This window comes from Arvicanthis niloticus, chromosome 1 (assembly GCF_011762505.2).
Source record: "Arvicanthis niloticus isolate mArvNil1 chromosome 1, mArvNil1.pat.X, whole genome shotgun sequence".
In the NCBI taxonomy this organism is placed as follows: domain Eukaryota; kingdom Metazoa; phylum Chordata; class Mammalia; order Rodentia; family Muridae; genus Arvicanthis; species Arvicanthis niloticus.
Genome location: NC_047658.1, coordinates 120,618,590 through 120,689,521, shown reverse-complemented (window position 1 = coordinate 120,689,521; position 70,932 = coordinate 120,618,590). Strand labels below are relative to the sequence as shown.

Sequence of the window (70,932 nt, the reverse complement as noted above, 5' to 3'; positions counted from 1 at the left end):
GAAAAGGTTTAAAGTCAACTGGTTGGCCCGAGATTTGCAGTGAGGAAGGAAAGCAATGGGAAATTATGAATGGGACCACATGAAAAGATTCAGGTTGCTGCTGTGGTATGCTGTGCTCTGTGCTTCACTTCTCCATCTCAGAAAGCATCCTCCTGTTTACCATCGGCTTCCTGTGGACGTGTAGATCTTTACTGGCCCTCTGTGTAAACTCACAAAAGCAACTCAGAACTTACAGAGAACAGGAAAGTCCCGCTGTGCTTGAACTGAAAGCTTGTGAATGCATTCATGGGTTGGTTATTTCTAACACAATGTCTCCGCCTGCAGGACATAAGCAGCAAGTACTCCCTTTAAAATAGTAAAACTAAAAGAACCACTATTGTGTGGAACAGCCTGCTGAAACTGACCCCTGGATCCCAGAAAACCTTCACTTCCATGTGTTCTCTTCTTGGTATGACTTAACTTGAGACTCACCAACTAGAAAAAAAGAGTATCCAAAATACCTTGGTAGTTAATTACAAATGATGTTTGTTGTACTCAAGAAATTTTGTTTCTTATTTTACTCAGATATTGTTAACAGAATGCATAAGATCCCCAGCCTGATGCACCTCGGGATGCGATTAAGCAAACCCCAAGAATAATCAGAAACTATATAAATTGGAGGCATGTTGGGACCTCCTAACCATAGTAAACCCAAATCTTCCATATTCCACCTAACCTGGAAGAGAGACGAATGTACTCCACTGGGAAGAAGGAGATGTGCTCTCTGGTTGCTTGCTTTGGGTCTGCAGGCAGCAGAGCTCACAGGGGCTGTACTACCTCACCCATCTGCAGGTTCACACCTTGGATACTCAACAGCCATTGGTTGAGCTCCTGTCTTAGGATGGTGAGGCCTCCCTTCTTTTAGGGGCAAGGGTCTCGGTATGCTCTCTTACCCGTCACTGACTATCTGGCTTAGCGCGTAAGTTAGGGGATACACCTCATTAGTCTTGATGACAGAGGTTTTACAATCCCTTACTTCCAGCCTGTAACAATGGACCTGTGTGGGTTTCATTTGAATAGCATCTCATACAAAAGCCATCAGTTTGTTGAACCGCATGGACCCAAAAGACAAGAGACTTAACAACGCCTGATAGTTAGTATGACAGCAACACTCTTTTTAAAGGGCAACATATAACTCCCTCTATCAGAGGAGTAAAAAGTGTAAGCCTCTTCTATTCTGTTTATAAATGTCTTATATCAGAATCTAAATCTATAGAAGTACAAAACTGATCATAGCTTTGATCTAAAGAAAACTAAGGAAATCCCTGTTCCTGCTCTAGTCAATCTCAAACCCAAAAAACAACTATAGTAACTGTGGTAGTGGGTTTTCTCCTGACTCTAAACAATCTAAATTCCCACTAAATCTAAAACAATCTAGTTCCCCACTAAATCATAAGTCAGGGAATCAAGAGTCCAATAGAGCCACCCTGGAGATTCAGGTGGTGATGTCTTCTTCAGCACTGATAGGTTTACTCGTTGATCTGTTCCAGTTTGAAGGCAATTGTGAAGCATCTTCATGTTTCCTGTGAAGAAAAAAATACGCTTCTCAGGGGGTTTCTCCTCCCTGGATTTGTTATTGTTGTCTATTTGTTTAATCAGTCTCTCTGGCAGCCAACGTGCAGCATCTGCAGTTTGGGAATATATGCAAACAGAACCTCTTCCCCAGATAAGCACTGGATCTGGCCCATTCCAGGTTCCAGTTAATGGGTCTTTCCAGAGGACTGTTGCAAAATTCTTTTTGGTATCAGGATGCCAGAATCTATCTGCAGCAGATTTTCCTTCAGAATCCAAATTTAAAAAATTTAAAATGAAGAGTGCATGATGAAGGATATTTCTGGGGGAATCCCTTGGTAGGGTACCATTCCCCCTTTTTAATTTTTTCAAATTGACATTTAATGGTTTGATGTGCCCTTTCTACTATACCTTGGCCCTGTGGATTATATGGAATACCCGTTTTATGTAGTATTCCCAATTTTTCACAAAATTGGTGAAAACTGGAGCTTGTATAACCTGGGCCATTGTCAGTTTTTATCTGTTCTCACCCAATACAGCGATTGTAGCAAGCATATGAGCAATCACATGCTTGCTTGCTTCTCCAGTTTGTAATGTTGCATAAATGAAACCACTGTATGTGTCTACACATACATGTATATATTTTTGCTTGCCAAATTCATTATAATGAGTAACATTCATTTGCCAGATACTGTTTGGTATCAGTCCCTTTGGATTTACACCCAAATGAGGAACTGGTAAAAGTTTAACACATGATTTACATTGTTTGACAATTTGTCTAGCTTGTTCTCTGGTAATTTTAAACATACCTTTTAAAGTTTTAGAGTTAAGGTGATGTAACTCATGAGCCTTTATGGCCTGATCCAAGTTAGATTGAGAATCTGATAAAGCTACTTCAGTGGGTAAGGCCTGAGGTAAGGCCCCACGTTGGGCGCCAAAATAATGTTGGGGCCCAAGCTCGAGTCCCTGTTCAGGCGCCAAAATAATGTTGGGGACCGTACTAGCCCCACGTTGGGGCAGCTAAAAAATGTCTCGGCCTGAGCAAAATGTTGAGGCCCGGGCCGACCCACGTTTGGGCGGCCACTGTATCCTGGCCCAAGCTGCCGCTCCGGTCTTCAGGTCGGGGGTTCAGCAAGAGCGAGGGTGATGGCAGATTCTACCTAATGTCTGAGATTCGTCTCTGATGATCCCTCTATAGTCTCTGATCTCCGTCTATATTCTCTGACCTCTGGTTCTGTCTTCTATCGTCTCAAATCTGATCTGTTCTGTCTCTGCCTTTTATATGTCTCACTTCTAAGCCACGCCTCTAAGTTACACCTTTAATCATGCCCTTAGGTCTTGTCTCTAACTCTGATCTCTATACTTCTAAGTATACTATTAAGTCACACACCTTTAATCTCACACACCTTTAATCTCAAGGTATCTAAACCAAGATTATCCGAGTGTTCTCAGCTGTGGTAGGCTATTGTAATTTAAATCTCATGTCAGGGTATATGGCTCAAGACGGCTGCAAAGCTGATAGCCGCTTTCTGCTAAAAGTCGGCCCCCAACAGAGGAAGATGAACTCTGTGAGGGGAGACTGGTAGGCAGCATTTGGGATGTAAATAAATAATAAATATTTTCTCTTTTAAAGAAAAGGATCTTCAGAAGAGCCATTGGTTGAGACAGCTTGGGTCATGCATCCTGGCTGCTCTGTAGATACTAAAACTATCAGATTCAGTAAGAGTACCATGAACTAGAAAAAAAAATCACAGCACAGATTTCTGGGATTTTGATCCAAGGCTAACTCTTTTCTGTGGGGAGAAACAACTCTCCTGTAAATAGCACCTATGGGTATTTAGCCTTATTCTGAATCAGCTAATCATGAGAAATCAAGTGACTACCCATCCAGAGCTACCCATTTTGTGTCAGGATTTACCAAGTCAGAATGTCAGGAGTAGCCAAAACGCATCCTCTGAGAAGATGGACAATGAACACTCAGCCCTGAGTGTGAGCAGCAAAGGAACTCTAAGTGAATTGCATAATGAATATGGGAGCAGATACCCAGGGACACACACACCCTAATACCTAGAACCTGTATGTTAGGCTTCATAGAAGAGAGAAAATAAGGTGGTAAGTGAAATTAACAACATGAGTCAGTGGAGTTTAAGATAGATCATCTTGGATAACTGTCTGAACACTGTATAAGCACAGTGGAGCTTCCAGGAGAAAATGTAACCACCAAATATCTTGATTTGGGGCCAGGGAGGCCCACATCAGATTTCTGACACATCCTTGGAAAGCAAGAGATAAAGACAGGGAAGTCTTTCTGGAACACACTCCTGGCACTTCCTGATCCCTCAGGGTGCCAGATCCTGGCCCCCTTGTGATGGGAAAGATGCCAGAAGACACAGAGAGGTGTCTCTGAACTCTAGAAGCTATAACCTGTCACTTCACAAACTTAGCATCTAAGGACAAGCAGGTTATGATACCAGCTCATAAGGAGGATGTAGAGCTTCTACGGCACAGGAAGGGAGGGAGGGAGGGAGGGGGGAGGGAGGGAGGGAGGGAGGGAGGGAGACATACAGACAAGGAGGGAGAAATGGATCAATTCAAGCCTGCATAACAGACAGGGTTTCAAATAGCCACAAAAGGAAGATTTAGAACACAGCATCATGGCAGATGCCAGTCCTTTATATTGCTAGATAAAGGTGTGGTAGGAAGCCGTGGTCAGCGGTGATATATGTGTCATTCCAAGATGGCGCAGGCATCGTGTCCTCCACAAGTAACTAACTGCGCAGGTGCAAAAAGGCAAAAGCGTGCCAAAAGTCACTGCCCATCCCGGGGCATATTTTGGGTAATTAGTGAACAGCCAATCAGAAGTGAATACATCACTCTAGGGTGTATTTAAACTGTACCTCTTCCTGTCTTTGGCCCTTCCACGTTCTTCACTTCTGCTGATACAGATTAAACCCTCGCTGTGGTAACCACCCGAATACTGTCTCACGTGTCCTTGTTCGCGGGCGGAGGGGACACGGGAGGCGCGCGGAACAGTGTGGGAAGTGGACTGAATAATGGCAGAGATACAACTGAAATAAATGTGATCCTATTACTGGGTACAGAAAAGCATCTGGTAAAATCCAACAGGCATTCAGAGGAACTCTCAGCAAACTAGAAATGGATGCAAGTTCTCAAGCAGAAAAGGACACTTATGAAAAAAAATCCCTGTGGCTGTTGTGATTAACAGTAGAAAATCTAAACGCATTTCTGCTGAGATCAGACAGAAGGCAGTGCTCTCTGTTATTGCCACTCCTAGTCAATGTCACACTACACACCCTAGCCAATGTAATAAAGCAAGAAAAGAGAAATAAATACTGTGTGTGCACTAGGAAGGAAGACATGAAGCTATCTTTACAGATGGCATAATTGTGTAGGTGATATGTACAAAAGCACCATGGCATGAGCCAAAAAAAAAAAAAATGCTTTTCAGACACTTCTAGAATGAAAATAACTATTACCTTAGTCCATTCCTGCTGCAATAACAAAATCCCATTAGGCAGGTAATCTATAAATAGCAGACATTTGTCACTTACAGATGTGGAAGCTATACATTTAAGATCAAAGCACTGATTTTATAGATTTAGTGTTTGGTGAAACCTCACTCAGCTTCCTAGATGGAATTTGAATGCATCCCTAAAAAGAACATGGGAAGACGAGACAGAAGGTAACTTATTCCTCGAAAACATATCAGCGGTACTGACCTCACTCTTGGTACCGCTACCTCTTAGTGCTATCACTGTGGGTCTTGCATTTGAACATATGAGTTCTAGGAGAGCCCTACATTAAGCCCACAGCCATGATTAAAACAGCCATAGAATTAACAGATATTAAACAAAGTTGTTTGCTTATCTATTGACGGGGAAAAACTGGGATTCCATATTTAAACCAGCATATCTCCTTCAGCAAATATCTTCAAAATTACCTTGGTAGGATTTCTATAGACATTTCACTAAAGCTATTGATCACGTTGCTTTTTTTTTTTTAAGGTAATTTAGCACTATTGAGTCTTCCCGTGGTGCATATTTCCAAATTCATTTGGTTATTCACTGGTTTGACACACAGTGTCATAGACACTCATTCAGTAGTTTTATATTTATGCATCAGTTGCCTTCTGCCAGTGAACTGTATGGCCAGCGCTGTTCCTTTCAGAAACAATGGATGATACCACATATGAGGGATTATCTATCAAGGAAGCTTGCCCAAGCTGTAGTGTCAGAGTTTTCCCTGGAGGGTCATGCAGACATGCCTGACTTAAGTCTCCAGACACAGCATAGTCAGATCTGATAATGTGTTGCTCAAATCTACCCCATCCATATCAGATAAAATAGATATCCAATCAAAAACAACTATGAGGGACAGGGGACAGATACCTGATAATAAAAATATCTCACCGAGAAGACAGTCATCTTAAACATGGGCATAGAAAACAGCAAGGTGACAAGAAGTATGAAACAAAGTTTATTAGAGCTGAGAAGAGAAAAAGAAAAGTCCACTGTTATGACTGGAAAAGTTAACAGTTCTTTCTGAGAATTCTGTAGAGAAGTTACATAGAAAACTAGCCTAGGTATAGCTACAGAACTAAACAAATGCCATAACCCAGCACAACACAATCAACAATTTTAGAACCAACAATATTTCTCTCCCCTTTAATGAGCAACCCTTGCACATGGGCGAAGAACACATCTTGATTACAAAACACACCACAATAAATCTGAAAAGTTCAAGTGTATTACTTTATTTGGTGACCACAATGAAATCAAGTTAGAAATTAGTAACAGAGAGACACCAGGTCAATCTCCTCAATGTCCGGATAATAGCAAAACACATATAGATAATGTATGCGTCAAAAAAGGAAGTCTTGAGAGAAAGGCACTGAATTGAGTGAAAGCAAATATGAACACATCAGAATCTGTAGGAAACAGCTAAGCAGTTTTGGAGGTAAATTGAGTACATAAATGCTTATATTTGAATACAAATGTCTCAAATCCAAGTCACAGCTTCTACTTCAAGAATATGGAGATGTTGCCTGGGGAGGAAACCCCGTGGGTGAAGTGCCTGCTATGCAAGCATGAGGACCTAGGCTTGGATCCCCACCACCCACATCACAGGCAGGCATACTGGCACATCATAACCCAGCACTGGAGAGGGTTGGGGTGGGCGGAGGAGGAGCAACGGCAATGGCAGGAGTGATGTGCAGAGACAGCTAGGTCTTCAAAGCTCATTGACCATCCAGCTCAGCCCAATAGCTGATTACATTCTAAATCAGCCTGTGGCGCGCGCGCGCACACACACACACACACACATTCATGCACACACAGGCAGTTATATGCACATACAGAAACAAAAACATACACAGAGAAAGAGAGAGAGGGAGAGAGAGAAAACGAGAGAAGGAGAGGGAGAGCTTAGAAAAAAGAATGACAAATGGATATACAGAGAATTTACTACTACTATTGATGATGAGGAGGAGGAGGATGGTAAGGAGGAGGAAGGTGAGGAGGATGGTGAGGAGGAGGAAGGTGAGGAGGAGGATGGTGAGGAGGAGGAGGAGGCAGATGGTGATAGTAATAAAGGGAAAATGTTAAGAGAGACAGGTGAATTTTCAACACAATATCATGAGTGAAACAGGAAGACCATGATAGACACAGAGGACATCACACACATAACAAACAAGGGTTGTGAACAACTCCACGCAATACATTCCACAACCTTGAAGAAATGAACAAAGTCCTTAAAACATACAAGCCAAGACAACTCCTTAAATTATCCTATTAACAACCAAGAAAATTTAACTCATAACCAAGTGTTTCTGAAACGAAATATCCACACCTAGATATTTTAGAGAATTCACAGAGCTCTTCCAGGAATTAAAATATCGCAGAAGATTCCCCAAATTGTGTAATGAAGCTCATACTACTTGGATTCTAAAACCCATTCAAGGACAGTACAAAGAAGAAAAAAAATGAAGTGAAAATTTTTAGAAAAAAATCTCTCATAAATACATGTCCCCAAATCTTTAGTAAGATATTAAATAGAACTCAGTGATTTTTTTTTTAAATTACACAATGTAACTAAGTAGGTTTTATCCTACAGAAGCAAGTCTACACTTCATTATTTGAAAAGCAATCATATCAAATAAAATCACATGATTCTGTTCATAAATGCAAAAGGTATAATAAAACTCTGTATCTGTTTATGGTTTTAAAACCCTCAGACTACAGGGAATTTCACTTTAACAAAGAGAATCTGAATGAAACACCCACAGCTACTATAATTCTTAATGATGAAAGACCAGATGCTGCCCCTGTAAAATTAAGAACAAGGTAAGAATGTCCATTCTCACTACTGTATTCATTGTGCGGGTGAAAATCTAAGTAGTACTTTCACTTTGGGAAGGGCTCCATAAAGTATGCAAACATAAGTTACAGTTTGATAAGTATTTTCAAGCCAAAGACCTGAACAGACATTTCATCAAAGAGACTATACACATGACAAATAGCCACACTGGGAGCTGTTAAATTTCTCTACCATTAAATACACATGGGGTTGGGAATGACAAGAAGTTACACACTTACCAGAAAAGCTAAAATAAAATACACCGGCATTAAATGGTACTGGTGAAGTCGTGCAGACAAGATGACAAATATGTTAAGAGAAAACACAAAACGGAAAGCTGGCAGTGTTAAAAGAATATGAAAACTGCCTTAGTATCTTGCAAGTTATAATCTTGGATATTTATCACAGAGAAATGGAGCTTAATGTTTACTAAAGATCCTGCTTGAGACTCTTCCTAGAACTTTTATTTATAGTAGCCCAAACCCAAAACAACTCAATAGTTCTTCAATGGGTAAACAGAAAAAGAACCTGCCATACACATAACACTGAACAGTATTTGGCAATGAAAAAGCACACAACTGATAAAATATCACTCAAACAAATAAATTGTGTTTAGTGCAAAAAATCCAACTCTTTGAAGACTAGAGGCTCATGTTTCCATTTATATAACATTCTTCAAAAGCAAAACAACGCACAATCAGAGTCAGGAGAGATAGATAAGAATACTTGCTGGTCCTTCTGATGGATGACCTTGCTTTGGTTTCCAGCACCTGTAACAGGTGGTTTACAACTGTCTGTAACTCCAACTTCTGGGGACCAAATGCCTCAAAAATTCTCAGGTGTCTGCATTCATACACACACACACACACACACACACACACACACACACACACACCTACATGTAATTAAAATTAATAAAATGAAATGGTTTTTTGAAATCACAAAATGAATATGGAGAATGTGTTGGTGACAGTCACAGACAGGATGACAGTGGGGAAAAGTGGGTGTGGTTAGCCGAGTGAACAGGAGGAAGGTCGGCATGAGGCATCTTTGCTATAGATGCACATTTCATGCAAAACAAAGTATAGCACAAGGATAGATCAGTAAAGGACCATTATAGTAAGTCTGGATTTTAACTGTGCCAGTACCAGTAATAATATATATTGTAGCTTTGCAACCATTGGGTGGGTATAACCGGATAGTAAGGGGAAAGGAGAAACATGAATCTCAATCTTTTCAACCAAGGGTGATTTAAAATTTTCAAACAAATTTTAAATAAAAAAAAAATGGTAATTCAGCTTCTATTAGGCTTTTTGACTGGGGTCTCACTTAGCTGGAAGCCAGCTTCTTTGTAGCAAGGGTGCTATGATTGTTGCTTAGGTCCTTGGTCATAAAACTCTACCTGAGTTATCGAATGACAGAAGAGCAAGCAAAGTAAGCAAGCAGGGCTGACACCAGTCCCAGTGATCTTATTCCCAGCTGCCTGCAGCTAATGCTGTGTGAGCCAGACTGGGTGTATTCAGAGGCCTTTCTCCGACTGCAGATTTGGTGCAAAGGAAACGCTTACTGCTGTTTGTAGCCACTAATTTCAGAGTGGTTTATTACGTAGTGATGGATGACTGGAAAAAGTGAAGTTTTGCTATGAATACTCCCTGGAAAAAGTTAAAACATTTTAAATAATTAAAACTTGTGAGAGCAATGATAACATTTTAAAAAGCGTCTCCAAATTCTTCAAGCCTGGCTTTATTCCATTAAATCTCAGGGAGGTCTCAGTATAACCACCATAAGACCAAATAATATGTCAAGTCATTTGTTTAAGGACTTTTATATCATGTATAGGAAAAAGACACCATTTTGGAGATATAGTTTGGACATTCAAATGAGATGTTGTTTGAATTTTAGGGGTTTTCTGATCCAGATTAGCTGAGGTTGGGATATACTTGAAATACTTTTAAGATGTTGACACATAATTATTATTATCAACTTAGAATTATAAATTATTATTTGCAGATTGGTTTTTATGAACTATACATTAGTGTGGCTTATTAAACTAGATACTTTTGCAACTATACTTGATGTGTTAGCTGCTGGTCTAGTTACTGTGCTAAACTGTCTGAGAGAAATGAGGAAACACTACTGTTTGACTCTTAGTTCAAGAACACAGTTCATGATATGAGGGGCGTAATGATGGAACTGGCCACAATGTGACTGAAGTCCATGGAATGGTACTGCCCCCAGGTAAGGTGGGCATTCCCTCCTTAGATAACTGCTTCTAGATAAGTCCTTACAGGCATTCTGGCAAGTTTGTTTCTTGGGGGAATCTAAATCCCGTCAAGTTAACAATCAGTATTAACTATTACAACTAGTTTCTAATGTAAACTCATCTATACATAGTCACTCCCACTACCTAGTTACCCTGGCTACAAATGCTTTCCTGTGCTGTCATTCATTTCAATTCTACTATAATACCCTGCCATGTTGTCATGGTAGACATAAGAAGACTGAGTGCAAAATCGGGATGAACAGAAAGTAAGGGTTTTTTCTTTTTGTTTCCTGTTTGTCCTGCAAGCAGTGAGTTAAATATTTCTTGATATCTGCCCCCACCTTTCCCTGGTTTAAGCTTCCTCTACCTGAGAATTCCTAGTTTATCTGCTTCAGAGCAGTTTTCTGATTTTTCTCCTCAAATATAAAAAGAGCACATGAAACTCTGGAAAAGTCATGCCAAAAAAGATTCATAATCTCATTACCAAAATAAAATTACTCCAAACTTCAGCTTCACTTTGTCAGAATGGATTCATTGTTCGTGCAGTTCCACCCATGGAGAAACAAAGTGTGTGTTCCCTGACAAGGTTAATACATAATTCTCTTTAAAGATGTTTAACTTAATTCTTTTGAAGACCTGGTCTGGTTATATGGCATGAAATTCTCCATCTTCTTGCTTCTTAAGTGCGGAAGTTGCAAGTGTGAGGTTCCTTGGCCAGCAATAAAGTGCAATACAGGCTTCAATCCCCTTTCGTCAGAATGCACTTTATAGGACTCTCCTCTTTAGCCATTAATGATCAAAATGAGCGAGTCTAGCTTGTGTTTATTCTGCTGTCTCATGGTTTTATTCACATAGACACTGCAGAACGAATCAGTCTATCTTGTGTCTTCTAATAATAGAGAAATTGGACAAGAACTTTTCTCTCTATGTAAACGCAGGGAACCCTTGGCACTGGCTCTCGGTCACAAGTGTGTGGCCTTTGACCTGCACTTGAAGTTTTGGACCAGCAGGGGGCATGCAAGCTCTAGAGCGCTGGTGCTAGTGGCCATTGGGGCGTGTCTTCTGCACCCTTGATGGGCAGCTAGGGAACGGTGCTGGCGAGAATGAGGTAATAAACGGGCAGAACAAGGAGAGCGTGGGGCAGTTTGTGTGTGTGTGTGTGTGTGTGTGTGTGAGAGAGAGAGAGAGAGAGAGAGAGAGAGAGAGAGAGAGAGAGAGAGAGAGAGAGAGAGAGAGAGAGAGAGAGAGAGAGAGAGAGAGAGAGAGAGAGAGAGAGAGAGAGAGAGAGAGAGATTGAGACACAGAGACACAGAGACAGATAGATAGACAGAAATATATGTGTGAGTGTGCATGCAGGAGCTGGAGGGAAATGCGAGCCTCTGAGCTCACGTCGCGGACACAGCCCGTGCTGCGTTGAAAACAGACAGACAGACAGACAGACAGACAGACAGACAGTTCCATTTTTGAACAGACTGCAAAGTTGGGTCCCGGCGGTGGCCACTGGGACGGGGATGGCGCGCGTGCTCTCGGCACCGGGAGACTAGGGAAGCCTCCACGGGCACGAGCTCGCCTTGGCGCTCTGCCCGGGGAGGGGCGACTCCTTCTGGAAGCCACTGAGCGGAGCCGCAGGGAGGGGGAGCTGTGCCACCGCGGTCGCCGCGCTCCGTGCGGAGAGAGGGCGGAGGGCGTGACCGTGCGGCGCGATCCACGCGGGCGCCCGCGGAGCCCCAGGCGCAACTGGTGCGAGGCGGGTGCAGCGTCGCGCTCCGGCCGCGCGCCCCCGGGTGGCTTTGCAAGGCGGGGCGGCGAGTGCGCAGAGCCGGGCCTTTGCATGAAGCCGCTGGACCCCTCGCAGCAGCGGCAGAGGCGGCGGAGCCCGGCGGAGCGCAGTCGGAGGCGGGCGGCCCTGGGGTCCGCGTCCCGGTGCCTACGCGGCTGCGGACTCCCCCATGGGTGGCTGCTGAGGCTTCCCGCAGCGGTGGGGCGCGGACCGGGGGGCGCGGTTGAGACCCGGAGGCGGCGGCGCCGGAGGAAGCGCAGAAGGCCGGGCCCGGGAGGCGGGCAGCACTGCGCTGCAGCCCCGGGCTCGCCATGCTCTTGGCCTCGGCCGTGGTGGTGTGGGAATGGCTGAACGAGCACGGCCGCTGGCGTCCCTACAGCCCAGCCGTGAGCCACCACATCGAGGCGGTGGTGCGCGCTGGTCCCCGCGCCGGGGGCAGCGTGGTGCTGGGCCAGGTGGACAGCCGGCTCGCGCCCTACATCATCGACCTGCAGTCCATGAACCAGTTCCGCCAAGACACGGGTGAGCCTTCTACAGCCCTTGTCTGTCCTGGGAGCTCTCACCTCATGGGTCCGCTGTGATCCACCCAGTGGCCAGCTTTGCTTACTGGCATGAGCTATAGGTGTGGAGGGCAGGTGTTTCTCTTCCCTAGATCCTCACAGGATCCCAAGATCACCTCCAAGTAAATGTCCTTGCAAGTAGTTTAAAGTGTCTTGATTATGCAAACCCAGCTTCAGCATAGCTGCAGGAGACCCCTTTATGCCCCCCAGCCCCTCTAAGTGGCTCTTTGTGCAGGAACTCTAGGGCTTTGCAGCCCCCCGCCCCCCAAGAAATGCTGACTCTTCAGCAAGACACTACTTGAGCCCCTTGGTTCACACCTGCTCACACCTCAGTTGACCCTGCTTTGCCTCAGGGACCTTTGGGCCTACCATGCACTTGCCTCCCGACCCCCTTTCAACTTTAATGTCTATGGCCCTCTTCTATGGACCTAGCCTTCCCACTGACAGCTCTTGGGTGTGAGACTTGGGATCCCCAGTTTCCAGTTACAGTTTATTGTATGAAAGTGCAGGGACAGCAGTGGGAGAGAGAATGGAGCATGGGTTCCAGGACTGGAGCATCCTGAATGTGGTGGCATCCACAGATGCCTCTGCTTGTACACTTCAAGCTCTGAAGCAACAGGCCAGAGCAGATGGAGAGAGGAGGCGGGAGGACTGGGCTCTGGAATGCCTGGCAGGGAAGCTGCTCCCTTTGTCCATGGAGAAGGAGGAGGAAGAAGGAGGGAGGGAGGAGGAGGAAGGGAGGAGGAGGAGGAGAAGGAAGGCCAAGAAGAAACTGTCCCTAGTTTTTTTTTTTGTTTTGTTTTGTTTTTTTTTTTTTTTCTTAAATTAGCACACAAGGGCCACCACTCTGGCCTCCCAAGGCACTAAACTCTTATCTTTCCATAAAATCCAAGTTGTCACCAAGTCTGCCACAAATCTCCCAGCTGTGTAGTCTTTTTAAATCCTAGCCAGGAAGGGAGTTGTATAGGTTTAGTTAGAGTGTGGGCTGGGAGCCACTGGAGAGAGAAGGAAAGCAGGGTGCCCTCTTCTTTGGGTCTTAACTGGTGCCTTGGGACAAGTTTCTGTCTCCAGACGGTAATCTCTTCAATTGGGGGTCATTCTGGAATTCTGGCTGGCCTTTCTTTCCCAAGGGTGTAACTACAGAGCCTGGAGCAGGTGTGGTGGGGAGGGAGAAGAGGAGAGGAGGAGAAGGGCCCTGTGACTCAGGGGACAGCTGCTGGCCAGGTCCTCTAGCTTCCTGGGAAAGCACTCACATCCTGTGTGCTAATTGGAATTGTCATGGGAAAGAGGTGCAGTTTCTCTCTCTTGTGATCTGTAGTCATAACTCTGAGCAACCTCTTGGCCAAGAACTGTATGACCATGGCCAATGGAGGAAAACTTTCTGGAGGGAAAAAAAAGTTCCAGAAGTTTAACATCTGGTTGGCTCGAACTTTGATGGAGAAAGCGGGGAAGAGGGGCTGAGGGACAGAGAGGAAGAGAAAAATAAATAGGGGAGAAAGGGTTAAGTGTAGCCGGAGAGTAAGAAGATGCCGTTGTATGTTTGGCGGAGGATATGGAAGTGGGGCCTGACAGAGGGTGTGGGGTGGGTGTGTGTGGAGGAAGCAGCCGAGCCCTGGAGGTGGGATCAACAGACCACCTGACAAAGTTTCATGCCTGCCCAAAATAAAACAGCAAGTTTAGCTCTTCTATTTCAGACTAAATCTGCAGCATACGGAGAGCTATGCTAGAAATGGCCTGGCTCCCATCCCCTGTCCCATTGTCAGGAAGCTGGAGGCTTAATCTGTGATTTAATGGGGCGCTCTAAGATGGACATAGATCTGAGAGCATCCATGAAGTTGATCTTGACAGAAGTGAAGTTCTGGAGAACATAGAAGGAGTGACAGACTCTCTGTCCCAGGGTCTGGCTGCTGGTAGCTCTTCTGGGGGCCGGGGTGGAGGGGTGTCAGTTTCCTATGGCCTAGTGGTTATAGCAGGTCACTTGGTGCTGGAGCTGCTTTTGTTTCGTGTCTGAAGCTGAGACATAGCCATGACCCTAGGCAACTACTCCACCATTGAGCCATTTCTTCTGTATCTGCACAACTTCTAAAAAATATGGTCTAGGTATTTATCCTGGCTGCTCTCAAACTGGCCAGTTACCAGTCTCAGCCTCCCTAGTTCTAGGCCTACAGATGTGTACCACCTCTTCCGGCCTGAATCCTTTTAAGGATTGTGTTTGTGTGTTTCACATCCATACTGCTTTGGTTTCACCCCCTCTTTCCTGCATCGAGGTCACTTTCCTAGGTACCTCCTTCCCCCTACAGCAAGTGCTAGGCTGGGGTGCTGAAGGCATGGGGATAAATCCCTAGAAAGTCTGTGCCTGCCAGAGAGCTTATAATTGCAGATTAGAATTCTTTCATGTCAGTTCTGACCCCCTCGTGCTCCCTTCTTCGATGACACAAGAACTCAGTTCCTCTGAGTATAGACCATTGATAAGATTATGACATGGTAGGAACTTTAAGCCACCAACTCCCAGGCAACCTCATCCAAGCCCTGGCAATATTTAATTAAATTACCCATTGTCCCCAGCCACACTTTAGAGATGGGAACCAGAAAAAAAATCCCTATAAAGACAGACAAGCTCTAAGTTCCCTGCCTAGCAGCCATCAGTCTGTCTTTGGTTGTCTTGTTTTATAGGCATTTGACATGAAAGCTTTCTCTTTTCAGAACTGTATGCTTGGATACCTACTAAGTCTTAGGTCTCTCCATTCCTCAGAGCTCTTGGCTGCATCCGGACTGTCTCCAGGGAGATGGCTGGGAGGTTGCCGACACCCATATGCCTGCTTCTGTTTGCCCTGGGTTCTCCTTCCCCAGAGTCTTACAGATGGGAGCTGATTTACATTCTAGGCTAGTTTTCACTAGGTGTCTGGGCTAGAGAATATTTAGAAGGTAATAATAAGGGGGTAGGGGGGTAGCAACCAATCTTGGCCGTTTCTGTAAGTCTCGGTGGAGTCCTTTCCATCCAAAGTCCTCTACTGTCTCTTTTCTTTTGCAGTGAGGCCTTTCCCCTAACTGCTCAGGTCTTTTCCTTTGTGGATTGAAGAGAAATCTTCAAAGACCTTTTTCTTTCAGTGTAGGCACCCACAGGTGCATGGGCAGGGCCCCCTCTACCAACAATGATGCTAACGAAAATAAAACAGGTTTATGCAAGAATGAGGTCTTTCCATCTCTAACTTTTTAGTACTAGCCTCTTTTTACCATTAATGAAAGTAGAAGGGGCTAATGCAGTGAGTGGTATTACAAGATTTGACAAAAATCTCTCCTATTGCTTCCTACCTAGTGTGGGCACAGGAATGGAGGAGGTAGACATTTGGATGAATGTGTGGATGCTACAGTGTAGAGGAGATGTGTCTATGATATGCCAAGCAAGTTGCGGAGGTGTCTTGTTGGATCTTCACAAGGATTATATGAAGACTGTTATTCCCATTTTAAAGAAAAAGGAACAAGTTGAAAGGGCTTAAATTGCTTGTGAGTTCAAGTTACTCAGAGCGGAAAGTCTAATGGCGTGTCCCATGTCCCCTCCCTACATTTGTGAACACTGTCCACTGATACCCTGTGCATTTTCAGGCATGTGGAACTAATAGAATAGAACATCCAAGACGTCACCCTTATGGAACATTCTACACTGAGGGTGAGCTGAGGCGGTGCTAGTAAGAGAAGCTTAGGGCTTGGACAGTGTATTCTATAAAAACCACAGGTGTGGTTTACATGTCTTAGCCACCTCAGCCCATGCTTGGAACACCGTCTTCTGTTTCCCAAGATACACAACATCTTGGATGCTTTCGGATGCTTGTGTCTGGGTACCTGGGAGAAAGCAAATTTTGCTTCTCACCCTTACTCTTAGTTTGTAAGTACCCTCTATTTCTACTATATTATAGACTGTCTCCCTGGGCCATCATACCATAGGACAAGATGGAACTTCTTCAGACTATCTAATTCATGGTCCTGATTTTAGAATAGCCCAGGGTGAGGATATTTCAAATAGAACAGTCTGTAGAGGAATGGTTCTCAACCTGTGGGTCACGATTCCCACAGGGGTCACATATCACAAACCCTGCATATCAAATATTTACATTATGATTCATAGCAGCAAAATTACAGTTATGAAATAGCAACAAAAATAATTTTATGGTTTGGAGCCATCACAACATGAGTAACTATATTAAAGGGTCACAGCATTAGGAAGGCTGAGAACCAGTGCTCCAGAAAGTGAGGTCTCATCTTCTCTTACATCTCAAATTTGAAATTTTGAGGTTGTGTATTTTCGGACGACTACCCTGTAGAACTGAACTCAATTCAGCAACTTTGTCTCCAAAAATTAGCTCATCTTCACATTCCTGTTTGCTACCATGTTGCCGTTTTTCTCGTGGTCAGCCTTGGGATTCTTTGACTCATCCTCTTACCCAGAGCCTGCGTGGCTAATATGTCCTGGGATGTGAGATGTGTTGGAATTTTAATGTGCATTGAAGACAACTGGATTCCCAGGCCATGGCTGTTGGGTCTTGAGGTCATTGCTGGATCCCTGGGGATTATGAATAAGTGGCCTTGAAGCCTTGTTTGCAGAGCGCCCAGCTGTCCAAGCTCAGGTCCTTCCCAGTCCTCTCTGTGGGGTTTCCCCAGCTCTCTTTTTGCTTTCTCCACCAGGCATCCACTCACTCTGAACTGATCAGGAGAGCAACTCTGGTCCTGTCCCTTACAATTAACACAAGTCTCTTCACTACCTGAAAACAAAGTCCATCACAGCTTGAAGTTCTAGACTTTCCATGCCCTGGCTCAAACTTGCTCCTCTGTGCCTTAGGTGTTTCCAGGAGTACTGAGGTTTTCTCCACTCCACCTCTTCACATGGTTCCCCTTGAAGGAATGCCCTTTTTTACCATCTGACTATTGAAATTCTCTTTATCTTTCAAGACTTATGACACTTGTCATCCATTTCTTCGAAAGTTCTGCAAGCTATCATTACTTCAGCTATTGATTACTATTTATGGAGCCCCCGGGACAAGTCAAGCCTTTGGGACAGAACTAGGATAAACAGTTTTGTGCCCACTGTCACCAGATTGAGTCTCTAGGGAGGGAGGGAGGTCTTCATCTAACTAGCCACATAGATAAATGGGTAAACTTCACGTCAAAGTCCGGGCTGTTACAAAGTAGGATTTGGTCATAGAATTTTCCTAGCAGTGAAATGAGCTTTATATAACCTGAAAGAGCAAACAAAGTATTGCTGACTGAGTCTTGAGGGAGGATCTAGCATCATGAAGAGTCCCAGGGGCAGAAAAAATAGCAACAGGGGAGAGACTGGAGGCCAGTGTGCAGGAAATGTGTGCAGACATGAGAAGGAGCTGTGCTGAAGACGGGGATTGTTGTCCTAGCCTAAGAAAATGTTGTAGGAAGATTTACACAGAGAAGGGGCCTGGTCATTTCTCCCACCACCTTGCATCTCCTTGACATCCTTTGGCTCTTTTTGCATCAACAGCCACTCACACATTTGTCTCCTAACCTCTTTTGAGACCGCACTCTGCTTGAGGAATGCTTGAGTTTTGCATTCTCCATAGCAACTAATGGGATGCTGAACAATAGGCGATCAATGAGTAAATATGACAGTAGCCAGAGTGCTCAGTCAATCATGGCACAGTTTATGGTGCTTTTATAACTGCCAGACATAGCAATGGGGAGTGGACTACAAAGAGCTACACGGCTGAATCCCTGCCCCCCACTCAGCACCTACAAGAAGAGTAAGCGTAGCCATCTGAAAACAATCAGTCAAGTTCTGCACCTCCAGCTTCCCGAGGGGTGGGGTTCAGAGTAGATTATTTCAAGAACGGGTGAGCAGAGGCACAAGAAGTAAAAGGGAGGAGAGTTTTAGGATAGGAGTGTGGCAAGGGGGTGTAAGCAGGAGGTTGTGGTGAGGAGTTAGGGAGCCTCCATGGAATGCATGAGAATCAGGAGGTCTCCATTTGTCAGAAGTAGTGGGAAATGTAGAGAATAGAAGGAGATAAACGAGGAGCTTGTGTCTGCAGCCAGGAATTGGTCTAGGGAGTCAGGGACAATGTGCACACTTTTCTAGGATTGATAGCTATATCGTCTAAAACCCAATCAATCAAAAACACATTTGGCAGGACTAGTCAAGTGCATTGCCCATGTTCTCTAGAGGGAATGTTAAGAAGTGTCATTCAACTCACTGAACTTGATTTTCTTATGTGTAAAAGATGCTTTCTAAGAGTGCCACGGAAGTTGTACAGAGTGGGTACCTGTGAGCAGCTAAGTGTAAAGATGTGCAGATACACTCATGCACACACACACACACACACACACTCCTCTAAACTGCACTTTCCCTATAACAACACCTCAGGATGAACTATGGTAATAATCACCATCCATTTGGTTGAGCACTTGCTGTGTGACTGGTTCCTGTAGTTTCATACTTGTTTTTTCATTTAATTTCCTTGTCCACCTGTTGAAGTTGCTATGTAGAAACCTAAGAGATGAGGAAAGGAGGCTTCCTCCCTCAGCAGGAAGCGATGGGAGCTCCTCATGGACCCTGTGCTTTGTTCCCCAGAAAGCTGACCTGCTGCTGAGGAAGGAAATGGAGGCTAACCCGGGAACACCCCCCTCCCATCCTGATACCCCAGGGCCCCCAGCAGAGGTCCTGGCACTGAATAGAGGATTGTTCTGCTTCCCTGAATGTTGATGTTTTGGGTCATTAAGAGGCTTGGAGATGGGGTGGGGAGTGGGTTATGACCCTGGCAAAGGCCTGAATAACCATTGTTCCTTTCTTTCCCCCTTGAATGGGATTCTGTCCCAGTCATGGTGTCTCCCTCTGGGTTGGAGGAGGGGTTGGGTCAGAGGCCAGGAAAGGGGAGTCTTTTCCCACCACTTCCTCAGATGGCGCCTAAGTTGGCAGATACAGGGACTCCCTGGTATCTCAGAGGCCTCTTCAGTCTTGAGCCTTGATGTTGATGTTATGAAATGAGTCTTGATTGGAGACAGAATTTGGGATTAGGGAGGGGAGAGTTAAAAAGAGGCAGAGAGTCTGACTCCATAGACCAGTTCTTTTGCTGTCCCGCTGGGTCATCTGTGCTGTCCCATTAACTTGTAATCACCCTGGCTCTTCCAAGCCCTCAGAGAGACCATCAAATGAAGAGGATGCTATCTTTAGAAGGGCTGAGTTTCTTGGAAGAAAATCTTAGATAATTATTAAATGGTTCTCGTGACTATTGAGAATGTTATTCTTGCTGATAAAAGACTTAATTCTGGGAAATGGGTGAAAGTTCTCTCAAGAAGATGCCCCATCTTCCAATAACACATTTTTGTCTTTAAATTTTTTTTTAAACCTTTATTTGTTTTGTCAGGACAGGGGCCTGGTGGGTTGAGCCACGGCATGTGTGTGGAGGTTAGAGGTAAACCTGTGGGAGTCGGCTTTCTCCTTCCACCATGTGGGTCCTGGGGACCAAACCCAGGCCATCAGGCTTAGAATTAAGTTTCTTTACCCAAAGAGCCAATCACCAACCCAGTTCTTTCTTCTCTTTAATGTGCTCTGAAAGAGCCATGGCAAGCCTTATTGCCACAGCCTCTGGTCTTCTAGATGAAAACAAAGTCGTCCCCCTTTCTTCTAGACTTCCAAAGTTCTGTGTTCTTTTCTTTTATAGCCCTGGGTACAGGCATATTTACAGGAACAGAGATGGTCTGTTAGCAGTTCTATGTATGAGAGCATTTCTCTCCCACGTGAGAGTTCCCGGCCACTCGTGAGGAATCCTGGCATGTGTGAATTCATGTTCATTGATTGTGTAAATGAATCACCTATAGTGTTTTTGTTTGTTTGTTTGTTTTTGTTTGCAAAAGCTCCCGGGGCGGAGGGCCGAGAGAGCCAACAACTATTGGCTGAGGTATTCTGTATTAGCTGGAAAGTGAATTGATTGATGTATCTGAAAATTAATGCACCCAGACCCCAAGCTTGGAGGGACATTCTGTTGTTTGGCAATGCTTGCCCTGTTCTCCATGTGGTTTCATCTACTTCTACCCTGGATTGTTTGTATGCTTCTCTGAATGACCCTTATTCAAAACTGACACACTTCTTAGCATTGTAGCACCTGCCACACAGTAGGACTACTGTTATGTTTACCTGTGAATCTAATACAAATCAGTGGGATTCTTATAGAGGCGCTAACCCCTCCTCTGTCTAACTTTTGACAGGGACCCTCCGTCCAGTTCGCAGAAACTACTACGACCCATCCTCAGCCCCTGGGAAGGGTGTGGTGTGGGAATGGGAGAACGACAATGGTTCCTGGACGCCCTATGACATGGAGGTCAGCATCACCATCCAGCATGCCTATGAGAAGCAGCACCCATGGATCGACCTCACATCCATTGGCTTCAGCTACATAATAGACTTCAGCACCATGGGCCAGATCAACAGGCAGACCCAGCGCCAACGCCGCATCCGACGAAGACTAGACCTCATCTACCCTATGGTTACGGGCACTATGCCAAAGGCTCAGTCCTGGCCAGTCAGTCCTGGACCGGCCACAACCTCCCCTGCACCACCTTGCTCCTGTCCACAGTGTGTTTTGGTGATGAGTGTCAAGGCTGCTGTGGTCCATGGGGGCACTGGTCCCCTTCAGCCTCCAACAGCACGAAAGAACATGGCCCCCTCTGGAGTGGGCAAGCTGCCCCAGCCACCTGGCCCTGGGGCAAAGCCACTAGATACCACTGGCACCATCCGGGGCCCAGGGAAGACTGCCCCATCACAGGTGATCCGGAGACAAGTCTCTAATACGCCAGCTGTGGCGACTGTAGGCTCCCCCGCCAGCCCACAAGGAAGCAACAGGAAGACCGGAAGAGTGGCACTGGCTACTTTGAATCGATCCAATCTGCAGCGACTGGCCATTGCTCAGTCCCGGGTGCTGATTGCCTCGGGGTAGGTGTTTTCCTGGCTGTCACAGAGCACTTACCCACCTCAGTGATAGCATATGACTCACTTCTGGGTCAGACAGCAAGAGAGACTTGCCAAGACAGGCACATCTCTAGTCTTCTCATGCTGAGCTGCCCCTGGCAGGTGGAAGCCAGCTTGGTGTGGACAAGGAGGCCTTTCATATTAGGGCACCAGAAAGTCTGGGTCTAACTGGGGTCTTGCTTCTTACTTGCCATGTGGTCTGAAGCCAGATCCACCCATGGAGCTCTGATTCTGTCATTAGTGAATCATGGCACATACCCATGTTTCAGTCCCAGTGAAGGTTACAGATGATTGTGGTAGAAAGTCTTAGGCAACATTAGTTCAGTTCTCTGTGTTCTGGTTTGTCAGTTTTATCATCTCATTAATAATCTCTATAATGACTCTGGAGACATGGTTGCATTTCACAGATAAAGAAAATCGGGTATGTTGTAGGAGTCTGGCCTTGTCATACCCTTCCCTACCAGGCCTTTACCGCAGTACAGGCATACAGTAGGTGCCAAGCAGGAATTGCTTCTTTTATGTCCCATCTTAGCATTCTCATGACATTTTGTGCTGTGGGAGGTGCCATTCGTGTTTCTTAGGTTCTCCGTCTTCCTCATCCACCAAACAGGGATGCCCAGCTCCCTGCAGTGCTTGCCCCGGCCTTCCCCGTTCTCTCCAGAGGCCTGGCCCTGGTGCTGCTCTGTGCCCCAGGTGGTTGAAAAGGCTTTAGAGCTGGGATGGGTCCCTAGACTGAAAATCCGGGCTGCCCTAAGGCAATACCATAGACATTCAGGTGGGTCTCCAAACATAGAGTCTTAGCACAGGGAAGGGAAACGCAAGAAGATGCACAGTTGAATGGAGGAGCACCAGGCTGCAACAGCCTCTCTTCCTGCCTCTCACTTGTGTAAGCCCCGGGATCTTTGCAAGGGTCAGTGTCCTTGTATGCTAAATGATCCCAAGTCTGCGTAACCTGCTCATGGAATCATTGTGAAACCCTCCACTGATAGCGTTCACTCTTTGACAAGGCCCAGTTGTGCTCGCCCAAGATCTGCTTGTCATGTCAGCCCATTTCTCTTGCTGATATATTTTAATATGGACACTTTGCTTGAGAAATATCTTCCCTTAGAGGGTCACCCAACTCATGTTGTGGAGAGAAGTTGGAACACAAGATTTCGCTCACCATTCTGTCATTGTTTCAGCTAAAGCCTCAGTGAAGGTGAAGGCTACTTACAATGCTAGTTGGAGGCATGGGATGGTCATGACTTCCTCCGTGGGGAAGTATGAGACAGAGGGGAAGAGGCTGGATCCTGCTGCCACTCTGCTGCTCTATACTGGGTTGCAATAGAGTGATGGGTGCTCTAGCAGAGTTCCAGGGTGATTGCCGGCACAGAGGAAGAGGCTCCATGTACATAGGGGACCCCTTGACTGTTGAGCTTGAACCCAGTTCCTTGGAATAAGTTTTGTTTCCTCTGCCTTCAGGGTCCTTAGCTGTTGAGTGACACTATAATAGTACTTCAGTCCTAGGGTTGTCACTTGGGTTAAATGAAGCCTTCAGTTCAGAGACTGCCTAGCATCCAGTGGGTTTTAGCTGCCGATGATGATGATGATGATGATGATGATGGTGGTGGTGGTCATGATTTAGTATCTAATGACTATACCCTTGATTTGTTACTGAACTGAAGGCTAAGCTGAGCCAATCCAGCTTACACCTCATTCTGTCCCTTTGACAAATGCCCCGTGATCCCCCCATGCCATCATGGAGGCAGATACCCCCAGATCACCTTGAATTACAATGAGTCTGAGGAGCTCAACGGGCTTCATTTCTTTTCTTTGTTCCCCTGCCAAGCTGGAGAAGTGAGCGCAGTCCAGGCAGTGCAGTTTCAAAAGGGCTATAGAAATGAGCTGCTTTTGCTCTGTTTTTTTTTCCCAAGAGGGGCCCCCTCCCACCTCTCTCTGTCTTCCAGCCCTTTCTTCTCACCTTTCTCCACCTCCTGCATCCCATTGCCATCTTCTCTCCCAGCTTTTCTTGGCCACTAATGAGCGTGTGTTATCCTCTTTGTCTGGCCTTGCCGTCAACCTTCTGTCATTATACTGCCCGGTCCCCAACCCCTCTGTCCATGACCTCTTCAAGCGACTTTCCCACAGGAAAGGGGAAAAAAAGGAAGATCAGGGATGGCAGGCAATGCTGAATGAAGAGAAAGTATTGGCAGGGGACAAAAGACATAGCGAATTGAATTATTCAGACGAAAGTAGGAGGTTCTTAAAAGGGGTGGGAAGGTCTGTGCAGGGCAGCAGTCATCCCTCTCCCCTCAGAGTCCAGGCTTCAGTACCTCCAGCTAGGCATGGTTGCTGGTTGCCTTAGAGACAAGGCCATTGTCCTTCATGAGGCTTCCTGGGTTGGTGAATAACTCAGAAAACGTTAAGCCTTCTCCACATGGGGTCTGCAGGAATATCCCCTGCCCCATTCAGGCCCCCTTCCCATTACTGTGTCAGCTCCTCAGTTTTACTTTATCAATGGAAATAAAAACTTGAATCTTCCATAACTGGTAACAGCCCAAGAGGATGGGGGAAGGGCTGTCTTCTGGTTGGCCAGTACATGACTAGGTCTAAGGGCTTTGGTCAGTTGCCTGGAAGATGTGAGAAAGAAGCTTGCTATTGGACTGCTGCTTTACAGAAGGAGGAGCTTGGGCTCAGATAGCTGAGGCCCAAGGGCAGAGGACAGGGTTTCTGGGGTTTTCATTTTAGCCAGGAACCATGGGGGGAAGGGCAGGCAGGTGATGCCTGTTCACAGTTCTCAGTACTGCTAGGCTTTCAACTCTGTCTTTTATACCTGACACCCTGTGCTCAAGAATGTGAGAAAACTGGATTATTAAAGCAGGAAACGGCAGAAATCAAGTCCTTCGACAATTGGAAAATAAAAGTGTAAACAGTTGCCCAAATTTGCACAAGGCTCAGCTGTTTACCAACTACTTGACCTAGATCCTACAGCCTCACAGGGACCCCAAGGGAGCAGACATTTATCAGGCCTTGTTTACATCTAGGGTAAAGGCAGGCAGATGTGATCACAGAATACAGACAAGCTGGCCAGCGCTGCCAAAGGCAAAGCAGGCTGTGTACAGATGCAGGCAGTCACTTTCCATTTCTTCTCCATGTTTGCTGTTGGTGTTTGGTAAAGCACACAGCCCAGCCCTCCACTGAACCCCACTGCTGCCCACAGACCAGTGGCCAGATTGAACCTCCACTGAACCCCACTGCTGCCCACAGACCAGTGGCCAGATTGCCCCCTTTCTGACATACAGAGGAAGGTTAGCTCTACAGGTTGATCCCAAAGTCTTCCTGACTGTTCAGGGGTTCCACAAACAGGCTTCCCCTATATCTCTCTAGACCCTCCCACACGCCACAATCCCCAGGCTGCTCTGAGGATTGGAGTACTTCCTGGTTGACCAGATACTGTGTGGAAACCTGCCAGTCCGGTTTGTGGAAACAAAGGTGGCCTTTGTCACTCAGATCACAGATTTTTATCAGCTGAGGTGGGGGCCCTGGAGATGGTGAAAGGAGGCAAGTGCGGGGCTGTGCGGCACATGCTGTCCCCTAGTGGTGACCAGGGGACATACCACAGGAGGCTCTTCTAGCCTCTTCAGGTAGAGTGGAGAGGTGAATCTGTCCTGGAAGGGATCCCGGGCTTCTGACTCAGTTTCCTCCCAAATGGAGCAATGGGAAGGTGCCGAGGGGACACATTCTAACCCCAGATCACTGAGGCTCAAGCAGTTGGCTGGCTTCATATTATTTGCAGTGCTTGGTCATTTACAGAACCAGGACTCAAGTCTGTTCCCTTTTCCTTTGTCTAGTGACTTTTATTTTAAAGACAGCCTTCCCCTCCCCACATCCGGTCTTGCCTTATTCAGGCGGCAGTTGGGAAAGAAAAGTAGCTTTAAGTTTGGCCAGATACATAACACCACATGCTTTTATGATCTTCGTTGCTTCTGTCTTCGTGGAAAGGCAACAGAGGAACCTCACCACCCTGGACCTGTGTGCCTCGATAGAGAACTGGCTACTAGGCCTCTCTTCTGTCCTAGTGGTGCCTTTGTTCATTACATGAGGCAGTGTAGACCTTGGCATCCTAGGAGGCACCGTGAAGGGACTTGAGCCAGATATTGTGTGTTGGACTCCTCCATAATCTTGGTCTAGTTGGTGTAACCTCTGTGTGCCCCAATTTTGTAACTTATGCAGTGAGATTGACTGTAACACTTCTTTTTTTTTCGATTGCTGAGAGGACTGAGCGGGTTTGTCTGTGGTTGAACAGTTAGGCTTGCCCCCAGCCACATGTGAGCCCTGTGAATCATAGCCCATAGAGGAAGAGCTACAGGGTGTCATGCTCACAGCTGCACCTCCAACATTAATCATGATTGTCCCAAGGTAGGGTTCAATGAGTTCTTCTGAAAAAGACAAATAAATAAATATTGCTTTCTTCCTTCTACTTCCCAGCACAGCCCTATCCTAGCTGGATTCTTGCGCTTCCTGGCTCCCAGTGGCATCTCTCACCAGGCCCACTGGCTTCTGCAAGCCAGCTGTGGAAGCCTGGGTGGCAGAGGGAAGTGGCACAAGCCCATGTCTATGTGTCTTATATTTTCACCATCAGTGCCTTCGCCGTGGGCGGCCTGGCCTTTCCCAGGCAGCTGTGTGGGCTTCTCTCCAGAGCTGGGGAGGTCAGTGAGGGGAGGAGACTCGGCTTGTGTTTATAAGTTTCTGGGACAAGGAGAAGTGACAGCTGTTCAGGCAGTGGTTTCCAAATGCTGGACCAGGGATTGCAACATCTCCGCTCTCTGAGGAATGTGTGGGTGGGGAGGGGGGCATACGGATTCCTGTGGTGCGTGGATTTGGGGATAGGGATATAATTCTGACCTTGACTGAAAAGCTGCGTTTTAGCCAGTATAAGGGCATGTAAGTGGAAATGGGCAGTGTCCTGGAAAAAACATCTCAGGTGGAGGAAACATTTTCTAAAGGTGTGTAGGCAGTCATGGGACTGGAGAGGTGAGGACCAGTAAGAAAAGAGGGTTAAGCAGTGTTGTGAAGAGGCTAGCAGAAGGCCAAGAAGGTTGAGGTGGAGAGGAATTGGCAGCTAATGCAGAGCTGGGAATTCCTTGCTTTGACCGTGGGCATCCTGGACCCATTCTGCATGCTCAGGTTCTGAGCGGAGGGGGAGGGTGTCATGATATGCGTTCAGTTTGAACCTCTCACCTCCCACTGATAAATTTATTAAGAACCCACTGCACTTCAGTAGATTTAAACACTGGTTCATTCTGTTCTGTTTGTTATAGCCATAATACATCTTCCTGTTCCTTCCACAGGGTTCCCACTGTGCCTGTGAAAAACTTGAATGGGTCCAGCCCTGTTAATCCTGCCTTGGCAGGTAAGAGCTAACTAACCTGGGTTTGACTGACTTAATCTGAAAACTCAGAATCGTGGACTAGCTAGTGAACATGTGTTTATAAAGAGGAGAGAATTTGGATGTTAACCGAAGAAAATGAGATCTTAGGAGCTGAACAGGAAAGCTCAGTGGGTGGTGCCAAAGGCTGAGCATGCCAGGGGTCCTGAGAGCTAGCTCATCCAATAAAGTGTTTGACTGGCAAGCATGAGGACAAAATTCTATCTCAGACTCCCTGTTCTTTTTGTTTTAAAATGGAAAGAGTGATGTCAGGCCTGAGAGGCAGAAACAGACAGGTTCCTGGAGTTTGCTGGCTACCAGTTTTCTGGTGAAGTCCATGTCCATGATACCTTGTCTCACAAAACAAGGTGACATCCCCTCTAAGGTTCAGGAATATCCCAGAAAAGGGGGTGAGAAGAGTGTAAGATGTAGAAGGTAGGGAGAAGGGCTGTCAATTCTACCTTCTCAGTATAACATAGACAGTTCAGTCATGATCTCACATCAGCTATGGTTGCCTACACTGAGCCTACATAAGAATGGCTTGTCATTGGTCAGGAATGGACTGGGGAGGGCCTCAGAGCACCCTGTGCATCCCTGTTGAACTAGTGCCTACTGGTAGATACTGAGAGGGGAGAATCATTACCTTCAGTTACGCCGTGCTAGTGAATAGCTTCACACTCATGGTCACACAGAAGTGGACAAAATTAGTGTGTCACAAAACAAAAAGACATGACTGCGGGACAGAGACTTGTTCCTAAAAGGGGAGGGAGGTAAGAGAATGGGGGATTAGCACAAAAGCACACTTAATTAATTTTTTTAAGTGAGGTGGTTGGCTTCTAAAGAACAACTTACAAAAAAGCCGATTTCTGACATTTACCCACCGACCCCAAGCATGTGACTGCATATGTGTGCGTAGAGAATGCATGAATTATGAGTACAGTTAGCTGGAGAGGAGAATGCTTGAGCAGGAGGGAGGGTGTGGAGAATCTTGGGAGCACATTCTTCAGCCCTTCCTCACCCCTGCCCTGCCCCTTCCAGGAATCACCGGGATCCTCATGAGTGCAGCGGGATTGCCTGTGTGCCTCACTCGCCCTCCAAAGCTGGTCCTCCACCCACCCCCTGTCAGCAAGAGTGAGATAAAGTCTATCCCAGGGGTCTCTAACACAAGCCGCAAGACCACCAAAAAACAGGCCAAGAAAGGTAAAGGCCTCTTCTTTTTATTAGATACACAAAGCAATAATAGCAGAAGGATCAAAATATGAAGTGTTGTATGTTAAAAGAGAAACATAACTTTGGTGTCAGAATAGAAGCATTGCATCAAGGTGCACCTTTGTCAGTAGCTAGTTGAGTAGAACTTCTGCCTTCCCATCTTTGTGATGCCCACCACCAGCAGGTGTGTGTGTGTGTGTGTGTGCGCTGGAATGTGCCTATGATTATTGAGAAGTAACCACTGTTTTATGTCCCTCTGGAGCCTTTGACCTTTGGCTCCATAAACCCTCCTTCACAACTCACTGTGTACATACCCATAACCCAGTTCCTAAGGGCAAGGGTACCTTCCTTGACCTCGGGGACTCTGGTTTGGCAGTCCTGCTTGTTGCTGTTGGTTATGAAATGGTCTGCTCTCCTAAGCCTTCATCTTGGAAACTTCCTGTGAAGTTTGAGTCAGAATGGCTGTGCGTAGCACTTGGCCCAGGGCCTGGCAATAGGCAATGGGCTCTCAATTAATAGAAGCCCAATTTTTTTTTTTCAAGAGAAATGGGGCAGTGGGAGAGGAGGCCTTGCCTCGTGGCTTTTGGCTGTTGTCCGCTAAACTTTCTCAAGCCCCTGCCCTACTTTCCCAGTCCGTTTCAGTTTCTCTGCTTCAGTGAACTTACATGCCCATTCTTAGTCCAATAAGTCGGGACAGGGCTTTACACCTCTGCCCTTGTTCTGGCACTATTAATAGCACATACTGTTTCTCTGGCAAACTGCTACTGGGCTGTGACTCCATCAGCTCATTAGTGGTCAGAGCACCCATTTTGTAGGTACTACCAACCTTCCCTATTTAATGGGTAAGAAAACAGATTAGGAAAGCTAGAGGAATGGCTCAAGGTTTCATGGATGTCTTTGCTCTGTGGCTTTTTATAAACCCCTGCGATCCTACACCCTGCCTTCAGTTCAGCTTACTTCCTCCTCCAGCTCCTGAAGACTCTTACTCCCTGTGGCTCTTCCCATGTCTCCTGGGGCCTTACCCTTTCCCCTCTGCTGGGCTGTGTCTTCTGGCAGCAACAGAACTAGCTGGAGTCAGGAAGGACTGTCCTGAAACGGAGGGTCACAACTTCCTGCTTTCCCATAAAAAATAATTTGACGGTGACACCATGTTACAAAACTTAAGATAGGGCTTTAGGAGTTGTAGAAGAAACGCAGCCCGTCCGACTGGTGGCTGGAGAGCACTGCCAAGCGTTGTCATTTCTGTTTTCTCGAGGGATCATGTGGGCAAGTCTAGGCTCTTTGATGATCAGGAAGAGAAACTCAAGTTATCTCAGTTAAAATGCAGATTCGCTGAAATGGGCAGACATGTCAGAGAGTGGGCAGGAAGAGGTCAAGACAGACAGGAGCGTCTCATCCTTCCTCAAGCCACTTTGATTGATCTGGGACAACCTCTGCTCTCATTCATGCTCCTTAAACTGCTGCAAAATAGTTTGACCTCCTTTTCTTCTATGTGCACACATGCACGCATGTGTGTGCTTGTGTGTGCTTGCATGCACGCCTACACACCAACACCAAAGTTCAGCCTTAAGTATCATTTCTTAGGTGCCATCTGCCTTGGGTTTTGTTGTTGTTTTGTTTAAAGACAGGGTCTCTTATTTTACTTGGGGCTTACCAATCAGGCTAGAGTGGCTGTCAGCAACCCCCTGATATCTGTCTGACTTCAACTCCCTATCTGAAATTACAAGCACGCTCCATTACACAGGTTTCGGGGATCAACTTAGGTCTTCGTTCTTACAAGGCAAGCACTTTAACTGTCTCAGCTGTCTCTCAGATCCTTTTTTCTTTGAACTTCTCTCTCTCACTTTCCTCTCTGAACCACCTAGAATGGCAAAATCACTTGATCCCACCTCCTCTGCCTTGGTGACCTAGTGACTCTCCTGTCCCCATAGGTAAAACCCCAGAGGAAGTGCTAAAGAAGTATCTGCAGAAGGTCCGGCACCCGCCAGAAGAGGTGAGGTCCGGGGGTATGAGGCAAGGGTTACTTTCTCCATCACCAAGTGCATGCCCCTTGTCCCCACATTTTGCAGCATGTGGCAGGTGCTATTTTCTAAGTCCTAGCTGGAACAGAACAGATTTAACAAATTTAACTCACTTCAAGGTTTAAGGTTTGGAGCTGCAGTTATGGTTTAACGTGCCCCATTTAGCAGAATTCTAAAGGATTCTAAGCTACCTGCCATGCCTGTCTGAGTTTCAGTAATTCAGCAGGTCAAGTGATGAACTCCCTTTTGGATGGATTTGATATGGACCAGCGATTCTCGTCTGAAGTGATTTGTCCCTGAGGGAGCATGTGGCCTTGTGTGGGGATTCTCTGGGCTCTGATGACTGACTAGGGAGTGTGTTACTAACATCTAGTAGGTAGAAACCATAAAAACGTTTGAGCACTCTATAAGGCCTGGAACAGTACCCAAAGCAAAGAAACATCCTACCACAACATCAGCAGTGCTGACGTCGAGAACTAGACGATAGATTTACTTTGATTTAACCCCCCTCTAATGCTAGTACAATGCCTCTACAAAGTGAAACATGAGCTTGTCATGGTGTCTGTTGACAAGCCACTGGAAATCATTATAATGTAGTTAATGAGTCCAAGTTAGCATGTATGAATGCATGGGAATTATTTGAGGAATTCCTCCTCTGTGTAAATCAAGAGAACACTGTATTCAGACCCCCCCCCAACACAGCACCCCTGATTTGTGAAATTTCTAGAAGAAGGTGAACTACTTTTCTAATGCCTCACTGGGCTGACTGAGTTGATGCCTGTCTGTTCTTCATTTGCCAGGATTGTACCATCTGTATGGAGCGTCTCACAGCCCCCTCTGGCTATAAGGGCCCACAGCCTACAGTCAAGCCTGACCTGGTGGGAAAGCTGTCCAGATGTGGCCACATCTACCACATCTACTGCCTGGTGGCCATGTACAACAATGGGAACAAGGTCAGTGTCGGCCATGAGGGTGAGCAGTGTGTTCAGTCATGATTTGTTCCCAAGTGTCCTTGTCCTCTCACATGTGGTTTGGAACTCGTAACAGACACTCTCACATATGTTTGCTACTTTGCTGATTGCTGTGACAAAATACTGCAAAAGTAACTTAAAGAAGGAAGACTTTATTTTGGTTCACAACTTAAGGGCGCTCACCGTGGGGAAGGCATGGTAGTTAGGTGACATAGCTGGTCATGTCTCTCGTTAGGGGGCCGAGAGGGATGGCTGCTGATACTCAGCTCAGAGCCTCCTTTTTATTTAGTCAGGGCTTCAGCCGATAGAATAGAGCTGCTCACATTTAGCTTGCTACAACCCAATCTAGAAATTCCCTCACAGACATGCCCAGAGGTATGTTTCCATGACAATTCTAAATCCCATCAGGTTGACAATCAAAATTAACCCTCAGCCAGGGTAGCAGGAGTGAGCATGTGTGCCATTTTGAGGGTTAATTAGATTCCAAACTACAAAAATCTGTCTTCATCTTCCCCTTTAGGCCAAGCTTCCCCTCATTTCTGGCTTGGGTGTACAGGGTGGTCCAGTAGAGATGAGCTTTGTCCATGAAGGTTCTGAGGGAAATGGCCCACCACTGAGTAAACTGGGTCCCCATCAGTAAAGGAGGCCTCCATTGTAATGATAAGAATTTGTTTATTTATGATGCAGTACATGGGTCCCCAATAGCTTTTCTACTTCATACCAGTGGCTGAAGGTCAAATCCACCTTCTTTGGATAATGTCGAAACACCTTTTACTGTTCCTGGAAAGACATTGTCAAAGTACTTGATAGTCCCTGCCTTAGCACTCATCGTTGGGGGATGAGACAAGGCTTTTTTCTCTCCATTAACTGACATAAGGTGATGCCCCTCAGTTACAGTTGGTTTCAGAAATCTGGCCATCTCCCTAAGTGCTAATTTCCCTCTTCATTATCTGTGCCTTTTGAAGACATTGACTTGCATTCTTGTCTGTGTCTGGAACCACCTGTACCCTCCTTCTCTGTGAGTTTGACCATCACTCATGTCTCTGGACCCAGCTCAGTTTGCAACCAAATATTTCTAAACTTCTTGCTCAAGAACGTGTCTGGATTTTGGGGTTGCCCCTTATGTCTTGTGTAGTGAGGAAGAGTGGAGGAAGCGTGGCAGGAGACAACCTGAATGGAAATCTTGGCTTATGGGCTGAATGACCCTCAACCTCTTCAAGATTTCACTTTTCAGGTCAAACATAGATATGAAACAGTAGCTGCTGCCCACACCTCACAGCTGTGTGTGTGTGTGTGTGTGTGTGTGTTTATGTGTTCATGTTTGTGCAAGTACATGTGCATGAGAAGGCTGGAGGACAACCTCTGGTGCCATCTGTAGAACACTCCTGCCTCCTTTGAGACAAGGTGTCACATTGCTCACTAATTAGACTAGGGTGGCTGGCCACCAAGTGCAAGGGACTCCTACCTCCATCTTTCTAGTGCATGCCACCACTTCCAGCATTCAAGGGATGAAACCCAAGAGTCTGTCAAGTCAGGCTTGTATACAAGCTGCTTCCCATCTGCCATCCTTCCAGACCAATGGCTACTTCACAGAATGTTATGACTGTTATTATTCAAAATCATATCTCCTTTTAACTATGGCTTTCATTTCTCCCTTCCATCTTCACATAACCAGTAGGATTGAATTGCCAACCTTGACATTTTCCTTGGTGTCTCAGATGCCCTTCATCATTAGTGAAAGATTCCATGTTCTTTCACAGCCCAGGGCTAAAGTATTTCATTAGAGCCTCACCTTTTTAGATTTTTTTTTGGGGGGGGGGAGGTTCAGATGTCTTAGCACATATATTGCCTTTTGGATGAGTCTCTTCGAGACTGCCCAGCCATATTTATAACTGTAGGGCTCTGAACATGTTTCCCCAGCCACTGTGCTTTGTTCTCCCTTTCAGCAGTACTGGAAGCATTTCTATTCTCTTAAGCACATTGAAGAAAAGCATGGGAAAGAATGGACTCACTGGCCCCAGGTCTTGAAGCCAATTAAGGCTAGAGCAGAAAGCAGGGCCTTGGTTGCAGAAAGCAGTGGCCATGAATACCAACTGTTATTTTTAACCAAGCATGAATGGAATCATGCCTGAATAGCTTTGAGAAGATCTCTTCTCCTGACCAAAGACTCCCCTCCCCGGCACTCCCACCACCACCTCCACACACACACACACACACACCCCACACCCCCCCCCGTCTGCCAGGGCCTCAGTCAGCTGGGCAGATCACATTCTACACACATGCTTGCTGCTGGTGCGGTGCGTGCTTCCTTCTCTACTCCCCTCCCCTCTCCTTTTCTGTGAACCTGAGAGTTCCTTTGCTGTCTGGGATCTTTTGAGGGTTCTTGTCTGCCCTGCCCAGTGACACTTCACCTGGTCCTGCTGTGAGACCACAAGCTTTTATATTACTGTCTCCTCAATCCATATTCACCTCAGTCTTTGTGGCTATAACATAATGTGTGGGAAGACAATAGAAAGGAAAAGGAAAGACTGGCTCTGGTTTTTTGTTTGTTGTTTGCTTTTGCCTCTCATCACGTCAGGGAGTTAGTCTGTGGTTGACCTACTTTGCTGTGGACTTATGATGAGGCAAACCATGGTAGCAAGCATGTGAGGTGTGAATGGAGGAAGTACCTCACTGAGGGCAAACCCTGCATAGGTATAACATGCTGTGTTCTCCTTTGCCCATCCCGTCCTCGTCCTCTGTCTCCTTTTCTTCCTGCCCTTCACAGTCCCAGGCTGTCTTCAGATCACTACACCAGTAGCTTAATCTACCAATGAGGTTCCAGTCCTCATTATCCAGTCTCTCTACTACAGCTTCTCAGTGGGCAGTCAAGTCTCTAATCCATGAGCCTTGGAGAACAGTTCTAATTCAAACCTGTAAAGACCAAGCTATGTGCTGTAGGGAAAACTGGGGAGATTTGAGACTTCTTTGGAATTCCAGTGAATTACTCACTGATGGCAAGTCCTTAAGTTTGTACGTCCCTAAGTTCCTACTCCCTAAAGAGGCTCTCATTTCCTTCCCAGGTAAAGCCAACTTATAACTGTTTGAAAGAACCATTTTCTTAAAGCCAGATTTGTGGGTTTTTTTTTTTCCATCACAGGATCCAACTATTAGTCTCTCCACAGATACCATAAGCACACTAATATCATTTAGATATGACATGCTAAACACTTTCTCCGTGCAGCTCACCTGACTTTCATTAGCCCAGTGAAAGAGGAGGATTACATTTCTTGTTCTACAAGGAAACGGAGACAGGTTAATTTGTCCAAGGTTATGAGGCAGAGCTTAAACTCAAATCTAGGTGGCTTTACTTCAGAGTTTCTGCTCTTATCCCCTGCACTTCTCCGACTTCCAGTTCTGACACAATAAGCTGGATGTGCAGTCTAAACATCTTTAATTTTAAAACATGACCTGGGTGAGTCTGGGGCTCAGCAGTTGGTAAGTTGCTGCTCTTGAGCTGTTACTGTGTGTTCCATCCGTGTGGGTGTTGGCTAAATCACAGCTCCCTGTGCTGGCTTCCTGCCCTAGTCAGCTCTTCCCCTCAAGGACAGAGGTGTCTCATCTATGTGCCTCAGCATGGAACCTAGGCTACTCATGTCACTTTCTTCCTGTTATTTTAGAGAAAGCCAAAATGGCTTCAGTAGCTAGAGAGGGTTTCAAGTCTGTTACCCATTGGTTGAGTTTTTGCTCTTGAGACCATTGTCTCTGGTGCTTTAGGGCGATGGGGGGGCGGGGGGGTGAATGTTGTGAACAAAGCAGTTTCCTAATCTGGCTGTACTGGACTTGGTTCCTCAGGATGGGAGTTTACAGTGTCCAACATGTAAGACCATTTATGGCGTCAAGACAGGCACCCAGCCTCCAGGGAAGATGGAGTACCACCTCATCCCCCACTCCTTGCCTGGCCATCCGGACTGCAAAACCATCCGGATTATCTACAGTATCCCCCCTGGCATTCAGGTGAGCCCACTTTTGGATGGTGCCATTTATTATTTCAACTTTGAATGCAGGTAAAATGTTATACAGGAAAAGCTTCCTTTCCATCTTTGTCCCAAGCCTGTGTCTCCCTCTTCACTTCCATTGTCCCTCTTTCTCTGTATCCTTCCAGCATTCTTTGTCAGTATTCAGTGGAGACTGCATCCTCCCCTCCCATTTTTGCACAAAGAGACATAGTTAGACACATTGTTTCACACTCTGAATCTTTCAAATAACAATATGGACCTTAGGGTTTTTTTTTTTTTTTTTTTTTTCTGGGTTAATCGAGAATGTCCTTATTCTTATGTCTGTGTAATAATGCATTGTCTAAATATTTAATTTGACATCTCCATTTGCTGTCTGTTTAGATTGTTTGTAATCTTTTTGTACAACAGATAATGTTATCAGTAATAACTAATAGTACTCACGTGACTATACCTGTAGAATAATTTCCTGGAAGTAGAATTTCTTGGTCAAACAGTTATTTGCATTTTTAAGAATTTGATGGTTACGCTTGGCTTTGTCTTTACTGGCATTTCTTTCTTCTTTGGCTTTTGGAAGACTGTCAGCCCTCAAACAACTATGAATACTAATCCTATGAATAAACGCAGTGCAGCCCTTCCTTCACACAGTGTAGCCTTTCCTGGGTGTTCTAGGGTGTAGACTGGATTAATCCCTAGGCAAACATTGGTTTGCTCATGTGCCTTCACTCCGGCCTGTGCCTTCCTGCTTGGTTTGTGTGTGTGTGTGTTGTTTTGTTTTTTGTTTGTTTTGTTTTTTTTGACTGATAAATCTTTGCTTGTGGGTTATGCCCAGGTGTGTGTTAGGTACCAGTGAAGCAGTGTTCAAATTGGTTAACTCTTTGATCCCCGAAGTCCCCGTTGTTGCAGGGCCAGCAGGATAATAAAATAAATAATATAAATAGACAAAGTACTTCCAGAGTATGTCAAGTCGTAAGAAATCAAAACAGAAAAGTGTGACAGTCCATACAACAGGAGGTTTCTTCCCTGGGGCACTTGGTAACCAGGCAGAGCAAGATAAATACCTCTCCTAATCTGGAGAACAGTAACGGATATGCACCACTGATGAAAGTTACACAGACAAAGAAACTTGCAGGGCTTCAAAGTCTTGTGACCCTGGTCCCACTTCCTGGCTGTCTTCAAGGTGGCAGCTTCCTCCTCCTAGTTTCGGATTTTTTTTTTTTCTTCGTCTTCATTTGTACTGCTAGGAATCCGAGACAGAGGTCCAGGGAGTGGGAAAGTCCAACTGTGGTGCCCATGACCTTGCTTCGTGCTATCTGATTGGCTGAGCTGTTGGGTGAGGAGGAGGGGCTTATGTGTGGTCTGTCTGGAAGGTGGGAGGAGACTCTTTTGGTGCAAGGCACTCTCTGGTGAATCTGTGAGAGAAACATAGCTGCAGGAGGGACAATTGTGGATAAATGTTGAAAGACAGTAGAATTTATTCAATTGGGAGATTGGGGGTTGAGACTTGCAAAAGGCATGGAAGGAGGGCACACGATGAGGATGTAGAGGCAGTCACTCAAAGCCTTGGATTAGAGCTAGCGCTGGGGACTTTGCTTGTGCTATGAGGAGCGCCTGGAGACTCTTGTCTGATTAGGATTACAAACATGTAACATGTAAATATGCTTTAAGAGGCCAGTGTGACTTAAGAACGGGAGATGAGTGGAAATAAGTCCGCAGTAGCATTTCAGGCTCCTAACCCAGGGGAGCGCCCGCCGGGGGAAGAAAGTAAGATGTGTTTGGATGTTGCCCTGGAGAGACTTATAGACTAATTCTGGGGCAGCTGGCTGGGATGATATGGAAGAATGAAAATGTGGGAATGGGCTGGCAAGTTGGCTCACTGGTAAGGGTCCTGACAACTGAAAGCCAATTCTGATAAACTGAGTTCAATTCCTGAAACCCAAGTAGTGGAAGGAAAGAACTGACTCCTGCATGTCGTCCTCTGACCTTCTACACATGTACCATGGTGTGTTCTCGTTCTCTCTCTCTCTTCTCTCTTCTCTCTCTCTCTCTCTCTCTCTCTCTCTCTCTCTCTCTCTCTCTCTCTCTCTGTGTCTCTCTCTCTCTCTCTCTCTCTCTCTCTCTCTCTCTCTCTCGCTTTAAAAGAAAAAAAAGAGTCCAGCAGGGGTCAAAGTAGAACCAAATATCAAGGTAGGGCATCTGTTGAGAAGGCCACATTTTCTAAACCTCTGGAGTTAGGACAGAGAGATCTTTCTTCGTAAATGTGCAGAAGGGGTCTTTGCTGCCTGTGCAGAGCCTTAGCACCTCTAGTCCCGCCCTGGCCTGGGAAAAGGAAACACATCTCTAAATGGTCAGATGCTCTGCAGACTCACCACTGTGAGTCAGTAGCAAGGTGTTCGGTGCTTTGCCTTGTGAAGCTCCAGGGACCACGCAGGCCTGGACTTCGGTGAGAAGCTGAGATCGCCAAGCACTGCTTCCACTGCAGAAAATGAGTCCCTGCGGGAGAAGCTCTGGGCCAGACTGAGACAGAGTCGTGACTGCTCCACCTGGCAGCAGGCCCAGAATGAGCAGCCTTACTGAGTTGGTGCCAGACCTGCTGAGTTGGAAACACAACCAGCAGCCCAGGGCATCAGCAAAGTAGCTGGAGGCACAGTCAGGCTTGGTCCCTCAGTGAGGATGCCTGGCCGAGAGAAGTGCGGTGCTGAGGAGGATGTACCTGTTTGTAAAGATTTAGTCTGACTGTTGAGTTACAACTGGCAGAGTCTTTGCATCCCAGAGAACATTAGTTTCTTTTAGTTCACAGTGATGTCTCTGTACCTCTTTTAACATTTTTCTATGATCAAAATATACTATGTATTCTATGTGTAGAGTTCTCAAAGGATAGATAAAAATTATACTTTAAAGTTTGAATAGTTTTTCTCTTTGGCAATTTGATACATGTGTACACCGAGTTTGAACATTTTCAACTGCTTTTGTCCCCTCTCTTCTCTCTTCCTTCTTCCAAAACACTTTCCCCAACAATCCCTTTTTCTTTTTTCAAGCCAATAAGTTCAATTTCTTTCTTTCTTTTTTCTTTCTTTCTTGCTTTCTTTCTTTCTTTCTTTCTTTCTTTCTTTCTTTCTTTCTTTCTTTCTTCATTCATTCTCTCACCCATTACACAACCAGGATGCATTTATTGATCTGTGGGAGAGCTTGTACCAACAGCTACATAAAATTTTCAATATTGTATGACTTTCACTTACAAAGTAGAATCTTTAAACAAGGTTATACTCTCAAGAGGTCAGGGATGTTCAAAATTATAGACAAGCATTTGTATGGGTGGAAAGTTGTCATGTCAGTCTTCGTAAACTGCTCAAAAGGACCCATGAACTTCTTGGAGCCTGTGATAGCTCTATCAATGTGACACAATTTAGTATTACACAGGAAGTTGATCCCAGTGATGGGTTCATGGAATTACTGGGAAATTTTCTTGATTATATTAACTGGGGTGGGAGGACCTGCCCACTGTGAGTGGCATCATTCCCTAGCAAGGAGGATCTGTCATGTGTAAGAGTGGAAAAGGCTGGTCTGTCATGCATGCATTAAATCATAGCTCTCTGCTCTTGACTGTGGGTATGTGACTATCTGATTCAGATTCCTGCTACTTTGATTTACCCACAAGGATAGACTGTAACATGCAATCATGAGCCAAATAAACTCCTTTCCCCTTAAGCTCTTCTGTTAGGGTATCTTACCACAATGACAAGAAATGAGACTAAGACAGACACCAGTGAGGAGGCCTAGTGTCTTGTGCCTTTTTGCTGTTGCTATAACAGAATCTCTGAGCTGAGTGATTTACAAAGAAATGAGGTTAACGTGGCTCATGATTCTGAAGGAGGAGAAATCCAGCAGTCATGTCTGGTTACACTGGGCAAGGATCTCCTGGGGCCACAGCTTATGACAGCAAATAGACAAACAGATGTGTTCAGAAGAGGGAGAACACAGAGCAGACTTGCTCTGTAAACAACATGCTTTTAGGACAACTAACCCGGTCCCTTGAGACCAAGATGAGAGCTCTCAGAAGAAAGCATCCATCCATTCTGACAGCCTTGTTGCCTCTCACATGTCCCAGCTGGCCACAAGGCTGCAAAGGAAGCCAAATTCCAGCAAGAGTTTTGGAGGGAACAAACAATACACAGTACCATAGCATCTGCGTTCTGACTCAGTTCTGCTTTGATGTCTTTCCCACTCTGTGTCCTGGGATAGCTTGTGTCCTAAAGTATTGCGTGATGATAACTGACATGTCACAAGATATTTTTTTTTGTCCTGAACATTGCAGTCCACGTTGTTGAGTAAGGAAGTGAAAACCCATGAAGACAAAGGAGAAAATCCACAAGAAGTGTGCAGATAATTCTCACTGATTGACTTGTGGCTCAGAGAACTTTGGTATTCTGAGTAGTTGATTTAAAAGCTCATGCCTCGGGGAACCTGGGCTTAAGTTAGTTTTGGCAAAGCCAGTAACGTTGTGTAGCCAGTTAGTTTCTGTGGACTTTCCATCATTCATAGAACAGTAGAATAGGTGATATTGGTACTGTAATGAGAAAATTCACTGTGCTTTTCTCTAATAAGGGCACCAAGTTCCCTTAGTGTTGGTAACATCCTATAGTGTGAGTTTTTCAAGTCACTGTCACCAAGGAGGGGAATTCCATACAATGCAGCAGGGAGCTACAGCTGCCGGCCAAACTCAGGTCACAGGCTGTATAAGAACTTAGACTGTGGTTGTCTTACTTAGACTGTGGTTGTCTTACTCTTTTTTTGGTTTGTCCTTTGTCTGAACTCTGTGGCTGTTGTTAGTGTCACACCAAGCCTGTACTAACTTTTCATTAGAAATGTTTTGCAAGCTATCTTTGTTTTCTTTCTGTTTTCAGGGACCAGAACATCCAAATCCTGGGAAGAGCTTCAGTGCCCGTGGCTTCCCACGACATTGTTACCTTCCAGACAGCGAGAAAGGGAGAAAAGTAAGAGCAGAGGTTTTTGTAGTAGGCCTAGATGGGGTATTTCATTTTGTTTCTGCAACCCACAAACCAGAGGGAACTTGCTTCTTTTAATTCTGTACATATCCAGTAATGAGTCATATTTGAATCAACCATAGGTAAGAATGGATATCATTACAAGTTGTTTTGTCTGTTTGTCTGTCTGTCTGTCTGTCTGTCTCTCTCTCTCTCTCTCTCTCTCTCTCTCTCTGTGTGTGTGTGTGTGTGTGTGTGTGTGTGTGTGTGTGTGTGTGTGTTCTTGTTTCTTGCTGCTGCATTGCTTACTCCAGACTAGCTGGCCCGAGAGCTTCCAGGTGATTCTTCTGTGTCTACCTCCTATCTCCCCACGGGAGTGCCAGGATTACAGGTTTGCATCACTGCATCTGACCTCTAACGTGGTTTCTGGGAATCTGAATTCAGGCCATCAGACCTGCACAGTGAGGACTTTCACTCACTGAGCCATCTGTCTCACCAGCCTGATTAGAATGTTTTTTGCAGGTGGTTGGGAGTTAAGCGACTTCTTTTTTCTTCTTAAAATCTTATTGACAATAATTCACCTACACTATGATTGTTATCTAGAGCCCTGTTATTTTAAAGCTGGTCCTGGGGACATACCAGTGTTAACTCCTAAGAACTTGATAGAAACTCAGAACTGGAAACCATTTCATCTTCTTAGGATCCCTGGTTGATCTGATCCGAACACACACCAAAGCATAAGCAGAATGTTCTGGGATCCTAATTGGTGGGAGATTATTTTGTTGGTTTTCAGGATTCTTTGTAATTCATGATCAGGGTTCTAAACAGTCTAGTTGAAATAACTACATTTTCAGAATCTTGCCTGATGCCAAGAGGGTGAAAAACCACTTGTCTCAGGGAAGTGTTGGGGAAATGCAAGAGGCATGCTTTTTAGTCAGCTTCCTTTCCAGATCTGAGAAGTTTACTCAACAAATGTCTGTCTTTCTGTATTGAGTGTTAGTGGTTATGTTGCTGCTGTGGGTCAAAGTTCAAGCATATGTAAGCATATCTGGGGTGATCTAGCAAACTACCACAGGCCATAGAGAGAGTGGTTCATAAACAGCAGAACTTTATTTCTCACACTCCTGGGGTTTCGGAGGTCCAAGATCAAGGTGCTGGCAGATTCAGAATCTGGCAAGGATTCACTTCCTGCTCACAGACAAAGCCTCTTCTCTGTGTGACCTCAGCAGGGAGAAAGGGCAAGAATTCCCTTTGCCAGCCTCCTTTTATAAGAGTGTTAATCTCATTCATTGACATTCTTTCTCATGACCTAATAAGCCCCATATTTTAATACTTAATTTGGAGGTGTTGGTGAGAAACTCTCATGAATTTAGGGGTGCACAAGCATTCACCGGCAGACTCTGCATGTGTCTTTCTGCTATGGAAGTCAACCTGAAAGGTTTCCAGGAAGCCTGAACAAGACATTAGGGTGGTCACAAGGGACATCTGACAGGATTCAAATTGATAAGGAAAACCCTAGACCACAGGGATACAGGAAGGTAGGGCATCTTCATGATAAATAAAATTAACAGTTTGAGATTCTCTTAAAATGGGAAAAGATTCCTACTCAAGGTCACATACAACCAGCCCTGAAGTCTAGCTTATCGCTATTTTAACACTCTTATTAAAGATATATCTGTATAAAAGAAACAGCTCTGTGTGAGCAACCTTTACACCAAGTGTTAGTTGTGCTGGGATTCTTGATATTAAGCTAGCCCAAGATTTCAACCAGACGAGTGGGGGCTTCCATTCCCTCCCTGTATCACATAATACACCCTGTCTTCCTGTCCTGCTCCAATGTCAAGGGGTGTGGGTATGTTCTGTCCTTCTAGGGAGACAAAGGATAGTTTGTAACAAAGAAACAGCAGTATTAAGACAGATGCAGTAATGCTCTGTTCTCAAACCAAGAGTCAGAATTAAGGCAGGCAGCATTCCACCAAGAAACAAATTTCTGTGCCTTAGCCCAAGGTCACAGCTGAATGTCTCCACTGTAAAGTCTGCTGTTGAGACTGCAGTCAGAGTTCCACTGGTAAAACACTTGCCTACAATGTGGCCAGCCCCACCTTCCATCTCTTGCACTTATTACCAAGAAACTTGCACATGCCTGTAATCTCAGCTTTGATGTTCAGGGTCATCCTTTACTATCTGTTAAGTTTGAGGCCAGGCTGGGATACATGCCACTGTCTCAAACAAGCACAAGACTACACTCATGTTTCAAGGGCTTTCTTAGTCCTTCCTCTGTATTGAAGACAGACCCCAAATCCTTGGGACCCAGCTTATGCACATTCACCATCTTGGACTCCTGCTTAAGTGGCCATATCCACTCAGGTCATTCTCCTCTGCACCACCTTCCAAGCTGCTTGATACTTTGATAAGCTCTCCCGAAGGGTGCTGTTTCTTTTTCCTGACACTGTGTCAGTTATCCCAAACACAATTTCTGGGATCAAGTTTCTTTGGTTAGAAGAATTAAAGTTAAAATTTAAGTTAACACATAGACATTTCAGGGGCTTTTCCTTTTCTTCTTTACCAAGTGTGCTTGTCTTAGCATAATAATAAGAAACCCTCCTTGCAGTGTGGACTTAGGTCATCTCCTCTCACCAACTCCCTTAGCAATGCCACTATTAGTTAGTATTCTTTCTACCCACTGGTCCGTGACCCTAACCTTTGGCTTCGTTACACGTTGGGTATAATAACAAGAAGGGCTTTGAATCCGGGTCATATTTACTAATGATGGTTTAGTGAGAAATCCTGTGTCAAAAAAAAAAAAAAATGGGTGGAGACCACTCCAGCAAACAACACAGCTTCAGCCAGTAGCCTCCAAGTTCACACATACAGCTGTGTGCGTCCATACACGTGCACATGCGTGTTCTACACATGCACACAACCCGTGGGGTGGGTGACAGTGTGGCCATTTTATAAATCCACAAACCTCATTCAGATGTTTGAATTTGTCAGAGTTACACAGTTACTCAGCGAGGGAGGTGAGAGTCAATCTGATGATGGTCAGAGTCCCATTTCAAATCACTCTCTTCTGGGTTGCTTAGGGTGTCATGATGAAGGAAGGGTTGGGCACATCAGGACAAATCCACCATCTCAAGATTGGTGTCTGGTTGTTAGTGAACAACAACTCCCTGTGGTCTCTCGCCCCTGTTGCCCTAGGTTCTGAAGCTGCTGCTAGTGGCCTGGGACCGCCGCCTCATCTTTGCCATTGGAACCTCCAGCACCACTGGCGAGTCCGACACTGTCATCTGGAATGAGGTGCACCACAAGACAGAATTTGGCTCTAATCTCACTGGCCATGGCTACCCAGATGCCAATTACCTGGATAATGTGCTGGCTGAACTGGCTGCCCAGGGTATCTCTGAAGACAGCACTTCCCATGAAAAAGACTGAGGTGGGAGGGTACTGGGGACCACTGGGCAGGAAATGGAGAGAGTCAAGGTAGAGGCTGATGCCATGCCTCCTGACTCCCTCATTTCCCTTCTTGTATTATCCCCACCTTGCATCCCTCTCAGTCACAGAGGGAGCTAGATTAAGGTGATGTCATTCATAAACGTCATCCAACACAAACAAGACGTGGGATGAGGGCCAACATCTTTCTGTCCCCATGGAGTCTTCAGTACTGGGTAGGCAAGAACCTGCACCTCTCCCCATCCCTAAGCAGGGGTTATGGTCAGCACAGTTAATGTATGGGAGTGTTGAGGCACTCCATATCCTGGCCTCATGAAGCTAAGGTTCCTCTCCTTGGCTGGCTTCTTGCTGTTTTTACCCTGCTTTGAGAGTGGAGTTTCTGCTTTTTTTTTTTTTCCTCCACTGGAGTCAGGGAGCTCTCACTGTGCAAGACTGGGGGGAGAGGTGTAGACTGCTGTGACATCGGAAATTGGATGCCTTGGTGCAGAGTAAGGAAGCAGTTCGTGTTAAGAGGGTCAGAGTCAAATGCCTCTGGGAGCATGTCCCTAGTGAGGAGTCTGGACCCTTCCTTCCTCCTCATCCATTGACCTGTCCATAGGCATTTGATTCTCTCAAGTGGATGGACGGACTCAGGGATTCTTCTCTGGGTTTGTGTGCCATGATGCTGTTTCCAACCAAGTGCTCTCTGATCCGATCATAGCCTGCATAACCCACTGAGCATGTGCACTATCTTCAGGGAGAGGATCCCATAGCCTTCTTCTCAACTCATTTCAAACCAGCTCAGTTTCATCAAGTCACTGTGAGTTGGAGCCCACACCAGGCTCTTTGTCATCTCTGTGTGTGTGTGTGTGTGTGTGTGTGTGTGTGTGTGTGTGTGTGTTACTGGGTCAGGTTATTGGGAAAGTCCCATCATGTCTCTGAATTCTGTTTCACATGCCAAATCCCAATTCTGTTGGGGATCCAATAGTAAAGGTGTGGCCCTTTGACTTTTCTCAGCCTTTGCAAGCCCATCTCATGATTAACTTGGACCCTGTTGAACACAGAGTTGCACTTGGGAAGATGTGTTGATGCAAGAGCTAGATTGACCCTTCTCTATCCTGTTAATATTAGATCAGAGCCAGCCTCCATCCAGTCCTGTTTATATGAGAGCTCAGTTCATCTCCCCGCAGATTTGCTAGTTCAAGGCCAGAGATATTACTGTTCCTCATCCCAGCCCCCTTCTCCAGCCTCCATCTAGTACAGATTGGCTAAAACCATGGTGGCAGAAGCCTCTTTCGTTCATTCCTAACACAGTTAGGAAAACATCTTGGTCTTCTCTAAACAGCATCTGGGTGGTGTCCCAAGATCCAATCTATCCCCAGAATTTCCTCAACTTTGGCCCCATTAAAGAATGAATTAAGTGTCAGGTAAGAAAGAATGGAGAATCAAGAAAGGAAACCAATTTCCCCTTTGGAAGTGGGTTCTTTTAACTCTGTGTTTGGGGAAAGTTCCTCTGGATATTAATTTGAACTTATATACTTCATGTCTTGAGGGTTTGAATATATATATGTTCAGTGGCTTCCACCATTGTTGACATTGCTGTGGCCAGTAGAATCACCCAAGTGTCCCTAACCCAGTTCCCTGGTGCTGAGTATTCTTTCACTCTACAAATGGCTAATGAAACTTTAATTGCCTCCCACTAGGGAGAGCTGTGGTAGGAGGGAATGTTCTACCTTCTTAGTCCAAAGAGTCCTATCAATGGGGGAGGGGGGGCATTTTGTCTCACAAGCAGAGCAGAAGATTACTGAGTTCACTGCACCTCGGGGAAAACTCGTGCCAAAGTAGAGAAAGAGACATCAGAGCTAAGTGGAAGGCACATATCCACAGGAGTTAAAGTCACACCCTTTTAATAGGTTAACACATTTCAAAGATAATCAGACCCTCAATGAGGGCTTACAATCATTTTTGTCTTCAGTATCCTGTTACCTACCTTCCCTGCTTCTTGGCAAGAAGGATGAGAAATTAGACTGGAAGTCCATGGATAGGAAAGTGAAGCAGTGTGAAGTGAAGAAATGAGAACGGGCTCTGAGATGCGTGACTGGCCAGTGGAGGTAAATGCAGGAAAGGCATAGCACAAGGAAGAGTCCAGAAGGACGTCTCAGGGAGTGATTGTTCTAGAAGAAAAACCATTTTGAGGGTTAGTCTTCATGCCTTCAAGAATTTCCCCAGAGAACTTTAGAATGCTCCATGCCTCATTTCCTTCTTCCCTGAGGATGCTCGGAGAGGCTACACTCTTTCAACTTTGTGGGCTGATGGAACCTTGGCAAGCTCAACAATATGTCAGTCAAAACCATGGCTGGTACGTTACTCTTTCTCTTGTGCCAGCCCCAAAATATACAGAATTTATTTCAATAAAATTAGGCCCTGGGCACGAGCTACTTTGCCCCAGAGTGTTTCCCCAAGAGAAGCCCTGGTGTGTTCTACTGGGCCATGCAGGGCCTTCATGCCTTTTCTTTTACAGACTCAGCACCAGCAGCCATATTTTCCCTTCATGAGACTCCAGGGGTGACAAATGGGATTGGAGACTCACCTTGTGAGATGCTTATCCCTTGAAAAGCTCTGTGGTATATCTGTGGTTGTCTGTGCCTTTGTGCGTCCATTCCCCTCTCCTTTTTGTAAGATTCAGACTTCGGTGTGATTTTATACTTGGGTCAAAAGTTCTTGTCCTGGTATCGCACTGTTGTGTGCATGAGAGGACTGGGAGAAGGCTGCTGTGGCCCAAGAAATAACCACTGTCTCTCCCCCCACCCTTTGCTTGTTGGCGGTCACTTATATCTCAGTGGGGGTTTCTGGGAGAGGGCTGGTGAATGTCCAGATGTCAGGTATTGTGTTTGTAACTGCTGTGAAGTTGTTGATGTTGTTCTGTGGGAGGACATCGCCCCCTGGTGCTCATGAGGTGTATGTGCAGAACAATAAACTGCAGATGAACAAGCACAAATTGTTGTTCCTCCTAAGGGCCTGCTTTTGTAGAAGCGCTTTGGCACCTGTCTCAGAAACATTCGGATTACTTCCTTTATCTGAGGTCAACCTCAATCCAACTAGTTTGATAAAGGGAAACTCCCCTTTCTTCATTTTCTTAAAAACTCCCACAACTCTTCTACCCACACATTTGACCTGGCTTGACTCTGAGTTCCCCTCAAAGAAACAGGCCATAAAGCAACGGAAATGAGTGTGCGAACTTGTGGGGGTAAGGGTCATCTTTAAAAACATGGACATTGGCTTCTTGTGTGTTGGGGGGGGGTGCATGTGTGTGAGAGGAAATGCATGTGTGTGGGAGGTGCATATGTGCCAGATGAATGGTTGTATAAAGAGACACATGTGGGGGTGGTGCATGTGTGTGAGGGTGCACTGTGTAGGGGTACAGTGTGTGTGTGTGTGTGTGTGTGTGTGTGTGTGTGTGTGAAGGTGTCCTGGGTTTTGTATATACATACTGAAGCTAAAGGTTGACATTAGGTATCTCCTCTGCTGTCTCTTATCTTTTGAAGCAGGGTTCTCTCAGTGAACCTGGAAATTACCATTTTGTCTGGGATGGGCTGATGGACCAAGAGCCTTAAGTGCCACCTGTCTGTACCTGCTAGTGCTGGGGTTACAGGTTCATACCACCATACATGCTTTTACACGGGTGTTGGGATGCATATTCAGAGTCTCATGCTCAAATAGCAAGCACTTGACTGAACCATCTTCCCAGCCTCGAACACTGACCACTTAAAGGTTCCCTTGCTTTCAGGCAGTTTTTATTTTTCAAGTAAGTATTTATTATTAAACATCCCAGTAATCGTAGGAACACAAGAACAAGAAGCAAGGTCCAACCTCCCTTGTCACCAGACTGTCTCCATCTCTGATAACCCATGGAGTATGGATTTCTTGGAAACTAGTCCTGGTCTTTTTGCAGACCCCAGCCTTAAAGTCAGGACTCAGCAGAGCCCAGGATCCCCACCCATGGACGTAGTGACATGGCTTAAGGGTGAACTGGAAACCCTGTATTCTGACTACATACAGATGATACACCAAGATAGAATTTTGCTGAGTACATACTTTAATGCATATTTATACACATTTTTGTTAGTAGAGCTACATGTTTATGGAACAAATATCAAAAATTTCAACAGGAAGTTTCTGCATTTAGGTCTGGAAGTCTTCTGTGCCTTGCTTTGCAGATTCAGTAATCCTTAAAGAATTTACAGAAGGAAGCCATTATTTTCAGAAAGGCGATTGGCTTCAATGACACGTTGAAATATACCCCAAGCCCACCAAGCACAGAGAAGTTAAGGAGAACATTTTAATGCTCAAGAGGCAGATTTGATGGAGAGGTTATGCAATCAGCCCCCTTGGCTGGGCAGCTGGTAGGGCAGAGTTCAAATTCAGTCATCCATTCCCCTCCATATCTCAACTGGAAATGAATGAGGAATTTCTCCCCTATTCCTAGAGGCTGAGATAGTTGGAAGTCTTCAGGAAGGCCTACTGTGTGCATAAGTGCTTTGTTGTAAATATTAAAGAGAGAACACATCTTCTTTCATAGAAGAGAGCTCACTGGTGTGCTGTGGTGAATAGATACATAATTTCTAAGACAGCTGTAGCGGAATTTTTATGTTATAGAGAATTAAATTCTCGGATATGAAAATTGACTATTTTCAGGTGTCAATCCTGTAGGCTGCCAGGCGCCCCATGAAAACCATCCTGAAACTGAAATATATATCACGGCCTTTTCCAGCTAACTTCATGACATAAATTTTGTTTTGTTTTTAATCACCTCAGCCCTCTTCCAAGCAGTGTGAAGAGACAAATCCTAGCAGACAGAAGACAGCATTTTCTTCATAGCTTTAGTTTAAGAGGGGAAGTAGTACTTAAGAGCAGGCTCATTGTGACTTGCAAAATTTTCACCCCTAGGAAAATAAAAACTTCTTGTTGCAATATACAGTGTTTGTGTGTGTCTCTCTGCACCCTCAGGGGCGGTGAGAAGACAAGGATAATGAGTGTCCATAGAGAGGAAGGGGTTATATTTTGACACATGAACATGAAATCATACTGCTTGATCTGTCTAAACTAGAGCTCTCTTTAGTTCTTCATTTATAACACTGTTAATTGACAGACCTGAGAATTCAGAGTTTCCTAGAATACTCACATCGCCTGCAAAACCCTGGCTTTTAGCCTTAATTTATTACTCATTCCCTTTCTGTTTCTTCATCCTTCACCCCCCACAACAGAAAATTATGTTATAATTTTCTTTCCCTGAGGACTTGTTCACACTGTTCAGAAGCCCAAGACTGACCTAGATTAGCTGTGAGGAAGTTGGGAAATGGAATTCGTATAAACCCCACCCACCTCTCCTTCACATGCCTGTGAGGTGACTCATTGAGGAGGACACTGTCAATCAACACCAAGCCCTTAAAGCTAAAGAATAGTTGCATGAAAGCCTCCTGCAGCGCTTCAGGGGCACATTTGCCTCTAGATTGAAACCCAGAGGGTCTCTTTGAAAACAAAAGAAAAGAATTAATATACTTAAATCACAAACCTCTTCGGCTCACAAACTGGAAAGCCTTTCAAATTCAGACTAAATGCATAATCTCCAAATCCAATCTCTCTTCCTCTCCTCTTTGCACACACATGCATTCAGGTAAAGACAACTGTGAGAATGGACACACCCCCTGAGCCTTAGTCCCAGTCCAGCTTTTTCCAAATGAATCATACCCCTCCCCACACTACCTTAAGATGACTCCTTTAATTTCCTGGCCTAAAGAAATACTCCCAGGGTTGTAATACCTGCTTTCTTCCTATTGCAACTGTCACTTCAGTCACTTAGGAAGACAGAAGTAGCGAAAGCAAAGTGAAAGATATACTTGAAGCTGTAGCTGGAAACCCTTTCCTTTGGAGACAATTAAACTGGACTTGGATCCTGTTCTCCATCAGGGGCTGATGCATCTGTTGCTAAACTCCCAACCAAACTCTCCTGCTCCTCAATTTCCTGGTATTCCTTCTTCTTCTTGTACTTCCGAGTACCGTAGATGGCCAAGGTAATGACAACTCCCAGTGCTACGATGACTCCCAAAGTGATTCCAGCAGCTCCCCCTGCTGACACTCCATTACTGTCCCCATGGATGACTGTCAAGGCTCTACGAAGCTCCAGAGGCTCCCCCAGCTTCCACTGGTTGGTCTGAGGATCTTTAATCCAGGATCTGGCAGTCTCACTACTGGTCACTATGACAGTGTTGGTGGCAACTTGGCTCATGAGGGGTGGTTTGGTGTAAGGTGGGAGCCTGACAGGGAGCAGGGACCCTCCTGTGAAGATTCCGGCCTTGACACAGTAGGACACTTGGCATCCATCACTGATAACAGCTAGGTGTTGGCTGAAGCCCCCAGGGCACTTTTTCAGAGATGGTGCTCCTATGTCTTTGGCTGTATCAGAATTAGCCAAGGGGTTCCCCATTATACAACTGAAGAACCCACCAAAGGGGACTGAAAACTTGTACCCCAACTCATAATCCTGGGACACACATACCTTGAGGCTTTCAAACAGGTTCACTGGAATGTAGCCAGCTGGACACGACTGTGCATTTGTCATGGGATTGATGCTCTTGTCAGTGAAGACTCCTCCAAAGAGAAGTCCCGAGTTGTCAGGTACTTGGCCAGTGGCCGCACACCAATAAGCCCTAAATTCAGCCTTGGCCACACGGAACACATCTTCACACACTGTCTTACAGAAAATCTTGAGGGTGCATTTCTTTTTACATTCCAGGCGACTGTAACCCTCCTCATGGGTCTGAGACAGCAGATGAACAGGAGTGTAGCCAGAGGGACAAGAGAAATCACCAGTGAGCAGGTTCTTCTGCTCGAGGTTTTGGCAAAGAACATCACCTGACAGCTCAGTGCATTCCTGATAAACTCCACCAAAGGTGAAGTTGGTTACTTTGGCATCACACGAATCATCGTCCATATTGGCTTGAAAATTGAAGTTGGGGGAGTCGACATTTGTGCAGCCAGGGTGAGTGTTAAAAGTGTAATAGTGTCTCACAGCAGTTTCCACTGTCTTCGACAGCTTCTTCACCAAGGGACCTGGCAAGCCAGGCAGCTTGTCAGGCTTAATGAAGAAATGCAGAGGCAGGCCAGCACGGTCTATTGCCACTAGATGGTTAGTGATGCCCTTCTGCCAGGTTTCCAAGGTGATGCCTGGATAGAAGGGAACCCCTCCAAAGCTCTGCACCCTAGAGTTGGTTCTGTTAGACAGGTAGCTCTTGGTCAAAGTGGTCTGAGAAGTGTAGTCTGTTTCAACCTTGAAGTTCACAATGTTTAAGAAAGCAATCCCAGCAGAGCCAGTCAGAGCGTTCCGGCTGTTCTGGTTGTCCAGGAGGAAGGAGGACCTTATGTGATCCTCCTGAACCAGTGCAGCCCCAGCATCCACACTGGTGATTACGTGTGTGCCATAGTTGAGGACCAAGAGTTCTGCCAGATAGGTGGCCATCTTCGTCTGGTTTTTCTCTAGTTGGTCACAGATGTCCATAAGTGCCTTCGTAAACCCCCTGCTGAGCTCTGAAGTTGGGGTGCTTTTGACTGTGTAGATCCGGTTTCTTACCTGAACCCTGGTAGTTACAGCTTGGTCCTTTACTTGAAGGGTCTTCATCCTTTGAAACTCAGTAGAGAACTTGCCGTTGACTTTGGAGAAAAGGGAGAGTTCTGTGTTGATAGAAACTGAGGTGGTACTCTGGTAATTCATCCAGGATTCCAGGATTTCTGAGTTCATCTCCAGGTTGCTCTCTTTCTGAGGAATAGTATAGACTTCATCGGGGATGATGTACTGTCCGTCTTCTGTGGTCTTACAGTTGGTGTATGTCAAGTCCATCACCCGTCCCATGTCTACATTTCTCAGATTATCCCAGCCTCCTCCTGGTAGGACCTCTAAGACAGGTAGTTTCAGGCCATCCTTGCATATTTGAAATCCAGTCTTAGCCATCTCCCCAAGAGGCTTGTCTGCTTCAGCACATGCTATCATCATCCAGAAGAGAACCAAGGCCATGAAGCTGTTCATGGCGCAGACGGTTCCAGCCATATACCAGCCAAAGCATTCACCAACGAGACTAGGGCAAACAGAAGGATGGGAAAGAAAGCAGTTGCTGAAACAGAAATTTCTACAGTTCTCCTAAAACCATCAGTTCCTCTTTATGCTGCTCCAATTGCAAAATAGAGAAATGAAAGCTGGTTGGGATATAAGAGACCATTAGTACCTTGTAAAAATTATTCTCCACTGAGGTATGCAAATATACACTCTTCACCAATTCCTCCACTATGTCCCTCACCCTGCCTTTCTTCTACCAAAGGGGTTTGGCACCCAGTAAAAGCACGGATTCACCACCTTACCTCTTCTCCGTCAGAAGGCTCTGTCTGGCTTTTGTTTCACTCTCTTTGACTGACTTCAAAATCTGCCTTTCTCTTCTCTTGTGAAATCACAATATTAGTTTCTTTTTCCTGGAAATCAGGAGTTAGTAACAGCCTTGAGCTTATTTACATACCCCACCCCACTAGGCAGGCTGATTACTCTGTGTGGAGGACAAATCTCAGCTATCTCATTGGCACACTGACGTTGGAGGTTGTCCTCTGAGAACGAAAGGGTAAAGAACCTCAGATGCATGTTTTGTGAGGTCTCATTGTTACAAACTCACGAAGTCCTGGTTTGGAGATAGACTTATCTAGGGCTGAACTGCCCGGGAAAGCATTCCATTTGCTGGGAAACCTCAGCCTGAATTGTCCTGGGTGAGGATGAGGGCCTCCACACTGCTCTGTTTTTCTCCTTTCAGATAGAAGAAGTATTCAGGAAAAGACAAAAGCCACGCTACAAATTTTGGGTTACGCAAAGCATACAATGGCCCAGGAGCATACGAGCATGTGTCCACACGTTTGTCTGATCGTCTCCATGTGCGCACTTATAAACTAAGTGGTAAAACTAACCACATGTTTAACTTTTTCACCCCATCAGCAAAGACAGAAAAAAAAGGAAAGGTGTTCCTTATTACTCGGGCTAAAAGTACTAAAATTCATTTTTTCTGTTGTCAGGAAAACGTCATGAGTGTTCTTTTCTGGACACCCACTTCTTTTTGTCAGGCAGTGATACTAGCTCCTCTAAATTTGCAATTCAGAAAGGAGCAGCCTGTGCTAGTGATCGAGTGTCAGGATGAAGGGAGGCTTAGATGAATTACACAGTTGTAGCACCTGGAGTGTCTCGGTTCATTTAGCGGCAGCCAGGGACTCTACAGCAGATAGTAAATCTTCATATGGCACCTTCATAGCACCCCAGATCATTTTATGAGCAAGATGCAGACCTAAACAGTTTCTCACTTTCCTGTTCCATTTTTAGTACAGTTTTCTACTCTAACATCACATAAAATGGAAGAATGACAAAATATTCTAAGCCAACACAAGTTTTTCAAATGAAAAACTCATTGTGTTATATCATGATGTGTAAAAACAATAATAGACCTTCAGCACGAACCCAGATATGGTCAAGTATATAAAATTAGAGGCTCCAACACCAGCCCAATGTCAGTGTCTGGTCAACAGAGTTTATTGAATAATTTTTTTTACTCTTAAATTTCCAGAGATTCTTTGGTTTTCTTGCTTTTTTTTTTTTTTTTCCAACAATGTCTTAGCTATATGAGGTTTTCTTTACCTGAGCATTTATTAACTACTAAATAACAATGGCTATCAGTTTGTAGTCAGTAAAACAATTCAAGCAATACAGATACTTAAAAATTTTTATTTTTGAGATAGAACACAATTAAAACATTTCTCCATTCTCATTTCTTCCTACAAACCTTCCCATATACCTTTCTTCACTCTCCTTCAAATTCATGGCCTTTTTTTTTTTTTTTTTTTACTAATTGTTTATGCAATGTATATGTACTTGTATGTGTATGTGTGTTTACATGTCTCTGTGTGCATGTGCTTTAGTATATACACGTGCATGTATTTGTACATGTCTGTGTATGTCTGTGTATGTGTACATGTGTATCTGGATGTGTATGTATGTACATATGTATATGTATGTGTATGTGTGTAGATACATATGTATTCTTAAATATAACCTGCTCAGTCCTTATAACATTACTTGTATGTATATTATCAGGACTGACCATTTGGCACTGGATAACCAATTAATGAGCTCTTATTTTTTTAAAAGCATCAAGTTACTGTTGGCATTTTCATGAACTTGGGGAGGTTGAACGCATGGCTTTTATGATTTCTTTGGTGAGGGCGGTTTAGCTGGTTGGAAACAATGAAAAGAGAAGTGAAATGGTGAGCCTCTGAGGGTGCAATCTCATTTGCATGCCCAGGAAAGAAGGGCGGGTGCTCAGAACATTCGTTGTGAGGACTCTGGTGCAGGATTTGAGTAGCCCCTCCCACCTTCACTTTTCCTGTTTTACTCCTTCCAGAAATGTTCTCTACTTTTTCTTGTACTGATATATTCCTATAAACACATATTCTCTCCAGAGAACTGTTCCCCTGAGGCAGTGAAGGGCTGGGGCTAACGTTTAAACTCTGGCCTCTAGCAGAGAGGCCACAGAAGGTGTGTATCTCTGGTGCTGCAAAGCAATTTCGCTTCCTCCAGCAAGCAGCAAGAAGGAAGTCACACATCTGCTTTCTTTCTAAGTCTGAACATGTTTGGCACTGTGTCACGAGGAGTTAAGCCATGATTCATGTCTAAAGTTCACTTCTGTGTGGGCTTGGAGCCGGTTAGGGTGTTTCCAACAAGTACACCTCACAGGTGATCTGAGACAGTTGTGTTAGCCAGCCACAGCCTACTTTGCCAGGGATCTAGGAGACCAGTTTGACACCTGACATACAAAGCATTGTTGAATGGAACTGAGAACCTAACTGTTATAGATCATATTTTGATGACAATGAATGACCTGTGTGACACAGAGCACAAGGGCAGTTTTTTTATTATTATTATTCCTGAGGCTTCTAACCTGATATTCTGAGAGTTGCTTTGTCAACTCTGAATGAATTCTTTCCACCAAGATTGTTTATCTACTAATCACACACAAAAAAAATATAATAACTCAGTGGTTTCCTGCTCTCTTTTGTTCTGGAGAGTAAAAACAAAAGGCACTTGGGAAATTCTGCACAGTCATATTAATGCAAGGCCAGAATTTGGCAGTCCAAGCCATTTTATTCCGACATTTACCTGAAACTAGTTCTCACTGTTTACTTCTGACTGACCTGGAATTCTGTAAGTAGACCAGGCTGACCTTAAACTCACAGAGTGTCCACTATATTAAAACAGAAGCAAAACTGCAAAGTCTTCAGTCTAAGTCTCAGGTGCCATCTAATGACGTTTTTAGCCTTTGGGTGGTGGAAGCCAGGGGTTTGTTTCTACATTCCAAAAAAAAAAAAAAAAAAAAAAAAAAAAAAGAAAAGAAAAGAAAAAAAGGATCTTACCTGAAAGCAAGAAGGATTAGGTCAGTCATGGAGGTAGGCAATAAATGGCTGTTACAGAGACTAGTGATACCTCAAGATAATCTAGCTCTGGACATGTAACATTGTACTGTTTACAATTAGCAAAGTTGTATCATCAGTCAGCTACATAGAATCCTTAACACCATTGGTTCAGCCTTTGTTTTGGAACCTTTGATTCATTGTTTCTGGTTTGGGTTATAAATCACACATTTGCATGGGAAGGCCAAATACAACTCTGTGGCCCTTGGTGATGGAAAGACTGACTCCTGGAAGCTGACAGAGATAAGATTGAGGAGGAAGGAAAGGAGATGTCTAGACAGAGAGAGAGAAAGAGAGAGAGAGAGAGAGAGAGAGAGAGAGAGAGAGAGAGAGAGAGAGAGATGTTACATTAAGGAAGAAACCTCTCTGGCCATCATGATCCAAATTTGATTTTGTGTATCATATATAACATTTATATGTTACATATAATAGGCACATTATACCTAAAGACAAAAGAACTAAGGGCACAGGATAGCCTAAAGATGTAAAGGCAGTAGAAGAAGGAAACAATCAAAAACCTTCATTAAAAAAGATTTATTCATTTATTTTTATGTGCACTGTGTGTTTAGGTGCTCCCCTTGTCAAGAAGAGGGTAGGATCCCTGCCTGACATGTGAAAGACCACCAAGTACTCTTAACCATGGAACTAGCTCTCCAGACCCGCAAAGGTTCTTTTTAAACTAGATTGACTCTTCATCTTGTGTCTAAAACAGTACTCTGTACTATTTGGATTTTTGCAATATCTTTCCTGATTCGTTTTCTCTCAATTTTAGTTTTCTGATGGCAAACTTGATTTTACAGCTACAATTGCAGAAGTGGCCTGTTTTAACTTTACACAATATTGATCTTTAATATCTGAGTTGTTATAATGTTCCTTGTGGATTATAATTGGATCTATGTTATTATCTTGGTACTGTGCCAGATTTTAGTTTGGGAAAGGAAATAAAAGTAAGTTGTATTATAGAAGAAACCAGTAACAGAAATCAGTAGTGCTGCTTTAAATATTCTTTTAACAAATTGTCATTCCATGTAGTAAATATTATCAGTGACCAGGATAAAAATCTAGAGGTCAGAAATGTGAGAAATGAGGATCCTACAGGATTGGTGGCCATAATCAAAACTCATTTCTAGTTTTATAATCTGAACAAAATTTTTGAAGGTACTTTGTAGTATTTCTCACTTTTTATTGGCAAAATACTGTTTAACTTTGGGGATCTAAAGAGATGGCTCAGTGATTAAAGGTACTAGCTGCATCCTATTAACATGTATAATGTCTAGACTTTATTACCAGTCCAAAATTATACAGGGATAGGCTTAGCATGCATAAGACCTAGGTTTTATCTCCCCAACTATTTTTAAAAAATCTTTTTTGATGCAGAGACTCACTCTAGCCCAGGCTGACCTGTAAATACATTTTGCAGCACAGGCTGAACTGAACTCACAGCAATCCTCAGACTTCAGCCTGCTGAGTAATCTCTAAGTTCAAAGCCAGTCTGGTCTATGCAGTGAGGAGTTCCAGGACAACCAAGGATACACAGAGAAACCCTGTCTCAAGGGCAGGGGGCAGGGAAAAGAAAGAACAGTAGTAGCTACTCTTCCTGAGGACGCAGGTTCTAATCCCAGCACCCACGTGACTACTCATAACTGGCTAGAAGTCCAGTTTCAGGGCATCTAATGCCTTTTTCTGACCCCAGTGGCACTGCATGGCTATGGTACATTTATATACACGTAGGCAAAACCCTCATATACATAAAATTTTAAGAATAAAAATATTGTTTAATTTTTTTAAATTCCTACTAATTATGCTCCAGGGTCCCTTGAGTATTCATCTATTCAAAAACTGTTGTTAGGGGAGTGTAAGAGACCCCAAATGATATAGATTATTGCCATTGCCTTCAGTTGTCTTCCAGAAAAATAAGGTAAGATACTATTGCTAAAGATTCCACACACATTGAACCATAACTTGGAGGAATAGATATGGATCTGACCTGAAAGCCTCAACCCTGAAGAATAGCTCTTACAGGATCAGAAAGAATTATGGAAGCTGCGAAGGAAGCGATCAATGATCTTACGTAGCTATAACAGCTACAAGCCACAATGATCATTACTGTGAGAAACTCTGAAAGGTCCAATAGTAGCACTTGCATCATGGGAGGGTCTCAATAGCTACTGAAACTGGACTGAAAGCTTACTCACTAGAAAAAAGTTCACATCAAACACCATAAGGCTAGCCAACTACCCACCTGGTGAAACCAGGGGACCTAAAGAAAGCTTATTATCTTGGTATTATCACAGATTTTTGTTTGGGAAAAGAAATGGAAATTCACGTTTTCTAATTTCTAACTGAATTCTAAATACTTATCCTTATACCCAGAGATGAAGGAAGCTCTCATTCCTCATCAAAGAGGCTTCATATTGCAGCAGATAGAGAGAGAGTTACAGAAAACTAAAACTGGACAAAACACAGAAAACCACTGATCATGGGATGCCCAGCCCCAGTAAATATATCTACAATACAATTCTTACACCTAAGGCTCAGGGGACATTGAAAAAGAAGGGACAGAAGAGCGTTGTAAGAGCCAGAGGGCCAGGACACCAGTTGTGAAATAGTGTCCTCCAAAAAGGAACCAAAAAGAGAACAGGAAGTGGAGGAGTGTAGGGAGGAAGGTGTGGATCTGGGAAAGTTAGGGGAAGAGTGGGAGTTAAATGTGATCAAAATACACTGTGTGAAATTTTCAAAGAGTTAATATAATTACTCTATCTTCTTAAAAGTAGACTGTTGAGATATAAAATTTGAATATTGTGCCATTGGACACAGTTTGCTTTGCGTATAATTTGGACAAGAAATGTTAACTCAAGTCCTACTATGCCTAACAGACTCAGTTTTTAAAGTTGAAGCTATTTTAAGTAGTCAACATCTGAATATGCCATAGGGCTTTCAGAGCTTTTAATTTGTCTTATTTTAATTATCAACAAGAACTTATAATCTAGTTAGTTGGATTCAGTTAATAGTCTTTACTTTTTTAAGGTAAGAGCTTGACTTAAGAGTTTTGAGTCAAAATAGAAGTATTCCCCTCTTATTTTAAATCTTCCAAAAAAAATTATCAATGAGAAAAAAAGCTAAAAATTTAAATCCAAGTATACTGACTAATGAGAGATGCAGTTTTACCAAGGTAGTGAAGATACTTGAGTCTTTTCAAACATGATAATTGGTTCAAGTAAGGTAGAAGGTCCAGGTAAACAATAGGATCTAACGTGAACATGATTAATACAAAAACACAGCACCCTTATCTGTAGCCTTACTAAAATCAACATTAATAAATATTAATTCTATCACTTAGGATTGTACCAAGCAAATTCCAAACATCTTAGATAATCAAAAAATATCTAAATATGAATAAGTTTAAGAAATATAAAAAACAAGGATTTGTAAAAATATTGTCAGAAGCCCCTTTAGTACAGTGACCTGGAGCTCGGTAGCCAGTGTAGAGGAAGACAGCTGTCATTTGGCTTCTTTGAAATCCCTGTGGATGAGATCTCACTAGTAGGCATAAGTTTGAGGTAAGAAATATGAATCTTAGGATTTATCTCTTAAAGATTTACTGCCCACAAGTTAGTTGGAAGCACCTGATACACTCGTCCAGGCTAAAGGGAGGGGGGTCTTGATCTTATTTGTTTATCTGTTTGTTTGTTTTTAACATATTGATTAACTCTCTTTGTGTTAGTTCCTTTTCCAAGTTCTTCATCTTTTAGGAGTTTTGAGGGAATTAAATATTTAGGGATCAGCTTAAAGGCCCTTATGAAACTATACAATGTCTCCTTTTAATAGTAGTGACTCATGATTCTTTAAACAAAAGAATATGTAAGTTACATGGTACTTATTTATGAAGAGACATGGATATCTGTCAAAGGGGAGTAAATCTTAGCTTCATCAGAACTAACAGGAGTGTCTTCAGCTACGGAAGCTATGAGCTTTTGTTATTTTATACATTTAGTGACTTTTGTTTATCCACCAATACAGAAGATTTAAGGTACTAAACATAATGAAAATGTGTACAATAGTCCAAATTTTACAGATTTATACATTTGCTCACAAAAACTTTTATGATTATTATGTCAGGGAACAGCCCAAGTAGGAATATTTTGTAATAAAATATGTATGTATGTGTGTATGTTAGGAACACATTCAGGTAGTGACTATCCAGCTTTACTCAATAGAAAAACATACAAAGATAGATTTGGATAAAATCTAATCATGTTTTAAATGACTCATTGAATAAAAGAATAAAAAATAATAGCCATGAATATGGAGAGATGGCTAAGTGGTTAAGAGCAACATGTGCTCTTGTCCAAACTGAATCAAAACGAATTTGCTTCCCAGCATCCACATGGAGGCTCACAACTGTCTATAACTCCAATATTAGCAGATCTGACACCTTCTTCTAGACTCTGTAGGTGCCATGCATGCCAGGCATGCATGGGGTACACACTTAAAATATGAAATCATTAAATCCAAAGAATTTTAAAGAAATTATTTTAAAGAAATTATTTTAAAGAAATTATTTTAAAGAAATTATTCATTTAATAAAACCTTTGTTTTCTAAGCTAGTTTTTCTGTAAATATTATTAAAAGAAAAATCAATATTTAAGAAAACATTAGTGTTTTAAACAGAATCAGGCACCAGTTCTACAGAATATAGAACATCAACCTCAGGAATTTTTAATAGCCTTTGATTTCAGCAACTGAAAAACATATACATTGTATCTTAAATATCTAATAGCTATAAATATAGGCACAACAGTAAGCCTTTTCTGTGCTCTTTTAACAAATTTAAATGAGCTATTTCTTAAATATTTAAATCTTATTAAAACAGATATTTAGAAATTGCTTTTGTTTAAAAACAAGGGGGAGGATGTTGCAAAGGCCATGACATCCTTGGCCTGAAGCTATGTTAATGTCTGTGAGGTGTGCTTTTGCCGGGGCCACACTGATGTGAGCAGCCTGCATTGCCACCTGAGGTCATGGTGATGTCCGGAACTGTGCTGTCACTGAGGGCCATGTCTGGTTTGTGGTCCTACTTCTACAACTGTGTTTGTGGCCTGTGCTGTCACCAGGAAGCCAGAGACTATGAGGAAGCCTATCATCTCCCTTCTGCTGACGGAACAGTAGGAAGCTACTTTTGCTGTGATATCAATGACTGCAGACACACAGCTGAGGAACAGGGCCATGGAAGGCTTCTATGACAATCCCTACCCTGACCCCAACACTCACTCCCTAAAAAATGAAGCAACCTAAACAGAAAGCTATGGAAGATAACTCTTACAAAGTGTGTTAAGGACGCTGAAGTTAGGTCTCCACAACTGATGGTTTCTGGCCTAGGTGTGGGAGGGGAAGGACTCGTTCTCCTTAAACGGAGCTGGAGACTAGGAGTTTGACCGTGCTCCAGTGAAAAGATAGATAATGCAAACTGGACTTAGTTTTTCTGTTTTAATTCTTTTATTTTTCTTAGTCTGTCACAAGGGGAGGGTAGGCCATGAAAGGACTGAGAAATGAGTGTAAAGGAGGTGCACTGTGTGAGATGCAAAGAATCAATAAAACAGTGTGTTGAATGAAATAGGGAAAGGTGGGGAATCTTTTCATTTGAACTGGGCATCTCTGTCTCTACCCAGCTTCTTCTCTTCCACTTTTAGCTGGCCTCCTCCTGTGTAGTAAGTGAATAAATCATTTAATTCAAATCATTTTTATTTTCCTTCCTTAAAACTGAAGACATAGAGATTATTTATTGTCTCAAATACATTATGAATTGTATTTATGCTATATTAAAACATATTAGGATGAAAAGAAAACCTTTTGATACATTTGTAAGATTTTATGTAGGATAAGTGTTGTTTTAAATGACCATTTTTTCTTTAGTTCCCAAATTTTAGAGTTATATCTTAACTAGGTTTGCCTAAGGATCTTGAAAAAAACCTGTTTTTTTTTTTTAAAGAGGCAGATTTAAGAAAAAAAAAACTATGTTTAGAGATTTTAGGTGCAGAGAGTTTTGTTCCACTTCAAAACAATTATATTGCCATGGACATATAATACAACCAGAATGTACTTCCTGGCAAAAAACATCTCTAAGTCATCCAGAAGAAAGGCCTTCCAAAAGGAAAAACAATCAAAGGGGAAATGTGTTGTATAACGTCAGATTTCTTTCTCTGTTTATGAACAAGCCAAAAGACACCTCCACAGACGGTCATTGTTAATAGAGCATGGAATTGTCCTTCTCTAGGTTTAATCCTAGAGGCTGTACTAATCTTTTCCTTTGATACAGAATTTGTTCTATTGGAGATAAAGAAGAGGCAATGTTCAAGGATACAGGAGAGTAGGAATCTACAGTTAGACATCTCAGAATTTACCTTTGGCTCAGAACCTCTAAATGTTTCTTAATTTTCTACCTGGTTTTAACATCTCATCACCTTTGAGCTTGTAGCTCCTGAGGCATATATATATATATATATATATATATATATATATATATATATGTATATATATGTATATATATATATATACATATATGTGTATATATATATACATGTGTGTAATATATATGTAATATATTTTAGATATATTTATAGTAATATATATTACATATTACACATTTCACCATTTCTTTGAATGTGTTCTAATTGAAGTAAGCTGTCCATCTTTAATTCTACTGTCCACCAAGAATTTCTTATTTATTGCAGAACAAACAAAACCCACAACAACATAGGATAAACGTTTTCTCATAGAGGCAACCATAAAGCCAAATTATCTTTTTTGTATACTCTCATCTCCAAATACTTACGAGCTGAATTATTGCAGTTATCAACCACAAAGGCAGGTTCTGTTCAGTAGCTCCTCTCTAAGTCTCAGTTTCCCATTTTCTTCTGAAAACTACGAGCTTCCCTAAGCTAGCCAGGGGATCTGAGTCTTGGTTTAGGCTTATGTGCTGCCTAAGGCAGAAGGGCAGTATTAAGCAGTATTAAGCAGGGTGAATGGTAGAAAACTGCTAGTTATTGAAATGATGGCAAGAGAAAAGTACAAAAGCCACCAAGCTAACAAAGAAATGTTCTAAAACAAGATGGATACCCTAAAACAGAATGCTCTGAAGTAAACAAAGAAAACACACCCTCTAACCCCCTAAGTGTCCAAACAGAATCCTAAGAAAAATTATTGACCAAAAAAGGGGAGGCCCAAAGCCCCACAAAGAACTTACCAAAATGTACCAGAAGAGACAATGACAGTTGGCACAAGCGCCCGGTGATGATACCTGGTGCAAAAACAGACTCTTACTTGAAAGATAATAAGAGTTTGTTCTGAAGCCAAATATAAGTTACCATGTTCTGGGAAAACAGATTCAGGTTACTTTAAATACCTGCATTCCATTGTGATAGTGACTTCATGAATGCTTTATAATGATGGAACTAAGAAAGTCATCATTAAAGCTATTTTTCAGATGCTGGTAGGAGGAGCATTGGGTAGGGAGATAGGCGGGCTACAGCAGAGCAGGGAAGTCTTTGCTATAAGTGTCAGATGCCATCTAGTAACAACATACTTGCCATCTGAGTTGGTGGAAAGGAGTTGTCTGTGTGTACATTCCAAAAACGTTTTACCTGATAGCTGCAGGATGTTAGGTCAAACATAGACGTGTATGAAAAATAGCTGCTATGGAGGCTAAAGATAACTCAAGGTCATTTGAATCTGAACATGTCTCATTTCCATCTGTCTATAATCACAGAAATTGTACACAGTCAATTAGCATATCTAACAGAGGTACTGTTTATTTGTTTGTTTGTTTGATTGATTGATTGATTGATTGATTGTGGGAATTTAAGTTCACAAATTGAATAGTGGAGAATAGACACTCCACTATTCCAATAGCAGACATTGCTAACGAGACCTTTGATTTCCTCTGAATTCTGAAGCTGCCTCAGCACATCCTCAATACATATTTCTAGGCTATTCAATGGAAACCTGTTTCATTATCTATTAGGTAAACAGGGACTGAATATCTGTTGTTGCTCAGGCATTCACTGTAGGTGCCTATTATGCAGTGATGAACATCAGATTATGTTACTGTAAAGGCCCAAAGGATAATGTGAACTCTTAGGGTCACCCCTTCCCTTATTTTTTTCAGATATGTGTGTGTGTGTGTCTGTGTGTGTGTGTCTGTGTGTGTGTGTCTGTGTGTGTGTGTGTGTGTGTGTGTGTGTGCGTGTGTATGTGTGTAGAGTACTGGAGTTGACTTCAAGCTCCTTCCTTGATTGCTCTCTTCTTGATTAGTATTTCTTTTGAGCCTAGAGTCCACTCTTTTACCACAGCAGTTAGACAGCTTGCTGTGATGAGTCCTAGCTCTGCCTTCTGTATGCTAGGGTTACAGATGAATCACCACTTCCTCTCAGAATGTATTCAGGTTCTGAGGGTGTGAACTCCAGTCCTCTCAGTGCAAGCCCTTTACCCACCGTTTCTTCTCCCTTAGCCCCCTTTCCTCTTTTTTCCCCTCCAAACTCAACTCCACAAAGCTTGAGCACAGCTAACTCCTTTTTCTTCCCTTCCAGCTTCAGACTGTTTTTCTGACAGCCTGCTGGGGAAAGCCTCTTATGTTATCTTTCTTCAGCTGAAAACAGGACCTTGATGTGGAGAGCTCAGCACAGAATTTTATTCTGTCTTTAATTTTTACTCCTCATAGCTTTCAGGCCGTGTGACTTCTTACTTGAGAAATATTTGGGCAAAAGAAGTGGTTGAGTAACTTTGGGTTTCTGTGAATTAACTGTTATCAGAGTTCACCTTTCCATATTTGTTTTATTATCCTGAAGTTCAGAATAACAGTCGATGTTTCCCTAAAACAAATTTTTTTACTATTTATTATAATCACTAGGACTTGAAATGTATAAAATCATTTTTGTTAAATATATCGAAATATTCTGAATCATAGCAAATCTGTTTTATTGTTTCCCTTATTGCTATAGGATTGTAATTCTTTGCATTTTGCTGGGTACAGTTTTTTTCTGTTTAATTCTAACCATTTTTCATTGTAATTATTTATTTGTTGAACACTGAGCCCTAAATGGGATATCTCTATCAGCATCACGAATGCGCCTCCAGGCTCAAGAAACATTGTGAAAGTGTGGGCAGGAAGAATGCAAGAGCCAGAGGCGAGGAAAGAGGACCGTGAACTGCTGTCATCCAAATGTGACACAACCTTCATAAACATGAACGCACAACAGTGCAGACACTTGCCTAAGAGTGGGTCCTCCAACATTCCATAATGGGTAGAGATGTCATGAGACCCAGCCCCTCCCCAAAGGACCATTGTTGACTACTAATGATTTTGGTGGGAGGAGATAGCATTTTCTTCAATGTTTCTTTCTCTTATCTTCATCTTCCCATGGACTTTGACGAACAAAGTCAAAGCTACCACCAAGATACTAATGGATAGATCAACATAGAAACAAGAGCATTAACGTAGACTCCATCTCAGCATATATCTAGTTGGGATCTTTGGTTCCTCTATTGAAATAGAGGGTGTGTGTGTGTGTGTGTGTGTGTGTGTGTGTGTGTGTGTGTGTAACTTAAAAATTAGGTTAACAGTGTGTGCTAGATTGTGGGTTTATTCAGTTCCTAGATTCTGTTCTGTTTTACATAGTCACTAGAGTTTCTGAGTTGCTATTTTGACAAATAAGGATGTAAAAAAGAAGATTTTAGAACTAAAATAACATTAATATCTAAGGGCTATCATTAACAGCAGAGAAGCTCTGGGTTTTTCCTAAACTTTCACCTTCATAGCAGTGAAGCAAAGGAAAGCGCCTACTTGCAAGTAATAGGTGAAGCTGCTTTGAGGACTGGCTCCAGGCGCCAATGAAGCGCAGTCACGTGGTATAGGCAGGAGCTTGATGGTTATCAGCTTTTGCTTTCTGAGTTTGCTAGGAAGTCTGAAAATTGTTTTGGTAGCTCATTCCTTTCATGTTTGGAAAAGGGCGTGTTAGAAGACCTGAGGCGAATGCCTTTCCCCTGGCAATTTATGACAGTATCTGGAGCCATATCAACTCAGAAGGATGCCTGAGTATTTTATTAATATCCTGAACACAGGGAAACAGTTGTAGTGACATTTGAGTTAATACATGTGCCCAGTAGAAGTGATTGATTGCTTGATTTAATAAAGAATCCATTCTAGACTTCCTTTAGAATAGAGCAGACAAACTTTTCCTGTAAAGGGTCTCTTTTGTGCAAAGATAGTTAAAGAGTAAACACAGTCATGACCGTGTTCTATTAAGTTATTACTTATAAAATGGGCTAGAATGGACTTGTCCTGGGATCTGTTGCTTATTGATCCCTTATTAAGGATAACAGGATTATAAAATGTCACGATTTGAACATGAAAAGAACGCTCACCTTCACTCACTTATCATGAAATAAAATAAGCAGAGGTCTCATTTTCCCCCAGCTAGAAGATTATCATTAAAAGACAAATACAGGTGGACAAGGACTCAAAGAAATGGAGACTCCTAAGTACTATTGATGAGAATGGAAGTTAGTACAGGCATATGAAAAATGGTATGGACACTTCTCAAGTATCTCAAAGTAAAACTTCAGTATCTTCTAGAATGACATGTATATACCCAAAGGAAATACAATTATTATATCGAAAGAACCCTTGCACCCCCATGTTGGCTGCAGCACTTCCCACAACAGCCAAAATATGGAATAAACCATGATGCCTTTCGCCCAATGAGTGAAGAAAACTGAATACTACTCAGAATGAAGTCACATCCTTTACAGTAATTTGGATGGAGTAAGAGTAAATGAATCTAGATGGACACCAAAAGATCTACAGAGTAAGTTCTCAATCATTTATAAAAACCAGCAGGCTTGTTGATGCACAGAGTGGAACAGTGGATGCTAGGAGTGAGAGGGGCAGGATGTAAGCTGGGTAGGAAGAAAGTAAGAGGGGCTTTTATTTTATTTAAAAGTTTCACTCTTTGACAATAGCATACTTGTATATAACACATTTTGGTCATACCCATCCCTCTGCCTTCTCTTATCTTCCACCAGTTTTCCTCCTTCCCTCTGTCAAGTCCTCACCCCATTTTCATGTCTTTTTATTTTGGTTTTGTTTGTTTGTTTGTTTTTTCTTTGAGGTCCACCAAGCTTAACCAGGGCTCCTTGTGTGGGCTTGGGTATAAGGATGTCCACCGCAGTATGTAACTCACTAGTGGCTACTTCACTAAAGACAACTACTTCCTCTCTCCCAGCAATCTTTAGCTGACCTCTGCTCCCTTGTGTGAGTCCCACTGGTGTCTCGTGAGCTCCTTCCCCATCTGTGGCTAAATATTTACTGTCTCAGTCTTGTGCGGCCCTCATGCTAGCAACTGTCATGAATGCCTGCCTTGGTCATGTCGTGGCCATAAAGCAATGTTTCAAGGCCCTCCTTCCTATTGTTCAGCTCTTCCATGCTTAACCTCCACAAGAGGGAATTTTAGAAGTGGGAGGGGGTGTAGGGAGAGGGAAGGCAGAAGAAGAGTGGGAGGGGATGCTCAATATATGTATGGATAAGAATATCACCATAGGCTGGGGAGATAACTGTCAGGAAAGTGCTTGCCTTGTAAATACACAGACCTGAGTTTGGCTACCCAGTACCCAGGCAGGGAAGTACAGAGGCACAGGTCTTTAATCTCAGTGCTGGATGGGGAGCAGAGACAGAGGATGCCTGGAGCTCACTGGACAGCCAACCTATCCAAACGGTTAGCTTCAGATTCAGTGAGAGACTTTGACTCAAAAACAAACAAACAAACAAACAAATAAAGTAGAAAATAATAGAAGATGCCCAACTTCCTTTTCTGGCCTGGCCTCCTCATGTGTATATGCAGGCACACACACTCATATATACTTGGATTTCACCTCTCTCGCTAACACACACACACACAAACACACACACACACACACACACACACACACACACACACACACACACACACACAAAGTAACAAGGAGCTAGCTGGGAACATGGAGAGACTGCATTCAATTCCTCCTCATTCTACCACTAAGATGCTGTTGGCTAGAAGGAAGTCAGTTCTGTCTTTGAGTCTCTGTTTGACTATCTGCAGAATCTGCTAAAGTCCTTTCTAGTGTGTCTGATAGATGGCCCAGGATCTGCAAACCAATTATAGCAATCTTACTGACCCTAGACAGTGGCTGAGGCATTTCACTCGGTCAGTTTAAGGATATTCTTAGTTTATGCCATACACATCCCCTTTAGTGCATCTGCTAACACTTCCTCTTAGTGAATGCTTCCTTTGTGCACTGTGTGATTTATGAAACTTAAGTTTATTTCCACTAGAATGGTTTGTGGTGCACTGTGTGATTTATGAAAGTTAAGTTTATTTCCACTAGAACAGTTTGTGGTGAGGTGGTTTGCTCAGCTTGTGGTAGTGTCTGTCCCTAGTCCCTGAGTTTTTAACGTTGTCTCTTGCTGAGAAGCCTGAGAGACACTTGCATGATGTTTATGCTAATTTCTTGGTTTGGGTTAATGGGAACTAGAGTCACATCTGTGTTGATTCAGGTCTTTTTAACTGTTAAGACAGTCCGTAACCCCTGGAACACTGAACAGAAGACCAGTGGCCTGTGTACTTCTCACATCCCCCAAGGTCCCAGGAATGCCCTTGAGGTCAGGGGGAAATCTCTTGCCCCTTTTCTTGTGCCAACCCATAAAAGAATAGTCACTGATTTTAAGGAAGTCAAACCCTGAGTACTAGCAACTTTGTTTCCCAAGAGAAGCCCCAGTGTGCTCCCCTAGACCAAGCAGTGGTCAGTCCCCAGGCTACCACAATCTCAGCACCAGCAGCCATATTCTTCCTCCATGAGACTCCAGGGATGACAAATCTGTGCCTCTGTGTTTCCATTCCCCTTTCCTTTTTGAAGATTCAGTCCTCTCTGTGATTTTATAGTTGGTCAAACATACATGGCCTGCTCTTTCTCTACTTTATGCTTATGTTGTGTAACAATATTTCAGGAAAAGCAAGAATAAATTTCTACTCATCCCAAATACAGAACTGATGACCAAGCAAGTATGGCTACCACCAAAATCCATCTTGGCAAGTCAATGAATTTTTGTTTGGTTGGTTTTGCTTTCTTAGAGTAATATGGGTGAGGGGTTACTTAAAGAGTCAGAAATGACACAAAGACTGCTGCATCACCAGTAGCCTACCCTAGCATGGGTGACAACTCACAGAAGTTGGACACCTGGAGCTCAGGTGATAAGAATCTCTTCCAGGTAACTGATGATCACTGCCTCTTCCAGTCAGCTTGGCTGGTCTGAGCCTCTTCTAGGTTGCTCGAGCTTACCTGAGAATGCCTCTCAGCAGTTCTTACTGCTTGTATATGCTTGCTGATAGTGGGGCCTAGTGTATCTAGTTGCCTTTGTTAAGATTTTATTGCTGTGAAGAGATGCCATGACAAACTTGTACAAAGGAAAACATTTTATTGGGGCTAGCTTACAAAGGCTAAGTCCATTGTCATCATGGTGGGAAACATGGTGGCATGCAGGTACACATAGTGCTAAGGAAGTGGAGAGTTCTACAACCAGATCAAAGACAGAAAAAAAGAGAGACACTGAGCCAACCTGAGCATTTGAAACCTCAAAGTCCACCTTCATTGACACACTTCCTCCAACAAGATTGCATCTACTCCAACAAGACCACCCCTCCTAATAGGGCAAATGGGGGTGTTCATTTTCATTCAAACCAGCACACCGATCAATTTCAGGGACTTCCTGAAGCCTTTGAGTTGATTATTTCCTAAGCTTAGGGAGTGTCCTGGTTAGTTTTCTGTCAACTTGACACACACAAAAATCATTTGGTAAGAGGGAACATAACTTGAGAAAATGCCTCCAACAGATTGGCCTCTGAACAAGCCCAAAGGGCATTTTCTTGATCAATGATTAATGTGAAAGGGTATACATTGATGTGGTACCAACCCTGGTCTTTTAGTCCTAGGTTATATAAGAAAGCAGGCTGAGCAAGCCCTAGGCACTGTACCACTAAGTAGTGTTCTTCCAAGGCCTCTGCTTCACTTCCTACCTCCAGATTTCTGCCTCGAGTTCCTGCCCTAACTTTCTGCATCCATGGAGAATGACCTGAAGGATGGAATATTTAATTTCCCTTTACAATCTGTGTCTTAAGAAGTGTTCCTTCAAGATGAAATGTTTTTATCTTGGAGGAGATTGATATACAACAGCATGAAAGCATGGAGAACAGATCCAGCTAGCATAAGAAACAATTACTGCCCCCTGTGCTTAGCTGTTGCTAACAGCACCCGAATGAGGGGTTCTAGGAGAAATGTCTAGATGTCAGGGCTGTGTTTGTGGCTGCTGTGATTTGAAGTTGTTGGTGTTGTTCTGTGGTAGGAAATTGCCCCCTGGTGATCATGAGGTGTATGTGCAGAACAATAAAGTAAAATGAACCAGTAGCTATTACTCCTAAGGTCCTTACGTAGAAGTGCTTTGGCACCTGTCTCAGAAGCATATGGGTTATTTCTGCTATCTGTGGGCAACCTCAATCCAACTAGCTAAATAAAGAGAAACCCCCTTTTTATTTTCTAAAACTTCCCACATCTGTTCTATTCACATATTTGACCTAGTTTGACCCCTAAGTTCCTCCTAAAGAGACAGACCACATAGCAAGTGTGAACTTGTGAGAGAATAGTTATCTTGAAAACCACGAATATTATCTTCTTCCTTCTTAATATTTAGTTATTTTGATTTTATGTTTATGGGTGGTTTGCCTACTTTAGATACCCTGGAACTGGAGTTACAGAGGGTTGTAAGCTATTATATGGGTGTTACAAATACAATCCCAGAGGGCAGCAAGTGCTTTCAACTGCTGAGCCATCTTTCAGCCTGAAGGTTAACTTGTTGAAAGTGGCTTTGCTTCTGACTACAATGTACTATCTGCTTAACTCAGTTGCAGGCACGTTTTTTTTTCCCCTTCAAGTAAATGTTTAATATTAATCACTTTAACATAAGAAAGACATGAAAAGGTCACATTATCACCAAACTCTGTCTTAATCTCTGATATTCCACAGAATGTGGCTTTCTCATCAGCCAGGCCTCATCTCAGACACCAACCTTAGGAATTCAGAACCCAGCAGGGCCCAGGAGTCAGGATCTGGATCTGATTTCTGTGAGGTGGCCTGAGTGTGACCCAGAAGCCCTCAAATTCTGACTTCATGCAGATGACCACTCAGACAAAATGTTACAGGATACACATCTTAATAAATATGTTTGTGCATTTTTAGGAATATAAGTTAGTGAAATACTTTTTGTCTCAATGGGGCATTTGTTCATTAAAGGTCTAGGAGCCCCCTGCTGTGCTGTGTTTGGCAGACTCAATAATCCTTAAAGAATTTACAGAGGAAAATCAGTACTTTAGAAGATGTCATCAGCTTGGCTGAACATACAAAATTCACTCAGAAACCACAGACCACAAAAGAAAATGTCTTAATACTGAATTTTTAATACCGAAAAAAGCAGGTTTTGTGAAGAACATATACAACCCCTTGGGTGGATAGTCAGTAGGGCAGAATTCAAACTCAGCTATTCACTCCTCTCATTTGGAAACGAATGAGCTATTTTCCCCCTAATCCCAGAGGCTGAGACAGATGGAGCTCTTCAGAACGGCCTACTGTGTGCACAAGCCTTTGATTGTTAACATAAAGGAGAGAACACATCATCTTTCATAGAAGAGAATTCACTGATGTGCTGTGGTGAATAGATACATAATTTTCAAAACAGCTATAGAGGAATTTTCATGTTGTAGAGAGTTAAATTTTCAGATAT

At 43.8% G+C, this 70,932-nt stretch overlaps 2 protein-coding genes across 3 annotated transcripts; one reads left to right on the top strand and one right to left on the bottom strand.

Annotated features, from left to right (window-relative positions):
• Positions 1-11,235: 11,235 nt before the first annotated feature.
• Positions 11,236-46,527, top strand: Dtx4 (deltex E3 ubiquitin ligase 4). 2 transcript variants are annotated; one of them, XM_076917966.1, is made up of 9 exons: positions 11,236-11,297; positions 20,753-21,476; positions 26,843-26,904; positions 27,958-28,119; positions 30,060-30,121; positions 30,950-31,102; positions 34,955-35,116; positions 40,020-40,109; positions 43,299-46,527. In XM_076917966.1, the coding sequence occupies exons 2-9, from the start codon at positions 20,860-20,862 to the stop codon at positions 43,530-43,532; spliced, it is 1,542 nt and encodes a 513-aa protein (XP_076774081.1). In that variant the 5' UTR covers positions 11,236-11,297; positions 20,753-20,859; the 3' UTR covers positions 43,533-46,527. The 2 variants fall into 2 exon arrangements, with proteins under 2 accessions (XP_076774081.1, XP_034357429.1); XM_034501538.2 differs by lacking the exon at positions 11,236-11,297 and adding an exon at positions 11,369-12,491.
• Positions 46,528-47,602: 1,075 nt separating this feature from the next.
• LOC117708096 (macrophage-expressed gene 1 protein) lies at positions 47,603-52,095 on the bottom strand. The gene is made up of 2 exons (XM_034501536.2): positions 51,939-52,095; positions 47,603-51,658 (listed from the first exon to the last, which is right to left on the bottom strand). The coding sequence occupies exon 2, from the start codon at positions 51,628-51,630 to the stop codon at positions 49,465-49,467; it is 2,166 nt and encodes a 721-aa protein (XP_034357427.1). The 5' UTR covers positions 51,631-51,658; positions 51,939-52,095; the 3' UTR covers positions 47,603-49,464.
• Positions 52,096-70,932: the final 18,837 nt, after the last annotated feature.

Excerpts from the sequence above, each read along its gene's own strand:
- Dtx4 (XM_034501538.2), top strand. The coding sequence starts at position 12,281 with ATGCTCTTGGCCTCGGCCGTGGTGGTGTGGGAATGGCTGAACGAGCAC. Across the intron at positions 28,120-30,059 it reads CAAAAAACAGGCCAAGAAAG|GTAAAACCCCAGAGGAAGTG; the intron begins GTAAAGGCCTCT and ends CTGTCCCCATAG. Across the intron at positions 40,110-43,298 it reads ACAGCGAGAAAGGGAGAAAA|GTTCTGAAGCTGCTGCTAGT; the intron begins GTAAGAGCAGAG and ends CTGTTGCCCTAG.
- LOC117708096 (XM_034501536.2), bottom strand. The coding sequence starts at position 51,630 with ATGGCTGGAACCGTCTGCGCCATGAACAGCTTCATGGCCTTGGTTCTC.